Source organism: Juglans microcarpa x Juglans regia, chromosome 5D (assembly GCF_004785595.1).
Source record: "Juglans microcarpa x Juglans regia isolate MS1-56 chromosome 5D, Jm3101_v1.0, whole genome shotgun sequence".
In the NCBI taxonomy this organism is placed as follows: domain Eukaryota; kingdom Viridiplantae; phylum Streptophyta; class Magnoliopsida; order Fagales; family Juglandaceae; genus Juglans; species Juglans microcarpa x Juglans regia.
Window position 1 is genome coordinate 13,910,786 of NC_054602.1, and position 72,089 is coordinate 13,982,874.

Genomic DNA, 72,089 nt, shown 5'->3' on the forward strand with positions numbered 1-72,089 from the left:
AGTTGGTAGCAGTCATTTTCGCACTTAAGATTTGGAGACATTATCTGTATGAAGAAAAATGCAAAGTTGATATGGATCACAAGAGTTTAAGATCTTTCTTCACCCAAAAGGAATTAAACATGAGGCAGTGGAGATGACTTGAGTTGATCAAGGATTATGATTGCACCGTCAACTATCACCCAGGCAAAGCTAATGTTGTAGCCGATACACTAAGTAGGAAGTCAATGGGACCAACTGTTGCAACTCTTACCACTCAACACCAGTTGTTAATGGTGTTGTTAATGGATTTAGAAAGAGTAGGTATTGAGGTTATCACCAGTGATCAACAGACTTTTGTAGCCAATTTGATCGTTCAACCTGCTTTGGTAGACAAAATTAAAGCCGCCCAGAAAGAGGATTCGGGGTAAGTGAAGCTGGTGGAAAAAGTTGGCCAAGGTAATAAATCTGATTTCATCATTTTTTAGGATGAAGTGTTGAGGTTCAAAGGTAGATTGTGCGTACTTACTAATGATGAACTAAAAAGGGTAATTCTCGAGGAAGCACACTGTTCGTTTTACACAGTTCATCCAGGGAGCACCAAAATATACTGAGATTTTAGAGAGTCTTATTGGTGGAATGGTATAAAAAGAGAAATTGTAAAATTTGTAGAACAATGCCTAACTTGCCAATAGGTGAAGGCAGAACATCAAAGACCAACAAGTTTGTTGCAACCACTTTAGATTCCAAAATGGAAGTGAGAGCATATCTCCATGGATTTTGTGACAGACCTACCAAGGACATTGAGCTGACATGATGCAATATTGGTGATCGTGGATCACTTGACGAAGACTGCTCGCTTCGTGCCCATTAAAGTTTCTTATAAGCTGGAGAAACTAGTCAAGCTGTATGTGCAGGAGATAGTGAGATTGCATGGGGTACCGGTATCCATTGTGTCGGATAGAGATCGTCGTTTCACTTCAAAGTTTTGGCAAAGTTTACAGGAGGCCATATACACTAGGTTAAATGTAAGCATTGCTTTTCACCCTCAGATGGATAGACAATAAGAAATGACTATTCAAATTTTAGAAGACATGTTAAAGGCATGTGTGATGGACTTCAAGGGACTTGGATGCGACATTTACTGCTAGTCAAGTTTGCCTATAATAATAGTTATCAGACCAGTATTGGAATGATACCTTCCGAGGCATTATACGGTAGAAGGTGCAGATATCCCTTGTATTGGGATGAAGTGGGTGAAAAGAAACCTTTTAGGGCCAAAACTCACCCAGAAGATCATAGAGAAGATAGATATCATTTGGACTAGAATGAAAGTAACCCAGAGTCGACAAAAGAGTAATGTAGATAATCGTTGTCGTCAATTAGAGTTTGAAGTGGGAAACAAAGTGTTCTTGAGGATTGCACCAATGAAAGGAGTTATGAGATTTGGAAAGAAGGGCAAGCCGAGTCCTAGATATATTAGACCCTTTGAGATTCTTGATTGGATTGGACCAATGGCATATAGGTTGACACTACCATTGACACTTGTGGGTGTGCATAATGTATTTCATGTTTCTATGTTGAGGAAGTATATCCCCGATCCCATTATTGACTATGAGCTACTTCAGATTCAAGAAGATCTAACTTATGCTGAGGAACCAATGCAAATTCTAGAGCGGAAGGAACAAGTACTATGGATTTGAACCATACCTTTTGTTAAAGTGTTGTGGAACAATCATGCTATCAGAGAAGCTTCGTGGGAATTTGAGGGAGAGATGCAAGTCAAATACCCACATCTATTCAATGGATGTATTGATGGCCAGTAGCAAATTCTGAGGATAGAACTTTTTTCAATGGGGGGGAGGATGTAGTACCCAGGGCCCATGCCCACGACCTAGGCCCACGAAGAGCCTAGCCCCTGAATTAACGAAACAGCACCGTTTGGTGAGTTTTCTTCCCTCTTTCAGTTTCTTCTTCTCGATTTCTCCTAGTTCACATCTAAGCAATTAATCTTTTCCCCCCATTTTTCTCTCCCAAGAATTCCTCCAATCTCCATGCATATGCAGTTACATCATTACTTAGGTTTTATTAGTTTAATTTCTCTCTTGTTTATTTTCACTTATAACATAATCTTGCTGCCTCTCCTACAATTTTTTTGAAACTCTTGGTGTTGTGCGTTTGTGAGCCCTAGAAACGTGTTGCCATCGAGCCCCATCACCAAAGAAATTAACGATCACCGAGCATTTCCACCACCTCCCTGCCACGCAGCATCGTCGCTAAGGACGTTGTCGCCTATCTCCCCTTCACGCAAGTAATACACTCCTCAACTCTTAGTCTGCACATGATACTCCTCACCCAAGAAAATTTAGATCTTCTACACTATTCTCTCTCTCTCTCTCTCTATGTGTTCATCTCTCTACCTGAGATGCATACATTTATTTCTTTAGTTAATTTTTTTTCTTCATTTCCACTGTATAGCCAAGCAACACCACCATTATTTGCTGGTCTTGGTTGTCGTCAAATCCTCTCGCCAGATTTTGGGTTGAACGTCGGTAAGCACCTCTCACTGTTAACTCCATTGTTCTTTTCTTTTCTTTTTTCCCTTTCTCTCTAAATTTTCAGATTTCCCTCTCTCACTTTGTCATGCAATAACCTCATATGCAAATCTTGACTAACATTATTACGTTGTATCACAGGGCACTGAAATAAGCCTTAGACAGCTTCTACTCACCATCGAGTTTTATTGAATTAAAGGCACAAAATTTGGTAAGATAATTAGAGCGCTAGTACTGACTTTTTATTATTTAGCTAAAAGTGATATGTATATTTGTACCTATCGGAATACATTGCTGACTTTGTTGTGTATTGAGAATTGTGTAATTGTGATTTCTTGGTTGGATTTGAAATGTGGATAGTGTTGATGTGGTGATTGCATAGGATTTTGTAAGCGGGCTTATTGTATTGGACTGGTCTTAAGGTTGGAAAAATTGTGTTGGACGTGTAGGGTGTTAAGTGGATGCTCAGGATTTGAGGAGTGGTTGTTTGTTACTGTTTGAGTTATATACTAATTGTTAGAGTTAATGTTAGATAGTTTGGATGTACATTTTGCTATTTGGGTTGATGTTGGTTATGGGATATGTGGTATTATGTGGTTTTGCAGTTTTGCTCTTTGGTTGTAGCTATTGGGTTGATTCTGTTGGATTGATATGTGGAGGCTTGGGTTAGTATGTTACGGGTTGGCTTTTTTGAGCTATATGTCGACTGTGTTGGAGTTTTATACTAACGATTGAGTCCATGTTAACAGTTTTTGGGATTTGTATGCAGGCTATTTTTAAGTTGATGTTGGCTATTGGGGTGGTATATTTGGCTAATTGAGTGATGAAGTGTGTCGGGCCAGAACTATTGCAAGTCGTATGAATGTTTGAGTTTGACTTGTGGGCTGGTTAGGTATTATATTCTAGTTTGGTTTGTGTGCAACATGTGGAGAGTGGCTAATGTAGTGTTGAGGCTAGTTATGATCTGCGTGATAGTGTAGTATGTGAAATGGTTGAGTGGTTTACATACTGGAAGTAAATGGGTGCTGGTTGGTTGTTGGTTTTGTTGGTTTGCAGGCGGTTTCATGTATTTAACTAGTTATTAACTTGTTCTATTCTATTATTGTGGAGGGGAAATATTTGTTAGCTAAGTTATGTACTAGTATGTGGGTTTTAACGTGTGAATAAATATTTTTTGATTTAGGTTATTGTGACAAGGCTAGATTACGATCTCAAACCGTAGATAATATGCTGTAAGAGTCAAGTAAGCGAAATTCCTATGCTAAACTTTGTATAAAAAAAAAATGAACTGAGGTTGGCTTATGAAAATGTGCATGACATGTTTTGAAAAGAAATGAAAAAACAAGCTCAGTTATGTGTTCTGCATTACTCATGAAATTTGCAAAAAGAGAAAAATGTTTTCTGACATGACTAGTGTAGACATGAGCAATATTTTGACATGTTATTTTTGAAATGTGAAGAAAACGAATATGAAATCTAAAAATGTTGTACATGTGTTATGAAGATGCTCTGAAACCATTTTGATTATGTGAAAATGATATGAATACGTTCAACACTATGTTTGATATGATATGCATCTAGAAAACCTCTAGCATGAATTTCTGATTTTGTTCTGATTTTATATATGATTCTATTTCTAGTTCTGATACGATTGTTCTGAGTGTGTTATATGGTTGGTACCAACATCTTTGATATGAGTGCACCCACTTTAGAAACAAAGTGTTTTATCTGCGTGTTCCTTCCTGTGGGCACACTTCGGGCTCCGAAAATGAATAGGGAAAAGTTTCACATTCTGATATTGCCTGGTTTGGCCACCGGGGATAGCACAATCCTATCACGGGGTTAAACATGGTATGTGATACGATACGATACGATATGAAATGATATGATAGAATGAAAATGTTCAGTCATGTTATGCAAAAGGGCCTTTGAAACACATCTATAGTTTTCCTTACACCAAAATGACCACTCCAATTATATGTAAATTCAATGAATAACAAGCAATACTTTCACAAACGTTCATGCAACACGTTAATGAATGGCAAATTATACTCCCACAAACGTTTATGCAACATATCAGTGAATTGTAAATGATACTCTCACAAACGTTCATGCAACATATCTAAACTCTTCCTTACACCAAAGTTACCAAACAAACTACCATATCTATCACACACAAGCAACTTACGCATAAAACTAATAGGCACACAAAGTCTATCATCTCTAAACAAGTACCAATCTAGTTTATAGAACTTACCAAACGATGTCTTCTCACATGTTTAATAAACTCCAGCAAAGTCATCGTCATTAGCATGCAATTTCTTATCATATTTAAATCTCAATAACTTTGCATTTAAAATAAAGATAATGACATACTTTCTTGCTAATGCATTAACCACAAAATTTTTCTCACCATGTGTGTATTTGATTACATGAGCAAAAGTCTCAATACAATCCTCCTACTTAGCATACATTCTAGTCAACAACTTACCTTGTCTCTTCAAGTGTTTCAATGATTCATGTTCTTCAAAGAAAGGTTAGGTAGGAATTGTCACACCTGGCACAAAATCAATATAATGCTCTATCTCCTTAATAGATGGCAATCTACTAAACATACTGCTAGAAAACACGACCTCGTATCCTTGCAACAAAGAGACAACAACACTAGGCAAAGATACATCAAGTTCGTTAGTATTAAGACTCGCCTTAGTATAAAAACTCACTTTTCTCTTTATTTTTCTCTCACTTTCTTCACTCTCACTTTTATTTTCACTCACTTTTTCTTTTTCATTCTGTTTTTTCCTTTTACTCTCTCTTTTCTTTTCACTCTCTTTTTTTGTCACTCTTTTTTTTCATCATTTTTTGAACTCTCGATCACACAATTGTTTTTCAACTCATTCTCTCTTTTTCTTGAGGTCTCAGCTTCAGCCTCATCTTTTTGCTCTCTTATCTCTCTCTCTCTCTCTTTCTCATTTTCAGCCTCACTGTTTCTTTTTTTCTCAATCTCACCTTCACTCTTACTTTTTAGTTGAATATCACTTTCACTCTTGCTTTTTATCTCAATCTCATTTTCACTTTTTCTTTTTTTATCACTTTCATTTTCACTCCTTTTTTGAGCAATCTCACTTTTCAGTTTTAGTTGGTCCCCATAGACCTGTATTGGAGTTAAATGAGCAAGTTTGATTGTTTTTCCATCCTTTTCAAAACTGTACATGTTCCTTAACCCATCATGGATCGCCTTTCTATCATATTACCACGGCTTCCCCAACAAAATATAATCAGCATGCATAGGCACTACATCACAAAACATCACATTCTGGTATTTCCTAATTGGAAAAGAAACTAGCACTTGCTTATTTACCCTAACCTCCCTGCAATCACTTAACTACTGCAACTTGTATGGTCTAGGGTGTTTCAAGGTAGGTAAAGGAGCAAGTTTAATTTTTTTCCATCATTTTCAAAACTGTACATATTCCTTAACCCATCATGGATCACATTTCTATCATACTACCACGGCTTTCCCAACAAAATATGGCTAGTATGCATGACACTATATCACAAAGCATCACATCCTGGTAATTCCCAATTGAAAAAGAAACTAGACCTCCCCATAATCACTCAACCACTGCAACTTGTATGGTCTAGGATGTTTCAAGGTGGGTAAATTCAATTTCTCAACTAAAGTAGTGTTAGCCAAATTAATACAACTCCTCCCATCAATGATCATACTACATACCTTATTGTTGATGTGACATGTAGTATGAAAAATGTTCTCGCTTTGCTGCTTTATATCATCCATCTTAATTTGTGTATTGAGAGCACGTCTAGTAACAAGAGACTCAACGAGAGACTCATCTTAATTTTACCTCAATAGTTTTCCCGTTCAAGTTCTTTAAGAACTTGTTGAACTAAATTAAGACAATACAACCTTGTATTATTCCAACTAGCAATAGGTTCAAGAGACAAGAACAAGAAACAAGAAATGAATAAAATGACACGAGACTTAAGAAATTTATACGAGGGAAAGAATAATTATAATTCAAGATACCAACTAGAAATATGTATTAAGCCCCTTTGATGATAAAGCTCAATCAACAAATGTATTTCTTTCTCTTTCTTATAACTATGTAACAACATTTGAATATTCTACATTTTCTTTTCTTTTTCTTCTTCCTTTTTTTCGAGTTTTCTTTTCTTTTCTCTAATTCAATTAATAACAGTAATATTCAATTATGAAAATCAAGCAATTGAATTCAAACACACAAGAATTGACAATGAAGTAGAAAAGAATCAACAGAACGGCACTCCAAGTAATTGACAAACTTAGAGATGCAACAAATCCTAGAATTTTGAAACCCTAAGTGATGCAAATTTCAGCCAAATAAAAAACCCTAAGAATTTTGGCAGCCTACTTTTTATTTTTTTATTTATTTTTCAACCCTAAAATAATGAAGGCCTAGAATTAAATTTAGAAATTTAAGAATTAAAAGATAGAATCAGACCTGATTGGAAACCTTGTTTTGAATACCAAATGATACAAACCTGTGGGAATTAAATCTCTTGAACCTACAATCAATTTGAAAACTCACCCAAGAAAGTCAAAATCAAGCTAATGGGGAATTTAGATCCGCTGAGGAACTCGTTTCAAGAACCTAGATTATATGAAAATCTAGACCCGTTGAAAAACCTATCTCAAGAACCTAAATTATAAGGAAGAACGCCACAAAAGTTATGATTTACCTTTGATAAGTTCAAAAGTTCATTCAAGAATAAGATGAGATAAACTCAACTCACAATAAATAAATTTATCAAATTTCATAAATTAATAAAAATGAAGCTACAAAGAGTATTTAAACCAAAACCTAATTAAAACCCTAGTCAAAATAAATCTCCATCTTTCGAAAATACCCTTGAGTGAATTGTGTCGCGGCTACAGTACTCGGCTACAGTAACTTACATATCTCAATCCCCCAAAAACCCTAGGTTAACATAAAATCATTTCTCAAAATACCCCTGGGCGAAATACAAGGCCTTCCTAAAAGAAATCCTTGCTGCAAATTAAAATAACCCCTAAACTACCCTTAAAAACTTCTCTTGAAACCCTAGTTCATAAAACATAAAATATATGTGGGCCAAATATCCTCAAGTCTCATTATTCTAGACTAATTCTTATAACTAACAAAATAAACCCTTTTAATAAATTAAACAAGGTCCAAACAATAACTGTAGCTCACATATTCCATAGCTTGTATCAAGTAGATCAAAATTGGATCTCCTTCTTTGAAGCCCATCGTGAGTGTTGGAGACTTGCTAGCTTCATCCTAAGTGGATTGTACCAATCTTTACATTGCCTGATTGATCTTTTTGACTCTTGACCTTGTACTTGGCTCATCTGGAACTTGTAAAGAATCTTTAAGACTTCATCTTCGTACCCATCATGCGTCTTCCCCCTGCGATTTCTGGGTCTGCCATCTCCTGGAGTTTCACTCGGTTTTCCCTATTCTCCATCACCAATCGTAGCGCCACCATCCACGTTGATCCACTGCATGCTCCTCCTTGCCAACCAACACTAACCCCTCCCTAGACACAAACTGCCAAAAAAAGCCGCATGAGAACCACCACTTGAAGCCATAGTTGCACTGTAGCCCCTCCCTCCACTTTCAACCGTCCCTAGCCACAGCCCCTCTATGTTTTGAAACGAAAAACCAGGCCCACACTCACAACCCAACCTTTCCGTAACCAAGACCACGGCAACCACCAAGTGCACCATCACGCCCATGTCCCAACTCCCCTGTTTTTATACAAATAAATAAATAGAGCAAGCTTTCTTGCTCAGCCCCTATCGCACCACCATTGGAAGGTTCCCATGTTGCTAAATGTTTCAAGGATACACACAAATAAATCACGTAGCCCCTCACCTCCACGCTTCACACTTGGTAGCCACATGGACGTGCCAACGTCAAGCTCCCTCTCTCACATTATTTCTCTCTCTGTCTCCATGCTCTCCCCATCTCTCTCTCTCTCTCTCTCATCAATTTTTCTCCCCCTCCCATGGTGCCCTGCTGCCGCTCCCAGCCACCTTGTCGCTATTGCGTTGTTCCCTCTCGCTCTCTCTCTGTAAAATATTTTCCTCCTAATGTCAAACTCTTCTCTAGTTTTCTTATTTCTCTAGAAACGTATGTTGCTTTGTAAAAATTATTTCGACTGAGTTTATCTTAGATCATAGGCTATTTACATACTGGTATCTTTTGGAGTGGGTTATGTTATATTATTACGAAGTTAAACCTGTATGTTATTGGATTGGACTCGAGATCTAAATTATTTTAGGTTGGGTAATATTTTTTTTATTACGGCGACTGTTTCATTGTTTAAGTGGGTTGAGTTTGATTTCTTAAATAGACTGGTGATTGAGTTGAAATTAGGTTAAGTAAATTAAGTTGATATTGATGAATTTGAGAAATGATGGTATTTTAGGATTATGAGAATTTTAGGTATTGAGGAATTAAATAAGTTAATTTTTAGCATTCTAGGTTTAAATATCGAGATACGTGTTTGATAAAAAAATTTATGAAAATTATGTGATTATTTTATAAGTGATGATTTATATTTATTCGGCATTGTTGAAGAAAATTTATGAAAAGATAAGAAGTCCAGGTAAGCAGGATTTATATGCTAAATTTGCATAAAAAAGAAAAATGAACTGATATTAGTTTGTAAAATGTGAATGATATGTTTTTAAAAGAAAACGTGAAAACAAGCTTAGTATATGTGTTTTGCATTCACTCATAAAAATCTATATAGAAGAGAAAAATACTTTTTGACATGAATAGTGTGGACATGAGCAATATTTGATATCTTTCTGACATGTGCAAATGAGCGAATACGAAAATTGAGATTTTTATACATGTGATATGAAATGTTTTGGATCTATTATTGATCATATGAAAATAAAATGAATGTGTTCGGCACGTGCTTTGATATGATATGGATATGAAAAACCTTTGACATACTTATTTGTCTTGATTCTGATTCTGAATATGGTTCTGATATGATGATACTGGTTCACGTGATATGGTTGGTACCAACATGATATGATATGATATGATATGATATGAGTGTACCCACTTTGGAAACAAAGTTGTCTTTTATGTATTTTTTCTTGTGTGCACACTTGGGGCTTTGAAGATTGAAAAATGTGAAGTTTTATAATATGATACTGCATGGTTTGGTCATCGGGATAGCACAACCCTATCACGGGGGTTAAACATGGTATATGATATAATATGATACGATACGATATGATATAATAAGATGAATATGTTCAGTTATGTTATGTCAAAGCGTTTTTTAATATGAAAATGGTTTTTGAATATGAAAATGATTTTTGAATATGAACAGCTAGTTTTTTAGTATGAAAAGATTGAAAAGTCGCTCTGATTTTCTGATTACACTTTTATGAGATCTACATATGAAAATAAAATGTTTTGTTTTTACATGCTGAACTTTTTGAAAAGGCTCATGTTTACATACTAGTATTTGTTATCTGCTTACTGAGTTGTTGATAACTCACATCTTATCTCCATAATATTTTTCAGATAATTTTGATGGTATAGTTGGGAATTAAGACTAGAAATCATGTATAAGGCTATGTAAGCATATTGGAATAAGTACAAAGAGGATACTTTGGTTATCTGAGTATTTTATTCAATAGTTCTGTTTTGCTTTGTCGATTGAGTATTTTGGAAGGTTGAAGCTTATTTTGAAACTTAGTGGCGTTCATAGTTAATTATTTTGGGAGTAAGAGTTTTAAACATTGAGATTCGTGTGCAATTGAGAAGTTAGAGTTTATATCTGGACTGTAATTTATAATGTTTGAGTGAAAAGTAGTAATTCTCTGACCCATCCGGGACCAGGGTGTTAAATACTATTAATGTCGTATTTCACATACCTTTGGGCCAAATTCCGACAACTCGGGTCTTCAAAAAGGGCCCAGCACATTGTAGAAAATACTGTGGCTTTGAGAGGCTGGCCTTGGGGCCGGGGAACCTCCTGCCAAAATTAGTAAATATTCTTGGAGTTTAGTAATTAAGTAAGAGAGTTTAGGGATCAGAGAGACATTCTCATACTTGGGATCTGCTATTTATACTATAGGCCTGAGGAGTTGACCTTGCTTTCTTTCATGAAGTCTGCGTTTCCTGTACAATTCCTTTTATCAGAATCTTTAAATGTGGCGTGACTCTGCGACGACGTCATTAATGTGATGTGTTGTCCGGTTGGCAGAACCATTAATGCAGCATGGTTCTCCAACCTTCTCCTCTTAGTCTGTTTTCCTTTTGGTCCGTTCATGCCTTTTCTGTCAGTAGATCAATGCTTCCCCGTTTATTATGCCTGCTGTGTGGGCGGGCACTCGAGGACTGGATACTCCTCGTGGGGTCATCAGATCGACGAGTCTCATCCTCTACAACACCATCCTTTCTACAGATTATGTACAGAGGAGCCTCCTAGTAGGCGAAGTTAATGATTTTCTGCTCCGAGCCAGGCTTAATTGGGCCTCTGGGGCCTTAAGGGGAAAATTTAATTACAATTACCCCACTTATTCTCACCAGAAAAGTACGGTGGAAATTTATTATGATTCGATCCCGCCTTTTTACAAAGGTTGGGAACCTTACTTAGGTTTTCTAAGGTCCTGGAGGTTTCTGTTAGTGGCATTTCTGAAGATGTTCCTGTCCTCCATGATGGGCTCACCTTTTCATAACATCTTTTCAACCTCATTAATGAAGAGGTGTCAGGCGGCTGTTCACGTTGGCGTTGATTCGTAAACCTATGAAAATGCCAAAATCAATATTTTAATAGAATAGTAATAGATTTGAAGAGTTTGTTTTTTGGTGTTGTTGAAAAATGACTAGCTAAATTTATAAAAGTAGATTTTCTAGTTAAAATTTGGCCAAAATTTAGCTATTTCACTACTAATGCTCTAAAACTGTTGTATTGTCTTGGCCTCCTATATAGTCTAAGAAGCCAAGGTAATACAATCTTATGAATACAAATCTAACAAATTGTATATAAATAAATACAATTTGTATGTATATATATAAGTATTTATATTTATATTTATATTTATATAAATATATGCCCAAGCAGGGGGCAGGGTGGGGCCTCCCTAGGGTCAGCCCACCCCCCCCCCCCCCCCCCCATGGGTGGGTGGGGTTGCCCACCCCACCATGCGGGGGGCAGGGCAGATAGGGACGGGATAGCGAGGTGCAGGCCCTGACGCCCACCCCTAGTATCTGGTGTGAGTTTGCTTGAGAAGCCGATCAATCATGTGGAACATGGATCAACAAAAATTGAGAATTGTATATTTTAAATTTATATATATCATAAATTTTTATAGAAATACGTGAATAATCTATTCTCAAATGGTGCTATAAGCTCACATTTGTTCCGGGAGTCAACCTAAAGTATAAAATATCTAATAATTAGTTGAGAAAATGTACTTATTATTGACAAAGACAATATATCGATAAAGAAAATAATCTGGGTTGGATCATACTTGTAAGAGATAGAAGAAAGTTAGAGATAAGATATGTCAGTACGCTCTCCAACTTGTAGTTTTTGTTCGGATATATGATGGAATGAATTCATGTACGCTTGGAAGATAGCCGACTACTACCTTATTTAAGATCTTAATAATTAATATGTGAGCTGGAATACAATAAATTTAAAGTTTATTCTTCTCGAAGTTTTGTGGAGTGCAAAGAAATAATATTAGCTTCTTGTTAGTTCGATGCAGTTATAAGGTAGGGGTTTGCAAGTCCAGCGAACTCTTTTAAAAAAATGTGGTCCACTTTTATAAGTAAATTTTTCTTAATATGAGTACTTGGTTTGTCCATTTTTTTTAAGTGGAGGATTGCGAGAAGCTTGTATATCTTAAAACTATATAAATAATTTATCTTTCATAAATAAGCGGATTCTCTTATCATTTTCATATTAATCGTGACAAAATACTCTTGATGATACTTTGTTTATTTAACAGTTGAAACTTATGATATTAGCAGAATGATATCTACATATAGGAGCAGAAATACATGATACGACCCGTGAACCTGACACGAAATTAATAAATTTGAGTTTGATATAAATATGTTTAAGTCAAAATAGGTTGACTTGTTAAGACACGATTAATAAACGAGTCAACTCGCTTAATCTGATATCATCCCGCAATGACCCGTTTAAATTTTATTTCAAAATTAAAATTTTATTATTATTTTATCGTAATATGTGTATTTCTTATATGTTTATATTTTTATTATTGGGATTATAATTCTTCTATACCCATGCTCATGCTCATATTTGTTATTATTAGACTTGTATTATTGATTTATTATAGATTAAAATCTGAGAGATATTAATACTTTTTGTTAGTAGGTAGTTTTATTTATTTTTTAAATATTGTGATTACTAATAAATATAAATTTTAACTTTATATAAAATTATATTAATTAAGTTAAATGGGTTATGCAGGTAGTTTAACTCATTTATACAAAATAGATTGAAATGAATCGCGTCATATTAATCTATTTTTAATTAATTATTAAATAAATTAAAATAAATAATAATATAATTCTTTATTTAAATAAATCATGTTAAAATTTATAAGTGTGGTCAGTGAAGAGCTCGTTGGGATTAGTCCATATAATCAAATATCAATCACATAACATGACGCAAGTACGAATTGCCACCCATTCCTACGTACATGCCAGCTCACAAGAGAACAGCCTCTCTTATCCCAATGGTTCATCTTTGACTTTTCTTATGCTAACCGCTCTTATTATGTCTCGAGCCCTACAAAACGAATTAAATGTATGAATTTGGATCCAATTGTGCTGTAAATAGTGGCAGAAAAAAAAACCGATGACCCGTAAATCGCACGGACTAAACTGGTGGCTTTGATCCGAATCGGATTTAGTTCGATCAGATATCCATTTTTTTTTTAAATAAATTAAAATTGGTCTGATTCTAGATTTTCTTTTTCTACCACCAGACTGAATCGACCAGAATCAGATCAATTTATATATATATTAATTTTTTATTTTGTATAAAATAATTTTTATATGATCTTTTTATATTATATTATAATTGATAATTATCCACATTATATATATATATATATATTAATTATGTGCACATGTAAATTATTATAGGTAGGTTAGGTAATGATGTTGATGGGTAAGCTGGTACAAAATTTGAAAACAAAATATAATTAATATGGCAGAATGAAATTATATGAGCATCATAAAAAAAGAATTGGTAGCGGCCGAGAAGGATTTTGACAATTGATAGGACATGTAACCTTCACAAAAATGACTTATTATGCAGATGATATTCTATAAAGTAAAACCTCTTTTTTTTTTTTCTTTTCTTTGTTTCATTTAATTTTTTTTTTCAATCTCTTGAGTAATGTTTTTATAAGATTATGAGTGATGTAGAACAAGTAAACTCAAGTCATATTTGAATAAAATTAGATCATACTCCACTCCCAAAGTCTAATTACATACGTACAAATTCAATTTGTTTATACACCCTTATAAATCCCAACAGCTTTCAAGAGATTTCCTAGATATCGATGGGTCACAGAAAACATGCTTCAGTACTACTGGTGTTGATTTTTCAAGTCAACGGACATCTTCTTTATGTCCACTACCTGCTTAATTAATCAATGTACGAGTTTTCAAATTTAATGACTTGACTATCAACGGACGTCATGACTTTTCTTTCATTTTGGATTAAATTGATAATCTCAATTCACATTACTAGCGGAGGTCTTCTCGATCTTGTAGCTTTTTTCTTCAATCATCTAACAAGCGGGTCTCACATTTATAAATTGAGCATGGATATTACAATATATCTATATGAGCTGGCAACAATATTAAGTACTCTGAAAACATATAATTAATTTTCTATATTATTGAAAAGTGGGTTTTCGATAAACCTCTTAGTTTTTTAATATCTTTTTACTTTTTGTCAATGAAAAAAAAAATATTTTTCTTTTAAACAAAAACTAAAGTAGTCTCAATCTTCTTTTTCCATCCCAATATATACACAACACTGAAATCTGACTGGTGTAAATATTGCAAGTGGTAGCCCACATAATCAACGTTCCATAGAAGATGAGCTCGACCACTATATATGTAGAAGACAAGCCCATTGACATTGAAAGAGATAATAACAACTAATGGGTTTCTGTCTAATCACTTTTGTAATCTTGTTAGGGAAGTGTTAAGTATAATTAAGTGTTAGTTAAATACATAATAATATAATAAAAATTATAATGAAATTAACGTTTAAACAAAATCAGTTTGGATTGAGGCACGGAAATCTGACTCTTTTTAAAGAGATTTAAGCCATCTGCGGTATGTAAAATTTTAATTTAACTGGTGCAACAGAATTCCTTTTGACTTGACTCTTCCAGGATACAACAACTTAACTGGTCCTCGTATAGTTCAAGCATACTCTGTACAAGTGGTTGAGTCTAAAACTTAACTCAGAGAGCACCTCTTTTTTATTTGGAAAATCTCTAAAAAAATATCTACGTACACACTTTGATATTTTTTTCTAATTAATTTCTCTCTATTTCGTACGAAAAGAAACACACCAGAATGAAAAGAGGAACCTCAGACGTAAATGGAAAAATGAAATAAAGAGAATAAAGGTAGCCTAAAAGAAATCACAAAAACCACAACATGAGTTTACGTTTGGGTACCAAGAGTACTTCAAGTACTCTCACTACTATTCTTTATTTTATTATTATTTTTCACCTATTTTTTTACTATTCATTACTTTTTACCTACTATTCATTATTCTATTATTACTTTTTCATTATTTTTTCATTACTATTCACAAATATTCTCAACACTTCTCAGATATTCTCACTATCCAAATGTAGCCTAAACACATAAACCGGCAACGAAATAAGAGAGAGAATTAAAGAGAGAAAATGCTAACCTTCTACCATAGCCTAACTTTCACCATAGCCGTTAAAAGCAAATATTAGAAGATTTTTTTGTTAAACGGTTATTTCACTATGGTACAAGTGCATTCATCCTGAAATGATTGAGAAGAAATTAGGCCATATCAAAACCACTAGATCATAAGCTAGCTATTAGAGATTGGCTCCAACAAATTTAAAATTAATCTAATTATTTACTAAATGCACTAACCATCCACGTTATGACTTTTCTTTATTGTGATTTAGATAATCCCAATCCATATTATTAGCGGAGGTCTAACATGAAAGTAGGTCCCATATTTATAAATTGCTATGGGAATCTTAGCCTATAATTAATCAAAATGCGATACCGCGCGCCTCGCTTTTAACCGTTAGATTATCTTTTATTTTCAAAATATATATTTAAATGATTAATGGATAATAACACATTTATCCATTAATCAATAATGAAACACGAGACGTGGCAAAGATCTATATGCATGCTATGGTGCTAAAGCACACAAGAGTACACTAACTTAAATCTTAATCTTTTTAATATAGATATATATATATATAAGATATTTACAATCGTGAATTGTACAACTATCGCGTAATCGCTTTAAAAAAAATGAATAAACCATTTGATCCACATAAAAAATTAATTTTTTAATAGTAGACTTAACTCTTTTTTAAAGCATTACACAATATTTACGCACTTCACGGTTGTATGTAGAGTTACTAATATATATATATATATCTATATGATCTCTTATAATTTTTCAACAATACAAAATTAGATGAAAAATGATATTTGAAATCTTAGGATTTACAAGTCTCGCTCACTCCATTTAAAAAAAGTTGATAAATCTAAAACTCATATGAGAAAATTAGTTTTTAATAATGAACCACGTTTTTTTTTTTAAAATAAGTACGCAGGACTTACACACCTTAAAATTATATCAAACATTACTCAATCTAGATATATGAGTTTGAGTAATGTTATATAAAGTCATTGGTTGTGCAAGTGTCGTAAACTCGTTTTGAAAAAGAGTAGGATCCACCATTAAAAACTTAGTTTTTTTATGTGGATCCCATATTTACATACTTTTCTTAAAAGGAGTGCGTGATACTTGTACACTCTATGACTGCAAGTATCTTGAATTATAATATATGGAAGGAATTAAGTATTCTCCATCGAGAAGTTCTATTTGAAGACGTTTTCAGTACTATGCACCAACCACGTTGTATAATTTGGTTTGTAAGACTCGAATTTTAATTTTTTTTTCATATCAAATTATACAACATAGATGGTGTGTGATGTAAATGCATTCAAATAGAATTATTTATTTCCTATCTAACGTGTATCATTTTTATTCAGCTCATGGCGCAAGTAGGAGCGTCATGAAATTAATAGACTAAGGTTGTATTTGATTGTTGAACCAAACTCAACTCATCTCAAACTAATTATTGATGGAGCTCACTACTTTTTCAACTTTCTATAAAAAAGTTAACTCATCTGAACCTATTTCATATATTTCAGCTTAAAAAGTTAAACTCATCTTAACTTAAAAAAAGTTAAACCCATCTCAATGAGACCTACAAAATGTTACTATTCACATCTTAACTCAACTTATCTTAACATCCAAACGTAACCTAATAGTCAGATTAGAGTTTCCATCCTCCAATTAAGAAACTCATGATGTGTCATGCATGCGGGGAGAATGTAGCATGTCTCTTAGTGTGGTCCAAATATAAATATGTATTTGTTTAAATGAAATATTATAGGTGATAGATAAGGATAAACAATCCATAAAAAAATGTATCTATTGATGATAGTAATTAAGTATTGCCTCCTTAATAGAAAGATATCAACATCAATATATGGACCAGCTAGTCATAGTCCCTCGACTTAAAATGCAAGAACATCGTTATAATCTTGTTTCCTAATTAAGGAAATATAAAATATGGTGCACCAAAAAAGGCATGATTTGGCCATTGAAGCCATATATATATATATATATATATATTAATTTTTTTAAATCAAGCTTGGTGTGCTGACCAAGATGTAAAACTTTAGAGTTTGCTTCTAATGTAAAACAAGCATCCCAGTAATGGCCCAAGACTCTCCAACATTAGTGATGGCTTGAATTACTTGAAGAAGTCTCCCTTGAGTTTGATGTTTGTTAGCCCCAGTTCAGTTCCAAAGATGCTTGCTTGGAGAGCACCAAAAGCCTCTTCAAGGAATGGATCAGGAAATAAGCTTCTATTCATTCTCATAGTGGCAATGACTCTACCTTCGCAGTCTCTAGCTATAATCCCAATTCCAATCTTGCAATTAGATTTGTCAATTATAGCATCCCAATTGAGCTTAATGAGATTCTATGGAGGAGGAGTCTAGGACTGAGGTTGATTTCTATTAGTTTCTGTTGAGCTTGTTCTCTCTGCCTGGATTTTCTTCATCTCCTGCAATATTTGTTTTGAATGCAACACCTTGGATCGTTTAAATCTACATTAAAAACAAAACCATTCATTCTCAACCAAATTCTTCTAGCAACCATAGCTACTTCCTCAGTTTGTTCCTTCTCAATAGTTTCGCAGAAGTTTTCCATCAACTCCATAAAGCTCCTCTTAGGATTATTGCTTTTCCGTATTTGCTTGGAACATTGACTCCAGACATCTTGAGCTTCAATGCATCCCCACAAGGCATGATTCATACTCTTCAACCTCTAAACAAATAGGGCAAATTGGGTTATCAACAAATTCTTTATGAATAGATTCAAACTTATAGGAATAGCTTCTAAGAATGCTTGCCACAAGAAAACTTTGTCTACATTTGGTATGTTCAGCTTTCACACTATTTGCCACACTCTTCTCTGACTATTATTGCAAGACGGCTGCACTTTAGTTCTTTCTTGTATTTCTTTTTGAGAACAGTTCATTTGTAGTACCTCTCCATATTAACTTGTGGACATTTGTAGTGCAGGGGGATCAAATTTTCAACTGATTTTTCCTATTGGCTTTACAGAGCTGTTGTTAGGAATCCAGTGGTTTAAGTACTCTAGGTCCTCTATTCGGTGGGACTTCTCAGTTTTCACAATGGCACTTTGGATCAAAGGTTGATAATTTTAAGGGGCTGAATCCTAGAGGTTCAAAGTGGAAGGAAGGAAAAGACAGTTATTCATGGTCCAATTCTACAGTAAGGCCTACAAGATTTATTTACGAAGATAGTCCATTCACATTACTAATGCACCTATACAGCCCCATTCACATTGCTAGACCATGTAGGTTACAACGCACGTGTTCTTCCCACATAGTTTATACAATTTGATAAGAAAAATATCGAGCTGTCTTATAGAAATTTTCCTCACCGTTCTTCCACATCCCTAACCAAAATCCTCAGGCAGCATTATGAACTTAAAACGCACATGGTTGTTGTTCCATTGATTGACATTATCGACTATCATCATTGATTGAATAGAGGTCCTGGGCAGAAGTAGAAGAAGTTCCGGTCCAGGTCGGATCTGATGACGAATGAATACGGCTCTCAGCTCCACTTAAGCTCTTCCTTACTGGTTGGATCTGATCGAACTGGCCTCTTAAAGCTTCAAACCTATATTCATCACCATATATACTTGGATCCATGATATCTTCATTAACAACAGTTCAGCCTTCGAGCATGCTTACTACTGCAGACATGGTGGGTCTAAGCGCTGGAGATGGATTGGTGCAAAGTAGAGCTACTTTGATCATTCTAATGGCCTCCTCCTTGTTGAAATCGGAGCCTAGCTTTGGGTCTACTAGCTCCATTAGATCACCCTTTCTTTGTAGAACAAGGCCCTGAAATAAGCATGCATGAAAGAATGGAAATGAAAAGTAGTGAATCAACAGAAGAGAAAGACGTGAACTCATGCCTGACGTCAATGAGTTGAACAATATCAACCTAGTTTAGTATACTTTGTAGCTTGACTCTAGAGTAGCAGATCATGCCGACCGGATTGGGTGGAAAAGCACAAAGAAGAAACATAACTCATGACTGTGTTTTTAAATGCATGTAATTAAGGGTATAGATCAACCTTACCCAATCTAGAAGGCATACATAATTCTCATTTGGTCGATATTTCATGTTGTTTTTCCCTGCAACAATTTCCAACGCAACTACTCCAAAACTGTAGACATCTGCCTTGTAGGTTAAATAACCCCATAATGCATATTCGGGTGCCATGTATCCTCTGCAAAATGAGCGTTGCATATGACATGTAGTTCATTAGTATGAAGCTCTTATCGTTAATATTGGGAAAAATCTAACATCTATGGAAACATAGTTACGTGGTCATGTTTGCTTCCCATTATTCGTGTTCCATGAATAAAAAGCCAACATCTATAGAAACATAGTAACGGGGTCATGTATCCCCTGCAAATTGAACATTGTATTATGACTTGTAGCTCACTAGTATGAAGCTCTGATCGTTCATATTGAAAAACAAATCCAAAAAATCCAACATCTATAGAAACATAGTTACGGGATCTGTTTCCTACCCATTTAGCATGCAACTAGTAAGGAATATAATTGAGTGGAATCTTCATGCCATGAAAGATAAAGATTAAAAAAAAAAAAAAAAAAAAAAAAAAAATATCGGCAAGGAAGAACATTTTACATAAATGAGATATGATGAGCGAAATCTCTGTCCTCTTTATGTCCTTCACAAACATCATTCAAACACAAATACTTTCAAACTAATTAATTATTACAACTTTTTCAAACTGATCATAACTTTCCAAAATTTCCAAACAAAAAAAACAATTCAATTTTTTCAAATCTCAAAATTAAAATTATATTCTAACAATATTTTTAATTTCATTATATTTTTATTTAGTTTTTTCTCTATCGTTTCTCAAAACCCAATAAATACTTAACTTAAACTATCTTACTACTATTCACAAACCATTTTACTACTATTCACGAAATTCTCATCTTATCTTATTCCCCAAGCATCCCCTTAGTGAGATAAGTTGTTAGGGCATCGAGCTCAAAGCGTAATTTGCTTTTTTTGGGGGTGGGGGAGGGGGGCTGCTTATGATTCTACTAGATTTCAAGTACTTCCTTTTTTATCATTTTGGTTACACTAGAGAGAATTTTGAGACTATCTTAACTACAGCTCAAGAAACTATCAATCAACGGCTACAAGATAAGGCAAATTCCAACCAAGCAATGGCTAAAATATTCTTAAGGATATAAATGTATTATTTTCTTCTGTATAATCCATAATCACTTGTATAAAAAAAAAAAATTCTTCTCAGTAACTGTTTCTATACTTGTCTCGATAAAAACAGAATATTTGACACAAGTTTTACATGCTATTGTTTTTTTAATTTAAGAATAGGGAGACAGATTCCAGGAGTAGGATTTATGTTAGTGGTTGAATACAAATCTCTCTCTCTCTCTCTCTCTCAAAATTGGGCTGATTGTTTGTTGCATCAAAAGTACTCTGGGCATAAAAAAAACACAAGCAAATTATAGCTACATGCTTAATGTTTGCACTCTTTTGTAAATAGTGAACACCGATTGGTAATTTAGGCAGGAATGCAACTCTACAAGGATGGTGGTGTTGCGAATATAGACAACCAACGTATGGAAATTCCTACCAACTACTGAATCCAAGAGTTTTCTACTGTACCTTGCATCTATGAATGTTAATAATATGCTAAAACTTTAAATGCTACCCTTTCTGGCTTAGTTTCTGGTACCATCTCAAAGAGAGATAAACATCAATGTCTGCTCCGGATTATCTCCCAGCCAATAGCTAAGGAGGGAATATAGAAAAGGAAGAATACAATTACAAGTGGGGTCCAAAGAAAGGATAGAGGGAAAGATTTATCTTACATTGTTCCAGCAACTCGGGTGCTGATATGGGTGTTTTCCTCTTCATCGAGCTTGGCCAAACCAAAGTCAGAAATCTTAGGGTTAAGCTCTCCATCCAGTAGCACATTTGTAGTTTTTATGTCCCTGTGAACAATTTTTATGGTCGATTCCTCATGCAAGTAAGCCAAACCTCTTGCAATCCCAACACATATTTTCTGCCTCGTAGGCCATTCCAAGTTTAATTGGTATTCCTCTGGACCTGCAGTTTTCATAACAACTCCAATGGGGAGTTCATCAACTTGGTTCGTAATAAAAACAATACGTAGTTTTTGGTTCCCATACTTTTGAAAGTCTAACATAAAATAAGAAAGTATAAGCAATAAACTTACCAAACAAAGCACGTGCTAAGCTATTGTTTTCCATATATTCATACACCAAGAAAAGTTGACTTCCTTCAACACAACATCCATACAATCTAACAAGATTCGGGTGTTTTAAACCAGATATCATGCCTATTTCGTTCACAAATTCACGATTTCCTTGATTTGATCTCGAAGAAAGTTTCTTAACTGCAATGATAGTACAATCTAACAGTACACCCTGTATTCAAAATAGAAACGTATCATTGGGCATGTTTTCCATCATGTACTGAGAGATCTGTAGATATGATGAACAAGTAGGATATGAAAAATGGAAATCCTAAAAGCTCAGTGGGAATGACGTTAGATACCTTGTAGACAGATCCAAAACCTCCTTCCCCAATCTTGTTTGCAGGATTGAAGTTATTAGTGGCAGCTTTGATTTGCCTATAAGTGAAAAAACCAGTTTGCAAATCTAATCCTCTCAGTTCTGTAAAAGGAACGAAAGGATAGGGGAAGATGTCAGATTGCATCTTATAAATGATGAGATTACTCTTTTATTGCTATTTTGCATTCTTGACTAATCAGATGACTTTAGGGAGAATGAGACCACTAAAATGCAGTGAGAAGGAACAAAAATCTAGTCAATCAGCTACTTAACCCAAGGTGTTACAAGACAGTCTCATTTCATTTTCTAAGTCTGCTAAACAATCACAGGTGTATTGGGAATCAAAAGCCAAATGAAAAAGAGATATATTTGATTGGTACATCCCTTAGCATGATATGTGCCTTTTGGCTCTTCTTTGCATTTAAAATAAGATCATTTTACTGCTATATAAGAATATTCAACAGAAAAACTAATTCTCAAGTGACTTTGGGGGCATTTCGAAATGACTTCATTTAGATTTCACACATGAGGAATGATCTAAGACACGATTTGATATTTTTATGATCATAAACGGAAGTGGCTCCAATATATGAAGACTGCCTCTTATGCTCTGCAATGCAGCAATCCTATAGTTGCCTTCCACATTGTACTTTGGATTGCTGAGGCATGTAGGGTGATCGCAGTACATAGTTGGAGTAGATATTACAAAATTTATACCAACTAAATCATAAATTTTGCAGTGTTGAGTACCTTTGTCCCTTGATATCCTGCCTCCTATGCATCCTTTCCACCAAAGAATGCCTAGAATCATAAGAATGAGGAATAGCACTGATACTACAGCTCCAATCACGATAAATATCTCAACCTTCACAGGGGGACTGAAATCTGAAGAAAGAAAAGGAGCTGAGTAAAGCGATTTTGAAGCTCCATACACAAAACAGATTTTCTGTATACTTTTGCTGTTCGCCAATCTAAGAAGTGTGAAACAAATTGGAAAAGATAGAAGAATTCTCATATTCCAGGAAATGGTTACCAGATTCCACAGAGATGGCTGATATGAGAGGACCATACGTTCCTCTCTTTGGAGCAGCTGTTGTCCCTTTCCCAGCCCAATGGAAGCGGATCTGTAAAACTTTATTGCTCACAACTGCTGTATATGTCCTAGACACACCTTTATCAACCCCTTGTGCGGCATTTTCAATATCAAAATCCATTAACACCGGTTTTTCCTGTGACAAATTAACTAATTAAAATCCTGTTCTACATATAAAGAGAAACAAATAACTTTGTACGTACCTGGATATAAACATCAAATATCCGTCTTCCAAGACTGTAAAAGGATCTATTCTCCCTGAATACTATCTCTGCAAAGGATAGTGTCACGCTATAATTCCCATTTGCCAAGCAACGCACATAATAGGTGAGAGAAAGGGGAGAGAGGCGTGCACTCGTGTATAATTCAAAACTGTTCATTCTGAGTGTTGATACATTGTTCGCTATGTATACATTTGAGGTACTGTTAGTATCCCAAAATATTCCACTTGCACTTATTCCCCAGTACTTCTCACTCCCGGGTGGAACAAATTTTGCCGGACCTGCTGGATCCAGATCCTCATCGTACTTTATGTTTCCACTGGTGATAGCTTTTCCGCCACAATTTATATGCACTGAATAACGGTCTACACAAACAACAGCTTGTGGAAGTAAGCATTATAGGTCAAAAGGGAAGAATTATTAGTTTTATCTTCTTGGTTCATTTTCTTAAATATTTCACTGTATTTTGTGTTTTCATTTTTGCAAGCAGGTATCAAAATGGAAGCCTCACAGCACGAATAAAGCATAGGCCTCAAAGTTCTATTTGAAGGTATGTAATTACCTTTTGTGCAAGGAATGTTCTTTTGGCACTCCCCAGTATTTCTAGATTAGTGTAATACAAGAAGAATCGTGAGCTTATGCAAAATTATAGTTGAAAAGGAAAAGCTTTGGCAAAATCAAAGCGAGAGAGAAAAGTTTTGGTTGTTCTTAAAAGTTAAAGAGAGAGAACTTACGAGTTGTCCCGTCCAAGAGAGCTTTCAAACGCATTTCTGATGAAACGAGAAACTCGTTATTTTTTGAAAAACTATAAAGCTTAAGTTTTTGGAGAGAAGTATATGCAAAGGTCAGGTCGTACGATATTAAGGCTAAGAAATGTCCTTACAGGGTTTCTCGACAAGTAGGTCCCGCAGAGCTCTCTGAAAAGTTATTGTAAGAAAGATCTAGTTGGCTGCACATGAACATAATTTTCAATAAGAACTCATTATACATCCCAAAAGAAATAAAGAATGACTAGAGTTACAGGTTGTAAAACCAAACTATTTCATTAACTGAAACAGCCCGGAAGATGACCCTTGAGGAAGTAGCATGATTGACCTCATCTAACATTGTAATCTAAATCAGCTGTGCTATGTATTTACCATATTGCATTTCCCTAAATCTATGCTTGGTTTTTGTTGATGTTAATCCAATATCATTCAGGTTCAGACCATCAAACATCTCTGGCCAACTTGACATTTAACTGTCAATATACTGTTGACAGATAACAGACTTAGCAACATAACAATGTAAAATAAGTTCATCTACTACTCCTTTCTCCTGGTGACACATGGTGTATGATGCAAATTAAATTCTCCAGAAAATTTCTTTAATCCACCCATTGCATATGATGAGTGAATAAGACCTATAGCTGACCATATCATAAGATGAATAAGCTTCCAGAGTGATTTATATTTCAACATTATGCATATTTGTAAAAATTCTATATCCACCGGCCCCTAAAAAATTACACAAAGAATATTATCATGCAAATCTGGTGTATAATTTAAGATGAACTACATACTCGCGAGGATCTCTGTCTATGATCCACTTCGGAATAGTCCCAGTGAGCAAGTTGCTTGTCAGAAACCTGTTCGAAGAGCAAAATAATCACATTCTGGTTAAACACACACTAATATCATTACTAAAGGAAGAAAACTGAGGAAAATTTAAGGTACTAATTTTGGATGATATAATAATTGTATGAAGCCTTAGCAACATAGACAAGTTACTGTTATGTTGCACATTAGGAAAGTCAGGCCCATCCCTTGGTATGACTGCATTCCCTAGGGAGATGGCTAGCTTGTGAGTGTTTGTAGTTTGGCTATCACGTGGTTCAGCAATGGTATCCTTTAAATTTTTTAAGTCCAGATGAAAACAAAGAGGATACATTTGCTAAATATATATATATATATACATATTGTTTTAAGTCCAGATTAAGACCAAAAAGGATACTTGAACAGGTGGAATATTACATATATAGTTCTACAACCAATATAATTCTATAACTAAAGTAGCTGACCCGACCATGTAAGGATGAATACATATATTGTTCTTCAATACATACATATAACAGATGCAATTGTTCTGCATGACTACACAGGGGAGTCAATATGCAAAGCTCCCAGTCATGACGACATAGATGCAATTGTCCTATCTGACCCAACCATGTAAGGATGGGCATAGGACTTGCCGAATCATCTCACTTGGCGTGGTGTCCTTTGAGCTGCTTCTTAATTGTTTATTTGAACTTCATCGAAAAAGAAATAGATTTAGGGTTTTGATTCAACGCATACATGTATTCCAGCTTTTCTTGATCTTTAAAATCTGGAACATTTCCTCCTAATCTATTGAAGCTGAGATCTCTGCACAGATAAAAGGATAAAGTAGCTATATAATACTACAAAAGAATAATAAAGCTGCATAAAAGTGAAGATAGAATCAAGAAGACATAACACACAGGATAAACAAATTGAAAGAGATTCCTTGTCCATGTAAGGGTTGAGATAGCTCAAAAAAGTTTTATAGAAAAGTTAATGGTTCTCTTATTTTCAGTCCAGTGAAAGCAATGTTGCATAGATATCTTGACAAAATTCTTGATATTCATAGATATCTTGGGGCATCTGCAAGAATGGACCTAAGCAACATGACGTGTAGATCATTGCTACTGTGCATCAATGTCCATGGGAAGAAAATTGACAACCCTACATAGCTGATTTCATAAGCAGAACAATATTTCCCACTCCAGTTTCAATCTAATGTTGCTATAAAAGTACAGTACCTCATAGTGAACGGTTTCAGCATATGATCTTAATTCTACTAGAGAATTAGAAAGAAAATCCGTATTGAAACAATACTACAACACAGTAAAGAAAATTAAAAAAAAAAAAAAAAAAAGGAACTTTCACACAATATTTATCAGTAATGAACAGGGTCTGCGCCAAGTATCTGGACTTTTCAGTTCTTCGGGTTTTTAGTAAATGAAAATATAAAATAGACAAAAACAGAAAGGATGGAAGAAGTACAAAATTTGGAGTTCTGGCATTTGTGATATATATGCAGGGATTGTTCCAGAGAGATTGCAGCTCCTCAACATTCTGCAACATTAACCAACATCGTCTAAGAAACAACTCTAGAAGTTTGTATTATTCAAGCTCCTAACATTTTGCAGTTAAACAATGACTTACAATCTTTTCATTCCCCTCATGTTACTCAATAGCGGAAATTTAGAACCCTCACCATGTAGGTCACTAATTCTTCTGCACAAAATTGCATCATCAATGACTGTTAGTCTCTTAATCAAACAAATCTTGTTAATTCGAGTACAAATGAAGATATCGCAGAGAATTTACAACAGGAATCCTGAGAAGAGCAGAACTTACAGCTCAGTTAAATTACTAAGGACAGAAATACTAGAAGGAATGGGCCCATAGAGACCACTAGCTTGGATCTCCCTGTGAAGAACATAAATATAATGAGTTAGGTTACACCTGAGTATTCTACCAGAAGAGATTCAGGCAGCACCATTGGGGGAAAAAACACATACAATTTCTGAAGGTTTTTCCAACTACGGAAAAAGTCAGGTATTTTTCCGGTGAAGCTGTTACTGCTAATCCTACTGCACTCGCTCAAAATAGAAACATTGAAACATGAGTTTTCTCAGGTAGGAATGTAAAATTAATATTATAATAGAAATGGCTTAAAAGTTACAACCACTTACAGTTCCGTTAATTTGGTCAGATTAGTGAGAGCGAGTGGCAACTCTCCCGTGAGATTATTAGCACTAAGAATACTGCAGTCAACAAATGGCCGGAAGTTCAACATATTGGGAATTGTGAAATGAATCATCAAATGTGATTTCAGAACTAAAGGACAGGATAGTAGGAAATACTGACAGATTCTCCAAGTGAACCAAATTTCCAAGCTCACGGGGAACACTTCCAGAAAACAGATTGGTCTCTATGCTCCTGATATTACGACGGTCTTCGTCAATGTTAAAGCAAGGTTTTAACAAAAACAAACTATGAAACAATGTTACAGATGAAAATGGTGAGTAAAAAAGATAAAAGAAGAGCTTACAAACATACGAGCGTGGTCATGCTTCCCAGGGAGCTTGGGATCGGTCCTGATAACTTATTTACACTAATCGACCTGTAGCGAATTATTATAATCACCATAGATCGATATTAATGTAATATAATCAGTAGTCTAAACCCTTGAGCTTTATGATTTTGATTAAGGAATATCTCTGCAACGAGTAGTAACTCACATAAATGTCAAGTTTGCAGAAGCCCATTCGGATGGTATTGTACCAGAAAGATAGTTTCGAGTGAGATCACTACAAACAATAAGAAAGATTTAGAAGCTTAAATCAATTTTCAAATACTAATAATTACAAAAAAGAATTAGTTGGGTTGATCTTCTTACAGCTTTTGTAGGAAAGGCAGCTTTACCAGAGATTTTGGAAGCTCACCAGAGAGATTCTGCCCTTTAAGAAATCTGTATGACAAGGATAATTGTACAACCTTTTATGTTAGAACTTCTCAACTCATCGTTACATCGTTACAACGTTTTCAAATTTTAACACAAAATATAATAAACAATTCAATTTTTTCAAATCTCAAAATAATAATAATAAATAATATTCTAATAATATTTTATCAACTCAACTCACTTCAACATCCAAACGCACTCTAAGACTCATGTAGAAAAATTATTTTTTATAAGACTCATGTAGAAAAATTATTTTTTAATAATGGATTCCGTTTTTTATGAAAAAAGTACATAAATTTAACATTTACATGAAAAAAATTATTTTTTTAATAGTAAACTCTATTTTTTTTAAAAAAAAAATACACAAAACTTACATATTTTAAAATTGTATCTATTACTCATGTAACAAACATAACTTTTGAATGAGGAGGGGATGTATAAAATTCATTTAATAATAATACAATGGGATAGTTGATGATGTAGCCTTGAAGACTATAGTTTTAATAGTTGAGAATTTAAAAAAAAAATTAACAACTTATATATAATTTTTTAATAATTGAATGGTATGTATTTTTATTTTCATTTAATGATAACATAAATGGGAAGGGAAATAATGATTTCACTTTATGGCACTAATTTCGTTTAATAATAATAACATATGATAGTATAAATAGCTGTTAGTTATGGTTCAAAAATTATATATATATATATATGATCAATAATTTTATCATTCTTAATCACATTTATTAATATATTATTATATTATGTAATTTCGTAGAACAATCATTTAAATAAAAAGTTGATTGGATTGAAAATTCAAGATGAATGAAAATAAAGTTATGTTTAGTTGTTGAACTAAATTCAACTCATTTCAACTCATCTCAAACTAATAAATTCACTAACTTTTTAACTTTTTATAAAAAAGTTAAACTCATATCAATCTACTTCATACATTTCAACTTAAAAAGTTAAATCTATCTCAACTTAAAAAAATTAAATCCATCTCAATTAAACCTACAAAATATTACTATTTATAACTCAAGTCAATCTATCTCAATATACAAACGTAACTAAGTATGCAGATGTGGATTGTGCGCATGTGTGTGAGTTTCTTTTTTTTGTATTTTATCATCCCATTTACATGACCAACTTATTTTTTATAGATAAAGACGATGATAAAGTTAAAAATGAAAAGGAAGGGTACGTACAGTGAAACCACGTGACAGATGGTACCATCTGCTGTAGGGAAGGAACAATTGCAGATTATAGAATTGTTGTACATTGCTGGCTTGGAACTGTAATCTGCTTCTGCTGTGAACCAACTTGATTCATTGAGGCATGGGTCCACTCTGAAATTCCAATCATCCTTCCCCAGTTGTGTAGCTATTTCACGCAGGGCACCAACTGCATCATAACACAACGTCCCAACTAACTCATTTTTAAGAGTTTTTAATATTATTTTCTAAACTCTTGGGGATTCACGCCAAGAGTTACAAGAAAAATCAAAACATTTTCAAAACTCTTCCAAGTAAATTAAGCTAGACTTCCTGAAGTAAAGAACAGTACTGTAATTCTGAATAATTCTTAACGCGAAGATGCGAGTATTTTTATAAATTATTTTATAAAAATATTTTTCATTAATTGAAATATAATTATATAAAATATTATGAAAAGTGATCTAGATAAATCATTTTCTTTATTTCAATCATGATCTGAATCTTGATCATAAAAACAAAAACACTCAATAATATTTTATTAGATTCTTCTAATTTTTATGAAATTATCATTTATCTTAAAAATTTGAGTGAAAAGAGAAAAATTATTTATTTTTATTATATTCTTAATACTCTCTCTCAAGTGGACTCAATACGAATTCAAAACTTCTGTTCTAATATTATGTTAAATTATTGTTAGTTTATCTAAAAAATTTAAACTAACGAAAAGAAATAGATTGAATTATTTATATTATATTCTTAATAACCGATTAATCTTTGTTAACTTACATAGTTGGAATACATTGACTCATGTTGTTTTCTTAGGCTATGGACCTATTCTTCAGAAGAATATATTAAAGTTGATATTTTTTTCATCAAGTGATCAGGGTACGGACACTTAATTACTATTATCAAGATTTCTCAAAAACTATTACCAAGTGATACAATTTTTTATTACTTCCTATCCTTATCCATTACCCATGATGTTACATTAAACAGATACCTATGTTAAATGTGGGCCCCATGAAGTCATTTAAGAAACATTTTTATAATTCTCCATTCGACACGCAAGACACTCGAATTTCTTAGCAATAGGATTAGGATGGAAATAACGTTTTGTTTGAATATTGAATTGAGTTGAGATGAATTTAATTTTTTATAAATAATAATAAATTGAGTTAATGGTAGAGTAAATTTTATGAAATCGATTTAAGATAAACTTAGATATATTTAAATGTTATGATGTATTTAGATGTATTTATAAAAAATTAAAAAAAGTTGTGAAAAGAAGTATTGAGTTAAAAAAATTATGGATTGTAAAGAGATTTTGAATTAAAATAAATTTAATGATTTGAAAGTTAAATATTTAGATGTTAAATTCAACTTAAAACTAGACAGTCTAAATTTTAAATGGAAAGTCTATTCATTTTACAATATTCTCGCTTACACAAAGAGTTCAAATGCAAAAATTATGATGATAATATTCTTACAACGAATATAGCTTTTTTTTATTAAGAAGTATTAAATTTATATGCAAACTTTATATAAAAAATTGTATATATTGCTGTGATTTAATATAATATGTTAAATCTATTTTATATGAAAACAATTTACAATACGATGAATCACATAAGATATTTTTGTTTGCATATTATTTTATGTAAAAATTTTCATTCCTATTTATTCGAGTCTCCGTTTATGACTTACGTGACATTTAAATGTAAAGAGAAATCAAACATAAAAAATTAAAAGGAATTAGTACTGAATCATGTGATGGATTGACAAATGAGATGAGTTGAGATTAAATTTAAAAAATTAAATAAAATATTATTAGAATATATTTTTTTAATATTATTTTTATTTTGAGATTTGAAAAAATTGAATTGTTTATTTTATTTTGTGAAAAAATTAAAAAAAATTATAATGATTAAATGAAATGAGATGAGTTGAAACTAATGATGAAAATATAGGAGGACTCATCATGCGATATAGGTAATGAATGTAAATTTTTGATTTTGAGTTGATTCATCTCGTCCGAATCAACATATCATGATCTCCCCTTCTTTTCTAGGAGGGAAAAGATCAAGCCCTTAAATATAGTGATTACAAGAGATATATATATAGGTCCAAAACCTGGATTTTAAGGTAGGCCGGGACGGTCATGGGTCGTCGAGAACTTTTTCAAAGTTCAAACAACGTCTCAGAAAATCGACATCTTTTTCAAACAAAATAACGAATCAAAAAAACAAAACAAAACGATCATGACCCATGAATTAATAATCAATTGCATGCGATTCAGTACGTACTTTCAATACTGGAAAATTATCATCCACATGAACTCAATCAATGATGATCAGTTCATGAAAGAGAAGAAATTAGTAGAAAGAGTAGGTTTTAATTACCTTCATCATCAGGAAGACGCCCTGCTGCTCCACCTTGTGCCTTCACTAATTTGAATACTCCCACCAAAACAATTAGCAATACGAGCGTACTTTTAAGACTCAAGCCAATCGTCTTTGCTACTTTCTGAGCTTGTATCGCCATTTTTCCCCAGCTCCAACGCCTTGAGGTGATGATGATCTGCAGCTTCCAAACATGTGCTGCAGTACGCGGTATGGACAAGATGAGAATAGCTTATTTATATATACAACACACACATACTTGCAGTACTACTAGTCCTCAATCAGTTTGACTTGAATTTGTAGTGTGAAAAGGAGATACAATAATTAGAAATCTCCATTATTATTGTTATTATTTATTTTATCTTCTCCCTCCCTCATCCCATAAATGAGATCTAGACTAATATTTAAATGTTTTAAATATTTTTTATTTGCTGCATGCAGTCGTTGTCTGTAAGAACGTCATAGCTTATAAATTCTCTGTAACAAAAACTAACTGGGTTACCGGCCTGTCTTAATTAACCCTGCCTTTTGAGTTAACAAAATTTGGGTTTCCCGGCTAATTTTCTTCTAGCTACTTCCTCGTTTTTACCATGGACGCCGAGTTGAGTTGATTTGAATTATGCATGAATAAAAGCGAATAAAAGCGAGTTGAGTGGATTTTGTAGGACTTACTTAAATGAGTTTAAAATGTATTTGTATGTTTAAATGAAGGGAAAAGCTTCCAGCCCGATGGGTTTAAAACTCAATTTCACACCACCCAATAGATGAACGACACGTAGGCACTCCAGAAAAATGAAAGCTGAACCCGCATCCACCCAATTTTGCTCTCCCTCCCTCAATCTCTCTCCCTGCATCTCGGAGAACAGTTCAAGAGCTTTCCTTTTGTTTGGTTCGTCGTGGTGAGTTGTGGAGGGGTTTTTTAATTTTTCTGAGAAAAGCTTGAGTGCAGTCTGAAGCTAAAATTGTGATTGACAAGATGCCAATGGAACCAAGTCATCTGTGGGTGCTTGTAGAGCTCATGGAAACATGGAACTAGCAGATATAGCTTTGAGGGAGTTGCTAAAGCCAGAACCTAACGAGTTAGGCAGACATATTTTGTTTTCAAACATATATGCTACTTGGGGAAGATGGAGCTGCTCAGACAAGATTAGGAAACTCATGGAAAGGAAGGGAGTAAAAAAGACAGTTGGTTGCAACAGTGTAGTTGTTGATGGAGTTTTTCATGATTTTGTAGCAGTGGATAAGCAGCATCCGAGATGGGAGGATATTTAGTCCATATTGAATTGTCTAAAAAGTGAAATGAAGTCCACTCATGCTGATTTTTCATGATGAAGTTTGAGAATTACAAGATATTGGACTGAATTGTATTCCTGCTTTCTTTCGAAAATATTCACACACAATTACAATTGTTTGAAGCTAGAATAAATACAACTTTACAAAAATTATTTTAAGTAAGAATCCTAGAGTTAAGGCTAGCTGTTACACAGAATCAACAATAAAGTTATTATCCGTTACATCCTTAATTTGAGGCTGAGAATCTGCTTCCTCTTTGTTGTGCTTGATTTGAGGAATTTTCTTGATTTGAGGATGATTCCATTATACACCCCCGCAAGATAGAGCTGCCATCAGCCAAGCCAATCTTGTCCCTTAGATTTTCAGTTCTTGAGCGTGAAAGGGCTTTGGTGAGAAGATCAGCTAGCTGGTCCTGTGTATTAACATGACGGACATTTAGAATTCCCCGTTGAACCATATCACGAGCAAAATGAAGATCGATCTGAATATGTTTCATTCGAGTGTGTTGTACTGGATTGAAGCTGAGGTGTGTGACCCCAAATTATCACATAGCAGCTTGGGTGTTTCTTTTAGTGGTAGACCGAGTTCTTAGAATAAAGATAGGAGCCACAGTGTTTCGGATGCAGCATTTGCAATGGCTCTATATTCAGCTTCAGTGGATGAATGTGCTACTGCCCTTTGTTTCTTTGAACTCCAAGAGATGGGATTTACACCAAGAAAACTTATATACGTTGAAGTTGAGGTCCGATCATCATAGTTGCCTGCCCAATCCGCATCAGAATAGGTGGTGAGTTCAAAACTGGATTTTTTTTTTTTTCTGATATGAAGACCATGAAAAATAGTTTTCTTCAGATAGCAAAGAAGTCTCTTGGCAGCTGTCCAATGGGTCACTGTTGGTTTGTGCATAAACTTTGAAAGTTTATTCACTGAGAAGGATATATCTGGACGAGTGACAGACAGGTATTGAAGAGCACCTATGATAATTTTGAATTCGGTACTGTCAGTGGAGGAAGTTCCATCAACTAACTTGAGAGATGTGCTGGTTGACAGTGGAGTTGACACATCTTTAGCTCCAGTCATATTAGTTTTGGACAATAGGTCTCGAATGTACTTATGTTGAGACAGAAAAATTCCAGATTTTGTTGAAATAACTTCCATTCCTAAGAAAAAATGAAGCTGCCCCATGTCTTTCAATGAAAACCGAGTACCAAGTTGTGCAATTATCTCAGCCACAAAGTGTGTATTATTACCAGTCAGCACCAAATCATCCACATAGTTTAATAAATAGCAAATAATAGAATTCTGACTATAGATAAAAAGACATGAATCGGATTTTGAATTATGAAATCCAAGGCCTATAATTGCTAATTTAAGAGATGAATACCAAGCTCTTGGGGCCTGTTTGAGACCATAGATGGTCTTTCTTAACCTGCACACATGATTTGGTTTGGTGACATCCTTAAAACCCGATGGTTGGACCATGTAGACTGTCTCAGTTAACTCATCATGCAAGAAGGCATTATTTACATCCAATTGTCTCAAGGACCACCCATGCATCACAGCTACTGTCAAGACAGTTCTAATAGTGGCAGGTTTTACCACTGGGCTGAATGTTTCTTTGTAGTCTAGCCCCTCACGTTGATTAAAACCTTTTGCAACAAGCCTCGCTTTAAAATGATCAATCAGCCCATTTGATTTTCGTTTCACACAAAATACCCACTTACATCCCACTGGGTTACAGTTTGGAGGTGGGGAAACAAGTTCCCATGTTCCATGTCGCATGAGGCAGTGAGTTCATCTAACATAGCTTGTCTCCAGTGAGATTCAAAGAGTGCTTGCCCACACATGTAGGTTCAATGATTGGTGGGAGAGGATACTTTGTCACGGAATTGAACTGTTTGGGTTTGTGAATATTGTTCATGGACCGAGTAGTCATTGTGTGGGTGCGGTATTGGGTTTCATGATTTGGGGCTAAGGAAGACTCAACATGCACGGTTGTGGGTTGTGTGGCTTGAGTGGTGTGTGAATCTGAGTGAGAGTGGACATACTCATCCGATTGAGAAGGGTTAGGGCAAACAAATGAAAGAGGCACATCACGAAAATTAGGAGTGGAGAAAGAGGGGTTACCTGAAGGTGATGGAAAATTGATGTTACCTCTCGTCGTCGCTGGTGGTGGTTCTGGTAGAGGAGACACATTGATGGGTGGCGCAGTTGTCGCAGACGGAACGAGGGGCGAAGGTGACTCTGTTTCAGTCAGATGCAAGGAAGAGAAGGTTTGCCCTTCATCAAACAGGACATGTCGGGAGAGATAGAGTTTATGGGCTTTTGGATCAAAGCACTTATATGCATTCTGATTTGAGGAGTAGCCCACGAAGAGACACGGGGTGGCTTTGGGCTGGACCTTGTTTGTGTTGTAAGGCTTGGTGTAAGGATAACATAGGCACCCGAATTTCTTAAGTTTGAGATAGTTGGGTGACTAATTAAATAAGACCTCAAATGGAGATTTGTTATTGAGAAGAGATGTGGGCTGTCGGTTTATAAGGTAGACTGCTGTGGAAAAAGCATGAGGCCAATATGATAATAATAGAGATGCATCAGTTAAAAGAGTAAGGCCCGTTTCTACCAAATGACGATGACGACGCTCGGATACACCATTTTGTTGTGGTGTATGAGGAGTAGTGGTGTAATGGCTTATTCCATGGATGGAAAAATATTTTTTTAAAGCAACAAATTCTCCACCATTATTCGAGTAAATACTTTTGATTTTGGATTGAAAACGATTTTCAACAAGATGTTTAAATTGCGGAAATATCGCACTAACTCCAGATTTTGTTTCCATTGGATAAAACCAAATGTATTTTGTGAAGTGATCAACCAAAATCAAATAGTATCGTGATCCGTCAATACCAATAGTATTTGATAGACCCCAAACATCAGTATAAATTAAATCAAGTGGTGCATGACTTTGAAGACTATTTGACCGAAATGGTTGTTTGTGCGCTTTATTGATAGAACAAGAAGTACAAAGATGATAACTATGTCCGTCTTGTATTATTGGAAAGGAAAAATTTTTAACAAGATGAACGATTTTTTGAGATAGATGTCCAAGACGTTTGTGCCACCCATCTATGGAGGTCCGTTCATGCACATTTGCAACCATTTTTGGAGAAGATTTCACCAGTGATTCCGGGAGTGTGTAGACACCATTTTCACATGCACCTTTGAGTAGAACCACTCCCGTGGTCAGCTCCTTAATAAGGAAAAACAAAGGGTGAAATTCAAGAAGAATATTATTTTGTGATGTAAAATGATGCACGGAAATAAGATTTTTTTTAATACTAGGAACACAAAGAGTGTCATTTAAATGGAAAGTGCGTGTGGGTGAGTTGAGAATCAGGGAACCAATATGTGAGACATGTAAACCTGAACCGTCACCTATGACAACTTCATCAGTGCCATCATATTCAGAATGAACTGATAAATTTGCCAAGTCACCCGTGATGTTGTGTGAAGCTGCTGAATCAATAATCCATTTTGTATCCTTGGCAGATAAAGTTGACACATAGTTGGCAGTGGGCTTAGCACGGTGCAGGCGTGGACAATATTTGGCCGTGTGACCCAGTTCATCACATATTTGACATTTTGGAATATACTTGTGCTGGCCATTAGTCCTGTAATTTTTTTTATTAACTTTTGAGCCTCCAGGGGGGCGAGAGGAGCCCGAGTGAGAGTCTGTTTTGGAGGAATCGTTGTCACGGCCAGACCCATTTTCGGAGAAGCCCTTGGAATTGTGGCTGCCAGATGAAGACCCAAAACGTCGATTGGAGTAGTTGGCCGACGCAACCAGTTGCTGAGTGGTGGCATTGAGACGACGGAGATATGCATCGTGTCCAATGAGGAGATCGTGAAGTTCCTCGAACGATAGTGGCTTTTCCCGAGTGCGAATAGGTGCTGCGATTTCGCAAAAATTGCTTCCCAGTCCATTGAGAATGTACAAAGTTAGATCATCTTCAGAAATGGGATGATCAATTAGGGAGATTTCGTCGGCAAGGGCTTTGACAGTGTGCAGGTATTCTTGAACCGATTGATTCCCTTTCTTGATCATAGTAAGCTCCTCCTTTAATTGCATAGCCCGAGTACGGGATTTGCTTGCATACATAGTATGCAATTTGGTTCATGCTTGTTGAGATGTTTTTGCAGCAGAAATAAAAGGAGTGATGGGAGTTGTAGTGGAGGCCAAAATGGCACTAAGGATAAGTTTATCTTGTCTTACCCAATGGATTTTTTGAAGATTGGGAATGGAGGAATCAGTGGTAGGAGGGCATGTATGATCACCAGTGACATAATCAAATAGATTATATCCAATGAGGAGGGCTTCAAACTGAGCACGCCATTGAGGGAAGGTTGAGGGTGTGAGTTTTTCGTTTAATTGAGCAGAAATATTGAGTGCAATGAGAGGAATTTCTGTTGGGGACGGTGGAGTGGAGATTGGAGGACGGGTATTTTCAGAGGTTGGGATCGAGTTCTCGTTGGAGGATGGCTCTTCTTATACCATGATGAAGTTTGAGAACTACAAGATATTGGACTGAATTGTATTCCTGCTTTCTTTCGAAAATATTCACACACAATTACAATTGTTTGAAGCTAGAATAAATACAACTTTACAGAAATTATTTTAAGTTAGAATCCTAGAATTAAGGCTAGCTGTTACATAGAATCAACAATAAAGTTATTGTCCGTTACATCCTTGATTTGAGGCTGAGAATCTGCTTCCTCTTTCTTGTGCTTGATTTGAGGAATTTTCTTGATTTGAGGATGATTCCATTATATTTCATTCAACTCTTTGCACACGCTGCCAGACCCATGTTGATTTCTGCTTATGTTTGAAGCTTTCTCTTTGACAATGGTGATTTTAGGATTTTACCGTAGCCTCGTTTAGTTCAAAAAATTGCACATTAAACAAGACACCACCAGGTAATTTCCTGAAGGTGTAGTTCGAAGGAGAAAATTTACCAAAGATTATCTTCCGTGAATTTTAAACCCATCCGGCTGAAGTTTTTCCCTCAAATGAATTTAGTTATATAGTTGTAAAATTTGTGCGATCCACGATTGTTCATTTGCAGTGAGAGTCCCCCTACACGCGCCAGCTTGCTATGAAAATTTGAAGAAAAAAAAACGTGTCGTGGAACGGCATGCGGAACTCTCAAGTAACAGAATTCCACTCGACATGGCGCTCGAGCATGACTTTTAAAACCTAGCTCGAGCGCTATTTAACGTCGCTCGAAACCCTGCGCCGCTCGAGCTCCTGCATTTCCACCCAAACATCCATTGTTCTCTCCCCATTCTCTTCACTCAAACCAGTGGGCTTTCCACACCATTTCTCTCAACAAATCATCTTCAATCAACGGTAAGTTCATTAGCTCCAAAAAAAGGGGTGTTGAAGCTGTCGACTGCAGCAGGTGGTTCCCGATTTGGAGATGGGTAACGGCGATTCAAGACACAGAGTACGGGAGGAAGCTTGCAGCTGGATGGAGTCGCAGGGGGTTTTTTTCCCCTCAGCAAGAAGGGGGCTCAAAGGATACCTCCCCTGAGGAATAAGAAACGAGAGAGAGAGAGAGAGAGAGAGAGAGAAGGAAGGCAATTCTCACCTTAACGGAAAGAAGGAGCAGACGTGTGAAGTGCAACGATGAAGAATCTGCTTTAACTGCAAAAAGCATGGCTCAAGTCACGGCAAAGCACAGTAATGAGTCCAGCAAATTCGAAGTGAGCTGAGTTGGATTTGGGAAACAAACGTGGCCGACAAATGTTACGAGTTGGGATATTTTTAATTCTATACATAGTTAGATTGTGAAAATAAAAATAAAAATAAAAATAATTATTATAAGTCGTTAGAAATTATAAAAATGAAAACAAAAAGTATTAAAAAAATTAAAAATAGATAAAAAAAAAAATTAATATTTTATTATTATAAAAAAAGAGATAGTTAGTCCAATATGCAATTAACATTTTTACTAAATAGCTAAACAAAAAAATAACATATTAACCAAACTTTAATTTTTAATGTAAGAGAGACTTTTAACTTACATTGACAAATAAAAAAATAAAAAAAAGGGTACATTGACAGGAGACTAATTAATTTCATAATAAATGTTCATTTTTGGAATTCTAGTCCTCCACGACATCAATCACTTTTCCAATAAATACAGATTAAGATATCCCAATTTTTACGATAAAATGGAAATAGATATCAATTTCAAGGATCTGAATAATATCAATTCTTCACTGTTTATTAATATATTTCTGGATGGTATAATATTTAAGTACATTACAGAAAGCCCATGCTGCAAAATTTAATTTTAATGTAAATATTATATTTATATTTATTTTTTAATTTTATTTTTCTTAAATTAATTTAATTTTTGTATTCATAATTCATATACCACATATTTAATAAGAAAAAAATAAAATAAAATAAAATAAATAAATAAATATGATGTGTAATATAAAGATGATGAGTATAATTTTTCTTTCAATATATATGTGTTGCAAAATCTAAAATTGTAACCCCATATATATTGGTCAATGAGTCATGACAAAAGATTGTCCCTCATTTAAATAAAATTGTACAGAAAAATGTAAAATATGTTATATATATAACATCTTATATATTTCTACTAATAAAACCTTTAATTAATATCTCTAATATTCTACCTCGAAGCTTTAATATCACCAATATTAATAAATAATTCATCGATTTCGTAGTTTGACTAGGAAAAACTCTATTGCAAGGGACAGTTACGTAGGATCTAATGTTTTATACATTTCTTCGACTTATTAACTTTATGCCGACATCTTTTTGGAGAGAAAAACTCGGCTCAACCTCTGGTTCACTAGCACACACTATATACCCAAGTGGCAAACCCTTCTTCTCTCTCGCCCGGCGTCTCTCTCCTTCAACCCATCTCTTCTCCCTCGCCTAGCCATCCCTCTTTAGTCTTCCCCCAGAGGCAACGAAATTTAGAATTCCCTCTGCCCCCACCATTGGTTCTCCCTCTTCCCCCTAACCTTGTTGTAGCACCCCAGCCCAAAATCGCCTAGCCATCCCTCTTCAGAACTGATTTGCATAGTTAGCCGATACGTTATTGATGCCCCGCATGGTGCAATTGGGGTTAGTTTCTATGACGCCCAAAATCGAGCGATTTAAGTAGCGTAGCGTATAGTGGTCGTATCACCCAATTGCCTCCTTATGATCGGGACAGAGCTCCGGGAGAAGGTAACAAGCATTGTAAAGGCAACCACGGCAAGCATCCAGTTGAAGAGTTGTAGAATCCGTTGTTAATTTTGTTGATGTGCTAGTGTACTGTTAGAAATGAAGTTATCCCTATCGTCATCTAAATAAAAAGCTTACACCAAAAGCTTGGGATGCCCATATAATTTAAGCCAACAGGCAAAAACTTGCTTTCCATGCGTGGTAATCAAGGAAATCATGTTTATGGTCAGTCGTTCTCGCGAAAGATTTGTTCTTTCCCCTCCTCTGGTACCTCTATATATATATAATAGCCTTTTCACTTTCGGTCCCATGAGTTTTCAGCTGAAGCCACCCAACACGTGAGATTTCTATAATGCAACTCAAAGTCTCATCCATTGCATTTTCTGAGTATGTTCCGAAATCCTCAAAATTTTCAATTTTTTCATTTTTGTCACTTCGAATCAAAACAACCACTATCAAGCGCTCTCTCTCTCTCTCTCTCTCACACACACACACACACACACACACACACACTCTCTATCTCTCTCATTCCAGTTGATGATGGTTAATTTCATCTTTTTGAAAAACTCTACTCAACCCCCGGTTCACTAGCACCCACTACACACCCACATAGTGCCGGAAGAAACGACAATGAAGGGAGAGAATGCAGGGGAGAGAAAAGCGCGCACACCCGGGAGGGGGTGGGGGGAATGAAAATGCCTCTCACATTCAAAATGTGCCATGTAACTTTTTTTTCTTTTTTTAAAAAAATGGTGTGCGGAGGTTAGATAAATAGTAAGAGGTTGTGTAGTATGAGAATATAGACCTCATATATATATATATATATATGTTTTATCATGTTTTGTACTAAAAATCTCTAACACATTGAACTTGAATTTGAGAGGATAATAATATGAGTAGTGCTAGGCTACGGTCCAGCATTGACCGTTGGGCGTGTCGCTTAGTACAAATTTATCTTTTATTTTTTTTAATTTTTTTATTCAAATTTTTTTAATTTTTAAAATATTTTTAAAAATATAAAAAAAAATCAATACACTAATAGTTACTTATTTAACTATGAAGTAAAAAAAATTACAAAAAACAATTAAAATATAGGAGCTGTCAAAATGAAGAGTCAAAATTTAAGTGTCAAAGTAGCATTTTACTAATAATATTGATATAACAAAGTTTCTATCATTGAATGAAGGGGAAAAAAAAAAGAGTTGCGGTTTGGATAAATTTACTTGTTTTGGATAAATTTATGTGTTAATATAATACCTTAAATTTTAAGAAGTCTTAGGCCTCATTTGTTTTTATAGATGAGATGAGATTAATTTATATTAAAATTAAAAGTTAAATAAAATATTGTTAGAATATATTTTTTTAATATTATTTTTATTTTGAAATTTAAAAAATTTAAATTGTTTATTTTATTTTGTGTAGAAATTTAAAAAAATTATAATGATTAAATGAGATGATACGAGATGAGTTGAGATAAATTGTAAAAAAAAAAAAAATAGGCCTAAAGGCACGTTCAGACACGCTTAGAACTTTGTTTTTGAATTAATAAAATAAGACCTTCTTCGTTCCATAACCTGAACCACTACTTTCAAAAGGAAATGCTGCCGCCACAGAAGGTGGTTACCGATGGTGGCTACTATTGCATTTTTAAAAAAATTTTTTTTTACGTAATTATTAAGTAAATATTTTAAAATGAGTTTATATTTTTTTTAAAAAAATTTAATAAATTTAAAAACATGTTTGAAAAAAAGACAATTTATTTTTTTTTACTATTCATGGTTGTTTCGGCAGACTACTCCCTCTGCAGAGGGAGTAGCACCGTCCCTTTCAAAATGAGGTGATAGACCTCGAGACTCCTTCCTCTATTCAAACAAACTCTCTTACCTAATAGCCAATTTGGCTAGAGCATGAACAACAACATTTCCTTCTTAGAGGTATGGAGATATTTCCATATAAAGATATATTATACACCACACTCTCATTTTATTTTTATTATATTAAGTAAGATATGACACATTCATATTGGATGATAAAGAAATATCCAATAAATTATCATTCAATAGAAATAAAATGTACTATATCTTACTTAGTGAGATGAAAGTAGGATGATAGTATGATATATAGAATTTTCTATATATATATAATTTTGAAAATCGGTTTAAACCGAACCGGACCGATATATATCTATATATATATTTATAATTTTTTATATTAAGTATATATTTTTTATTATATCATATTATATGTTAAATTGTTAATTAATATAAGATGAAACTCGAATCTTACTATTAAAATCTATTAATCTTAAAATATAAAATTAATATAACATGCGATATAACATATATATTTTAGTATTATATGTAAAATTAATGTAACATAAAATTTTAATATTAAACATAAATACATATTTGCATATAATTTGATCATATATACTCATATAAAAAGTCTTGAACTTATATAGACTATAGTTAAATTAATAATATACTAGTATATGTTAATTATTATAAAATAATATACTGATACTATAATATAAATAGACTAAAAGTTTAGTATATGTAAACATCATATTATTACTAATATAGATAGTTCGTAAAATCGAAAAAAACCAAACAGGATCGGACCGAAACCGAAAAAATCGAAGGTTCCGGTTTTGGTAATGAATCGGTCCCGTATCGATTCTGAAAGTTTTAAAATTGATGTATATCAATTCGGTTATAAAAAATGTACATACTCAGACCCGTTTTACCCTTAAGAATTAGAGTTTCAATTTTGAAGCCTTTAGGACATAAGTATATGGTTGAATCATAATCTCCTCCTGCCATGACTGTAATCAAGCGGAGTTCAAGTGAATTGTGGTTGCTTTAGTTATGCTCAAACTCAACTCGAGCTTGTTTTGTTGTAAAAAACTAAAATGGCATTGCTAATAAAGATATGGGCTTACATGCAGTTAAAAATTGTTATGTTAAATAATAAATGGGTAGTATTCATTTGTTTTTCACCTTAATCGATTTCACCCATTTATTTATATAACAGGTCGATACATCCAATATTTTTTTTTAACTGAATATAAGCCAAATTCCGTTAACAAGATATATTTAATAAATTTCTCTTTGGATATTGTAAACTAAATTCATATATCAACGAAATAATAATTATGCTTAGGATCTGTTGGTTTTAGAAATCATTGGTATCCTCTTCGAAGTGATCTTAAAATCTGATGATTTATGAGGCTGCCGGGTGGCTTTGCGCTAAAAGGTGTACTGTTTCAAATTTTGTCACATGATTTTAAGGCCTAGTTTGTGTAATTCTTAGAATATCTTAATATTATTTATTATTTTATTATTATTTTTTACTACTATTTACAAAATAATTGAGTTTACCTCATCACCTAAACTCTCATGTACAATATTTACTGGTTTTACCCAAGAATGATTTTGGTGGCAAAATGCATGGTCTCCGTGAGAAATATATTTTTTCTCACCAACTCGTGTCTTGAGAAGTTTATGGAATAAAATTTGTGTGAAAAGTTTTTTTTTTACGTGATAGCTTCAACTCATGGAAAAAAGCTTGTTTTCACCATGAGAACATACAAAGGTAAAACTTAAAATACTCACAGCAAATAGTTTGAAAATTAGGTGAATCTTGCAGAATTTAATACTATTTGCCACCAGCTTTGTTTGTGGGGAAAGGGAAATCTGTGAAGATTGTTGGTGGAAACTACGGTTAGTAATATAATTGCGCTGCACATTTTGCCACGACTGGTACTCGCCAGTACGGATCATTCCCATGACTACCACCTGTATGGAAAACTGATGTTCTTTACTACATAAAAACATATTTCCATAAGTCCATCTCGTGGGTAAAAACCTTTCTTCATAGAATTTTGTTATAAGAAAAAAATTTGATTTGAAGCTTTCCCCACAAACTATCACCATCACTATTTGAACTATTACCATCACCATTTGAGCCATCTCATTTTTTCATTCATGCGCTAATGAAGTCATTGTACAATGCTAAATAACTTCAAATCATGCAAACCATATATATATACATATAACAGAATGGACCATTGGAAATATATCCAGTAATTACTGTGATGAATTTTATAAATAATTCGTGGCAATATGTTCCAAGTCAACAGTATACATGAAGGAAATACATCATGTTCAGAAGTTGGAAGTACAATAGGGAAGTCTACATGCATACTCAAGTATTTTTCATAACATATATTAATATATGTTATGAAAAATACACTGCCACCCACTACAATATATATATTTCCTATAACTACTTATATACACATTCACAGTAGTAGACACAGTTTTAAAGAATCCCATGCTGTTGAGACAAGCTCTAATTCATCTTCCCAAAGTCTAAAAGCACATAGCCTCTTCATCCACACATATTAGGGGCGGAGGGGAATCTGGGAAAACAAAATTCATACATTAACTAGCTTGTAAGAACCAGTTTCTATAGTACTAGGAAACACACACTTCATTCAATAATATAGATATCCATAATGAATCTGCCCAAATATATTGAACTATATTCATATACTTCATTCTTTGCATTCTCATGCAAAGAGCCCTCATCATATACATAAGTATACTTAACAGCCCAAACAAATTTCTGAGAGATAGTGGAGGGTGGTTATAAATCTGGAGTGCACCATTGAACAAAACCAAATTTGACCATGAATAACCCACTTTAGAATGGTTTTTGACATAATACATACAATTACTTCTCTTCATATTCATTACATTCACTATACAAAACCCACACCCTAATTTTATATCAACAGACCCCTACGACCCTATAGCTAGACCGGGGCTTCACTTGGAAGTAATTCTTCCCTTAAATCAGTTGCATATGAAGAATATTAGCTATTAAGCCGATATATATATCTATATATGTATACATATATTATAAGAGGCGGCTTTCTGGGCACCCTAGTAGATTTTCAATTTTGATGCTCCAACTCTAATACCCACAAAAATCAATTTCAGTGGTGACCCACCAGTGCCCCATCTATCCCATATCATATCCAAACTAAAAAAAAAAGATGACAATACGAATTAATTGGATAACTAAAAATTAAAAGATCCAATAAAATGCATGTTCATTTCATTCTAATAACTACAATATTATATATATATATATGTTTCCATTTGTGTCCAGTCCAAAAAGTCATATATATATATATATATAATATATATACAGGGCAATGATAGACTTACAATTCTTTTATCACCACTTAATTATTACTTTTTTTTTTGAACTTTCTTTTAAGTATTTAAAAAATATATAATTTTATTAATAGTTATTTTCTTAATCATTAAGTAAAAGAAAAATTAAAAATTAAAAAAGATAGTAGAAAGATAGTAGAAAAGTGGTAAGAATATATATATATATATATATATATATATATATATATATATATCCACGATGCATTGGGAACGTAAGCTGCATGCCTCCTTAGCAATAATATATAAAGCATTGGGACCATAAGCTGCGTGCCTCCTTAGCAATAATATTCCTTTATATATATATATATATATATATATATATATATGGTCCCAGTGCATCGTGGATAGGGGTATGCAAAATTTTGAAAATTTCGACTCCGTCCGACTTTCACTCCGACTCCGACTCCGATTTCGTCGGAGTCATCGGAATTCGGAGTCTGAATTCAGAGTAGCTCCGAATATCTATTCGGAGTCGGAGTCGGAGTCGGAGCTCAAAGAAGATCCGATTCCGACTCCGAAATTTTTTTTACTGTACACTTGCGCTCGAGCGAGATGTCGAGCGCAAGTCGAGCACACGTTGTATTGAACATTAGCTCGATCGACATGTCGAGCGAGAGGTTCGCTCGAGCGACATGTCGAGCGGAAGTCGAGCGAACCTCTCTGAAAGAGTTCCGCTCAAGCGCCACGTCGAGCGCACGTCGAGCTCCGATCTTATGTCGGAGCTCCTATAGGAGGTCAAAGCTCCGACCTCCGATCGGAGTCGGACTCCGACTCCAATTCGGAGTCAGAGTTGGAGCTCCAATTTAACTCCAACTCTTGTCGAAATCGGAGGTCGGAAACGAGCACTCCGACTCCGTTGGAGTCGGAGCCCAGCCCTAATCGTGGACAGAGAAAGAATGATCCCCCATGCATGCATGCATGCAGCCAGTGATGATAGGTGCCTGAAAATTTAGAATTATGAGTTGTTGAGTCCTTTTGATTTTAGAGTTCCAAGTGTCTTTCTTCAATTGGGAGACCTGGATATTCCAAATCAGCTTCAGTCATGCATCACCTTATAACTTTATTCGTGAGGCCTAACCCATCATATATGCAACCCAACATTCATAACCATCCAAAGTCTCACTAATATAAAGAGCGTGACATATATATAATTATATTAAAGATTGATTGAGAAATATATATAATCAATCCATGATTTCTTTTTAATCACGTACATGCACGTTCTCATGTAACTTTGATAAGAGTATCCAAAGTATTTGGGAAGCAGAATTATTTTGATACGACATAGAGCTAGGCCGTAAGGATCCCAACAACCAAAGTCAATACCAGAATTAATATCTATCGACGTTCTCAACGCGTAAGATGGATATATCGGTCAATCTCACCACTAGCACTTCATGTTTTACCCACCTTATATTTAAGATGATGAGGACCAAACTTTTTCCAAAATTAACACTAACATAAGCAAACATAACCTCAATCATTAAAAAATCAACCTTTATATAATCTGATTGTTATAGCCCTTACCCGTTTTTCCAGTTTTAGCCCCTACCTGTTTGCTGCAACCTAAGACAAATATTGGAAAAAATCAACAAATTTTTCAGAAGAAAGCATAAGGGGGTCTTAATTAACCATGTAGTACGTACGAAGCCTTACTCCCATGTAAATTAAGTAACTTAGTGCCGACGAGATCATCATTAATTATATATATATATATATATATATATATATATATATAGTCTCTTACAACCTTTTTTTTTTTTTTTTGTCGTCTATATCCACGATTCCACATATATATGATTTTCCCTTATTTTCTAAAATAAAAGAAACCCTTACGTCCACATATCCGAAAGTCTAAAAGTCCACATTGTCGATAACTTTCCCTTAATATGAATTGTAAACATTGGTTTTGTCTTTGCGTGATCTGCTTTCCTTGACTTGATTTTGTTGAAAAAAAAAAAAAAAAATCTAAAAAACACTCCCAAAATGTGGAAAAAAAATTATGCCTTTTTTAACAAGTGGCCAGCGTTCAAACTACACTCTACATGATTTTGGGTTGGTTTGTTCAAACTATGTGTTCTTAATTTAGACCTTACCATTGAGATTCTCCCCCTTCCTCGTAAAATTATAAGTTTGATCAGAGAGAGAGAGCTGTCATGTCTTTCTTGTAAGGATTCATCCAACCAAATGGGTGGAAGAAACAACTTCCATCCTCATGAAATACATGACAATATATAAGAACAATTCTTCGCATATAACTCATCTTCTTAAAAAAATTGTGGTCTGGATCCATTTTTGTTGTACTGCATGCTTTTAATTAATTATGCATGCTTGCTTTGCTACCCTTATGTGACAAAACCAACAAGCTAGCTAGCTAGGCGCTCCTACCTTCTGCATGCCAGCTTTTCCACAATAATAGGAACATACGTTATTAACAAGGGGTGGACCTTTCAAAACTTAGAACTCCCTTCAATCTAATGATTGTGGTAGATATTATCAAAGTTTTGATTTTTCCTCGAGACACAACTGATAAATTGATATGGAGCCAAGAAAGGAGTGGGCAGTTCTTAGTGAAGAGTTGTTACAAGTTTATTATCGCATTACAAGAAATCAGGTCTTTTCTAGCATTTAAAATCGTCACAAATACCCCTATTAATCGCTGCATTTGAGCATTTTCAATAATTTTTAATTTGTTGCATGTTTGACGAAATTAAAATGTTTTTTTATCAATTAAGCGATAGGCAAAAATCGTCGCAAAAAACTACTATTCCAGCAATTTTTATGCATCGCAACTGTCTAAAAAATTGACAGAAATGACCTTTACATTCACCATTAAATCGTTGAGAAAAATCAATTGTGGCGATATATATCGTCGCAAAAGGTTGTAAAATCGCTGCAAAAGACTCGTTATTTTTCCCAGCGATTAAAAATTATCATCGCTATTATGTAGTCCTAGCGGTTACTGTCGCCGAAATAAATTATTTCCAACGATTAAAATTCGCCAGAAATGAGTTAAAGCGATGAAAAAGTATTTTCGGCGATATTTACTCGCCGGAAATGGTTTTTCAAAACAGTAAAAAGAAAAAAAAAACACAAAAAATAGAGATGAACTATACCCAAGCTTATAATGTAATTCACCTAAATAGTACATTTCTAACGATTGAACCTTGTTACATTTTGCATTATGGTTTAGTAATGACTAAGTTATGGTTTATGGGGAATTGATATTTATGGATCTCTTACTACCCTATAATATGTAATGATATAATGTAGCATTTCTAACCCTATGGGAATTGAGCACTATAGAACTTCTACCCACCTTTTAGGCTTCTCTCTACCTCTCATGTCAACTTGAAATTACATCACTCTTTCTCATAGATGCATTTATAACTTTTAATTTCAGTTGAACTCATCTAAAGCACAAATCAATCATCTTAGGGGATGAGAAAACAAAGAGAGAGAATACAGAATACTTATGGACATTCAAGTCATAAACTCAAGGAGGGGAGAAATGATACTTTTACCACACAAATATCTCTCAATAGAGGGTGCAATCAAGATGAAGAGAACTAATTTGGATTATCAACCAATTCATCAATGTTACCTACCAAATAAAAAGAAAGAACTGTTCAAAAAATTCATCTATCTGATTAATGAGTCATAAGACGAGACAAATATTCATTATTAAGACTAGGAAAATATAAGTTAAAGATTCAGGCATGAAAATGAAAATAAGAACATTTACACAAGACAATAACATAAAAAAAAAAATTATATGGGAAGAAACCATAAACATAAAATCATACAAAATTAAATCACAACACAGTACTAACAGTTGTATTTAGTCCATCCAATCGCCAACTCTACAAGATCATATAAAACTAGCTTATTTGAAAGCACAAATCTGCAATTTGAAACAATGGGATAAGTTAATTAATATAATCTTAATGCATATGACACAATATAATTTGATTTGAATTGATTTGATTTTATGATTTATTATATAGGGAACCATTAATCATGAATCATTCCATTATTTGTTGATGAAGCTCCACAGAATAAACTTAAGTGCCTAAAGAGAATAGATATCGACTTTTGTACAAAATTACAGCTGATTGCAAACTAAGGGAATTATTTGTTGAGACAACAGTATAATTTCGAAAGATATCTCATGACAATGATAGACAAAGAAGTGTGTCTGGGATTGAAAGCTTTTTGGATCTCTGGTTATTTTCTATGTAATCGTGATCCTCATTTTCTCGATTTCTAATAGAAACTGAAAATAAGAAGAACTCTTGGCCGGAAAGAACTACATATTTATCAACTTAATCCAAGATAACTAGAAACATTAACTGATTGATTTATATGTAAATGTAATTCTAGGCTGCACCTCCCAAAAGAGTCATTTGGCTTCCATCCTTGGATTGTAGCCCACTATTTTGCCATCAATTTAATACCACTGCAACCATTTGATCCATTTAATACCACTGCCATAGACATGCAAACATCAATCTACCAATTGTATATAAAATGCATAGCATACACTATGTTATAGATAAATCACATGTTCCTACCATTATTTCCCATAACAGAAAATAGCATTGGAATTTAATAAGTGATGTTCAATTATCACTTATGAATATACTGCATATATGACTTTATGCATTGAATAACATCAATTATCACATATACATTGACAAATGAAGTTTCAAATTTATCTTGCAACAAGTTTACATGTAAATAGTAATGTCATGTACAATATGAAATTACAAAGCTATTAGTCCAGTTTATATATTAAACTTTTGGCATGGTTACTTAGTATTTAACATCTGATTTTATTTACTTCTCTACTGGGGTTATTTGAGTTGTTCCTCAATCTGAATCTCTCTAAGAGCTGGTCATATCGGACTATATGCTTGTCTGAAGGGAGAACAAAAACCCAACAAGCTTACATGCCTTACTTAAGGTTTCAACCCTATGATTTACAAGCTACACACACACACACACACAAATAGCACAATGGAGAAATGCCACAGCCCATTAGCTCTAATAGATTTCTTAACAAGACAGAGAGTAATCATTTACCTGCATAACACACATCCACTAAGGTCAACTTCTATGTTTTTGACAATTCGGATGCATCTCTTGGTTATTTGTTTGATGGGATCCACTCCAGAAATCCTTCCAGCTGCAACACCTTTTTCTTAATGCTCTACATATTTTTCTCTTCAGAACATTTTCTAGCAATATGACCAGTACAGTACCACATTCTGCATAAGCAAATAGGTTGGCACATCAAACTCTACCACACTAAACTCAACTTGTGTGTGGGGGTTGCACCATTGCACTTATTAATAAAATCTTCTTACTTAAACAATAAATAAAGGGAAACTCAATAACATAATTTAAGTAAAACACACCCTCATGGCTTGTTGCACCAAGAAAGCCCTTCTCTCCAAAGACGTGTCTTCATATATGACTGGTTTTTTATGGATGATAGTCTATTCAACTCCAAATTAATTTGGAAAGTGATTGTCAACAAAATTCATCTTGCAAAAGAGATGAATTTTAAGTTTGATGTCATAAACACAAGCTCATATTGATTGGTTATACCAATGTAAACTAAAAACTATGGCATAAGTACTTTTCTCTAAATTAAAACCATGGCATTTTCCCTTTTCATATTCATGCTTTTTTTTTTTGATTGATAAAATAAGAAATAGCACAGGACCAAGAATAAGACTCAAGTCTCATACCCATCATGTACTTGCTCCTCAAAACTTGAAACTTCTACAATTGCACCAGACAATGTAACTCCCTTTTGTTGCAACCATTGAAAAATAAGCGTATAATGAGTATCAAGTAAAGTGTCATGTTCCTTAAAAAAAAAAAAAAAAAAAAAAAAAAAAAGAGTAAAGTGTCATGTAGGCTACATGAATTCTTTCATCGAAAAGAAAACACATAATGTTTATACCATCACAAAAGTACACCAAGACAAATGATTTTTTGTACTATCAATAAAAGAACTAGAAAAAAGATAAGCAATATTTTCATAAACAATCAGGTTCCTCAATAACTCACCCAAATAAAATAAAATAAAATAGAACTTAAAAATAGGCAGAATTATGGCCAGATCACTTGGTCAAGAATAGTCTTTAACAAACTGGATGTACTTGAATAAAGAAAGCAAGCATGCACATTAATAGAAAAATATTAGAAGTGGGAATATTATGTTAGAGAGAGAGAAAGAGAGCTTGGTATATGCTTTTGCAGATTTAATTGGCTTTTAACTCTTTAAGACCATAAAAAATTTTGATCAAAGACAAAATTTTTGTATCTGTAAGTCTGCTTCTACAAGAAACACACAATGGGATCACATAATTTGAAACAACAAACAAAAAGTTCATATGCTTAGGTATATTTGAGCTGAACAGAGGAAGAGAAAAAAAATCAATTGCTACTTGTCCTTACCAAATTCATCCTGCAATTTTCTTTTATGATGCTCATTTAGGAACAATGTTTCATCATAAAGAAGCCTTTTCACCTGAGATTTAAAAAGTTTGATAAGAAACATATATCAAAACAAGCCAAATAGAATCAAATATGTTCATTCAATCCAAATAAAGGAGAAATTTCTTAATGAGATTGTGAGAATAGAACTTGGCGTGGAGTGGTGGCTTCGGAGGGAGGTAGAGCTGGTGGCCGTGGGTTAAAATCATTCCATCCAACCAGACAGGATTAAAAAAAAATCATTCATCTAAAAATAAATGTATGTGTAGTCAGCAAAATCAAGAAAAAGGAGGATGTAGTAGACAAACTCTAGCTAGAATCTATGCTATCTTTAAACCATACCCTATCATATATTTATATAAGAGACTCCAGTTGAATCACACACATAGCAAAAACTTCATTAGATAACTAGAGAGCATTTTTACAACATGTAGATAGTCTACACATTATGAACCAAAACCTAGTCAAGCTATAAATAGACACAAGCGCATGTAGAAGATACATATTCATTGCTTCTACTACCCTTTCTTGCAACCAAATAAGAAAGCACCAAAATAAAAGTTTTCTCACTTAGTTGGATTCCCAGCCTTCTGCAACCCAGATATGAAGAATCTGAAACCAAAATGAATTGGAAACAAATACCATGAACATTTATTTGATTTCTTCACCTAGTAATCGAGAACCATTAGGAAATGAAAAAGAATCTCTCCAAACAAGCAGCAGGTAAAGTCTATCAATGCAAAGACATATAAAAGAAACTGTTATTACGTATAGATTGATCAATAAGAAAAGAGCAACCATATGAAGAAAATATGCTTATTTATGAAAAGCACAATATATAACCCAACATACCTAAGTAGTGTGCAGGCATCTTAAGTTCTAAAAAATGTAAACTATTACAAACTGTGTAGAAACCAACATGAAAGATGAGTAAAAATCTCTTGGTCATGTCCAATCGATTGTAAATGAAGCCAAACATACAAAATTTTAACATTTATCGTTGACCTTTGATGTGCATATATCTAGTTGGATATTGACTTATTACTTGAACAAGAAGCTGACTTTTATGCAATTGTCAATTAAATTTCAAATATCTTTTGTTTAGTAATGACTTTTTCTGGTAGTATTGCTTTCTTTTCCTTTCTATAATTAATTTTTTTCTTAAAAAAAAGGCACAAGTTGAAATGAAGGTAGTGAAGGTGAAAATGTAAATAGGAAATGGAGTGCATAAAGGAGTGCATTAAGGAGTGGAGAAAATTTATAGAAAGAAACCATGCATACATGATTAGTATCATCCAAAATGAATGTGTAAGGTTTTGCACAAGTGGGAAACACAAAAGAAATAGATGTTTTAGATGTTCTATTTGGCATCAGTTAATTAAAAGGGCATCAAGAAAAACTGTATAAGGTAAAGACATGAACACGCTTAAAATAAAATTATATAACCATTCATCGATATAAAATGTAATCACTCATTGTAAAGATTATGTGATTACAAAAAAAAAAAAAAAGCCTTAATTACCAACTAGAAAAATATGAAACAATAAAAGAATATTTATACCATTTAATCACCTAACCTTTGAATTTAGAAACTTGTGCTCTTAATCAAAAGAATCTTTGTACTCTTATGTATTTTGTTCCTAATTAATTCAGACGAATAAATTATCACATTAAGTTTCATGCAGATAAAATTGCCCCCAGCTTCTGCCACTGCATGTGTGAATGGTGGGAGAGATTTTAATACTTGAAAAAGTGTTAATATATATCACTATTACTGATCTGTCATGTTTTAATTATTTTTTGTTTTTTAAATTATTGGTAAAAACAATCTCAAATTAGATCATTTTTATAACCCTAGTGGCACCTCATGCATATAGTCTTTCGATGGTGCATGTCCTGAGTGAGGTTTAAATTCCCCTTTAACCAAAGCTGTTTGAGAATTATGTTCTTGTGAGATTTAAACAATATATATATATATACACACACATACATATACACTGTATGGAAATTGCCAAATAAAAGAAAATGTTATATACTATGTTAGAGAATCCAATTGTCTACAAACACATGGACAAAAATGAGAAAAATATACAAATTCAACCAATATCACAGTAAAACAAATTTCAAATGCCCTTACCTATTTTTCCAAACTCACGGCAGGATGTGCTGGTGTTGTTGTGATGGGCTGCTACTGCTACGGGCTACTGCTGTGATGAAACCCAATTTCAAAGTGAAATGAGACGATTTTATTTCCAAGCAAGAAACAAAGCCTAACTAATAATTTATTAATAAACCAGATGAAAAATGAGTTTTCTGATCCAATCAATCTAAGGTTTATGAAAAATTAATCACGAGAAACGACCAATACGGCTATTGTGCGAAGGAAAAAGACACTCTAGGGCAGAAAAATGGGAGCAGATGGCTTGAGTGGCTTTCGTGCGAAGGAAACGTCTGAAGTGATCTCCGATTTTGGGCTGGAAATAATGGCCACTAATGAGAGGGTGGGTATCACAGTGATCGTAGGTACTCGGGGATGAGGAAGAACAGAGTAAAAAAAAAAAAGAGAAATTCTATTTACAGTCCTCACTTAGGGACTGTATGTGCAAACCTTTCATTAAATGAGAAAAAATATCATTTTAGGAGGAATATTTTTGTAATTTTAAAAAATTTTAAAGATAAAATTGTCTAGGCTTGCATTGTGGTCCCCAAATGGGGACTGTACGTAGCATTGCTCTTTACTAGGAGTGGATCATTGTGCATCTCAATTGTAGCAATTTTTGTAGATATTGTGGCGATTTATTTCACTAAAAAGTTAAAAAATTCTTGCGACAGGTAAACAATCGTTGCAATTCATCTGTAGGGCGCCATAACTTACGGATTGTTTAATTTTCTCCTCAAAACGTAAACACATTCCCTTGCCGCAATATCTACAAAAATTGTTGTAATTGAGATGCACTGTGATCCACTCCTAGAAAATCAAAAGGCGTTGTTTACTCTATGTGACGAAAAATTAAATCGCCGCTAAAAATGACCAATTGCGGCGATTTTATTTGCAACAGATGAAAAATCGCCGCAATTGGCCCTTTTTCTTGTAGTGTGGCTCACACTGGTTCTGATATAGCAGAGTCATCTTTGATGGGGAGACAATAGATGTTATAGAAAGTTTTATGGAGGATGAGAGTCCCAAACAAGATCAAAGTCTTTGCTTGGCATGCATGTAAAGATAGTCTACCATCTAAGGATAAGCTGGTCAGGAAAAAGGTGATTACAGAAGCTACTTGTAGCTTCTGTTTGCATCCAGTAGAGGACCTAGTACATACAGTTTTCAGTTGTAGTCAGATTCGGGACTTATGGTTGCAATTCTTTCCTTCTTTGAAAAATCTTATGGTTCTTAATGTTACTTACAGTTTATTGAAGGGAAAGATTCTAATAGTTTGGCTCAATTTTTCTGTCTTGCATGGGGGTTTTGGTATAGAAGAAATAAGTTTGAGTTTCAAAAAATCAGGTTGAGTCCTGGCCATGCTAATCATTCTTTGGGTCTCTTGCATAGTTTCAAAGTTGTTGCTATCAATTCTCGGATTCAGCTAACGGATTAGCTCAGATGGAAGCCTCCCCCTGGGAGTGCTTAAGCTAAATACTGATGGTGCTATGTTTTCTAATTTGCAAAAGGCTGGTGTAGGTGTTATCCTAAGGGACTCATCAGGTAAGGTGGTAATGGCAACATCTAAACATGAATAAGAGGTTGAAGAACCAGAAGCCATTGAGTTGTTGGCAGTGTTCAGAGGCATGCAACTGAGCTCCACTATGGGTATTGCGCAAATAGAAATAGAATCTGATTGTTTGTTGTTGGTTCAATCGTAGCAGCAAAATGATATGATGGATTCCATGCTCGGCAACTTGTTTTTTGAAGTTAAAAGACTATGCAGTTTTTTTGAGAGTGTTTCTTTTGAACATGTGTATAGAGAGAGTAATAGGGAAGCTCATGAGCTTGCTTGCAATGCTTGAAGAGTTGCTGATCTTGAAATGTGGTGGGAATGTATTCTAGACTTTCTTTCTCAAACCTTATGGTTTGATAAATGTTTGTAATTGCTTTTATCATGAATGAAGATGTTGGTTTCTACAAAAAAAAAAAAGAACATACGTTATTTAACTACTATTGAGATGCTTGGGTTGTTGAGTCTATTGAGATGTGGTATTCTGGTTTTCCAGATTTTATTTCTCAAGCCATTTGGCTTGATAATTGTCTGTAAAACTCTTTTTTAATTAATGTGATTCTCCATATAAAAAAAAAAAAAGACTACTAACTACAACAACTAGTTACTATATATTTAAAGAGTGATGCTAGTGTGTCGTCCGTTTTGACAGCCGGGCATCTCCACTAGTATAAATTTTATATTTTAATTTTTTATTCTTTTCCTTTTCAAATTTTTAAATATTTTTAAAAAATATAAATCATATCAATAAACTAAAAGTTACTTCGGCCTTAACTATTAAATAAAAAAATATTTTTTTAAAAATTTAAATACATGAACGGTTAAAATAAGGGACAAAGCGGGTGGCATACTAGCATTTTCCATATTTAATTAATTTTCCTTGAATATTACCACACCTTTATTTCGATATATCTGTTTGAGTACTATATGTTCTATTCCTGGTCGTCTCAATCCTTTGGCGAAAATAAATATTTGCATATTGTCCGGTTGTATTAAGTTGTGTGCATGGAAGGCTTCTAGCTAGACAGATTTGGGAAGATGGAAAAGTGTGTCATGAATGATGAACACCAAAAGCAAAGCTCAAAACCTATCTGTACATACATACATACATACACACACACACATGTATATATATATATATATATATATATATATATATATATATATATATATATATACTAGCAAGGGTGGTATATGCAAGGCACGTATGCCCCTTGAACGTAGCTCCCGTTTGGTGGAAAAAAAAAGATATATTAAAAAGTAAAATATTTTCACATAAGCAGATTACAGTAATAATTCATCTAAATTGTGTGAAATATTAAAAAGTCGGCAAAATGTAGGGACAAAAATGTAAAAACATGAATAAAACAAAAGGGAACCAAGGCAAGAAATTGGGAAACAAAGAAAAAAGAGGGGCAACAACGTAAATATGCGAATAAAATAGAGGGACAAAAATGGAAAGAAAGGTGGTCAAAAAATTACTGATCATGGGACTAAGGGACACAACAGTAAAATCCGAATAAAACAAAAAGAAAAAAGAGGGGCAACAACGTAAATATGCGAATAAAATAGAGGGACAAAAATGGAAAGAAAAGTGGTAGAAAAATTACTGATCATGGGACTAAGGGACACAACAATAAAATCCAAATAAAAAAAAAAAGCAAACTGAGGGACAAAAAGGGAAAAGAAACAAAAGGGAGGGGCAAAAGCATAAATATGTGAGTAGATCAAAGTAAAGCAGCGGGATAAAAAAGGGAAAACCACTAAAACAAAAGGGCAAAAAGGGAAAAAATGTAGCAAAAAATATACTATTCATTGGATAGCCTCTTTTATTCATAGAATAGACACATATATATATATATATATTATATATATCTTTATGATCTCTTCTTGATCCCAATGTGATACATCATAAGAAAATGATAAGAGTAGGTGGTATATAAGATCTCATATTGCTTGGGAATGAGAAGCTCTTGCTCTTTATAATGTTCCAATGAGGCTCCAATTGTATTATTTATGGTTGTACAAGAAATCATAAAATCAACTGAGACTGACTTAGACTGGCCGCCGGAGCTCGGAACCGGCCGAAACTAGTTTAGTACCAGTTGGTCGACGGTTGAATTTGGCCAAAACCGATGTCCAACGGTTCGGTCTCGGTTTGGGCTTGGACCGAACCGCTGAACCAACCGATAGTTTAAATGTTTTTTTTTTAATTATACATACATGAAACGACGCCGTTTCACTTAAGTGAGTGAAACATCATCGTTTTGAGACATAGTGTTTGAAAAAATATAAAGGAAATGGGTACGGTGCCATTTCACTATAGGGTTTAAACACCCACATGCACCATTCTTCTTCCTCATTTCTTTATTCTCATTTCAGTGATTTCACAGCTCCGCCCCATTCTCTCTCTCTCTCTCTCTCTCTCTCTCTCTCTCTCTCTCTCAAATCGGACCTCGTGGCGTCATCTCTCTTAGTCTCTCATTAAGTCACCGCGATGTCATCATTCTCTCTTTCTCTTTCTCACCACGGCGCCATCGCACGTAGGGCCACCTCTGTTGCCAGCGAAGACACTGACGAACCTACCAGAGTTATGCTGAAACTGGTTTAGATGGTTTTCTCCCCCTTCACCGGCCGGTTTCGATTGAGATTTACACCATTTTCAAGGTATTGGTGCGGTTTCGGTTTTGTAACACCCCGCTCATTCCTTCTTACGTACGCTTCTTCTTTCTGATGTATGTTCCTTCTTTCTGACGTAAGCAAATTCCAAAGATGGGATTATTCAATAGTCTGTCCTTCCCCCTAAATACTGCGAGCCTCGTCATGCATGCCGAACCCAGATGACGTGTTTCAAAAGATATTAGGTGACTTCTAAGGCACGCCCAGTGTTTTAAATGTACTGAAAATATTTATAAGAAGTATTTCCAGTGTTATTAAACTAAGTTCAATTTTAAATACGACAATTATAATATTTTTGAAGCTCTATAATATTCTTGAAGAGCTTCAAAAATATTATAATTGTCGAAAATTATTTTAATATTTTGGTTATTTAAAATATTATGGGATTTAAATTATGTTGAAAGCTTTAATTAGTTAAATGGTTTTATTCTTTTAAAGATATTAAATAAGACTTCATCATTTATTAATAATGAAGGAATATTATTTTATAAACTAAAGTTTAGTTTAAATAATATTCTACCTTAATTCCTCTAAGTGCTTTTAATTAAGTTAATGTTTATGCATTTTAAATCAGTATTGAGATCCGTTGTTAGATCGTAGCATAGATCCCAAGACGAAGGGACTGGGTTAAATACCCGGACCCCTCTTCTTTCTCCCTCACTTGTCCTTCCCCTCTCTCTCTCCTCCCTCAACTCACGTGTACGCTGTACGTTGCCCCTCTCCAAGCCGATTCTTCCTCTGCCCAGCCAGGCGCCGCCGTGCACCGGTGAGCCTCACTGCCCCTTTCACCGACACCACCTCACTCTAGTGAGCTTCCCCACACTGGTCTCCCTCTCTCACACTCTCTCTTCCTCTCCTTTGGCAGTGTACAGCCCGAATGGGCTTCACGTTGCTGCGCCGCCGTGCTCCATCCTCCGGCGCCACCACCTCCACAGTAGCCTTCCCTCCCACTGGCCATCCTCCTCTAGCCAGCTCGGCCTCCATTGTGCAGCTCTCCCTCTCCTTTCCACGATGAGTAGCCAAAATGGGTTTTTACCCATTTCTCCTCTTTGCACTGTCGTATGCAGCCACCCACGGCCACCAACCACTACCATGAACTTCCCCTTCCCTCCCCCTTCCTCCTCCACTTGACCGGAGGCCCATAGCCTCTCTCCACCGCACTGGTTTTCTCCCTCCCTCACGCAAGGGTTCTCCCCGTCCACTGCCGTACCCCACCACCCAAGGTGCCCAGCCACCGTCATGAGCCTCTTCAAGCCACCATTGACCTACCCCAACCACCCATGGCCTCGATCTACCCATCATGCATGCCCACTCTCTCTCACTCTCACACAGACTCTCCCTCATTCCCAAGCTCAATTCGCCGCCGTAGGCCACTATGGCGCCACCCCGACACCACCACAGCTCCACCAACAGCCTCCTTTGACCTCCTTTAGCCGAACCCTAGGTCCAAACCACCACTTTATGAGGTGGGTAGCCACTGCATGTGATGGACAACCACTGCGCGTGTTTGACCGCCACTGTACACAGCTAGATCCGCTATGTTACGCTCCTTGCCACCATCATAAGGCCACCATGAGCCCTTTCAAGACCACACTTAGCTATCCAAACGCCCAAATAGCCAATGTACATGGGTTAGCCGCCACGTACGACCCTTCTGACATCATCGACCATGACGATCAGCGAGCAACGCACGGGTTATCCCGTCGATGGTATAACCCTCTATCCTTCGTTATTTATGTTAGATGTTGACTAGTTGATTAGGTTGAGGATTGTGCTGTTAGTATTGTAGAGTTCGCTGTATTGGGATGTGCTGTGTATGTGAAGTGTTGGGCGTATCTGTGTAGTGTGCTGTGAAGTGTGGTTGTGGAGTATGTGCTGTAATGGTGTTATGTGGATTGGGAAGAGAATGTGTACTCTCGTGGCATAGTGTGGGATAAGAAGAGTAAATGTAAAATATACCCTCCTAGCGTATTGTGGAATGGGAAGAGTACACCCTGAGTGTACTTTGTGTATGACGTAGTGTGTATGAAGGGAGTAGACGCGGAGTGTACTCCATGTGATGGAGTGATGCACCATATGGCGTGTATGCCATAATGGTGATGGGTCGTAGCGTGTGAAAATGGAGTATACGTGGAGTGTATTCTGCGTGGCAGCGACACTCCGTGTGACGTGTCATAGAGATAAGGATGGTTGTGTGATTGATGGGCGTGGAAAGTGATGAGTAGTGTCGGGAACTGTGGAACAATGTCCCGAAGTAGTTGTGATGTGGCCTATAGTCTGAGGTGATAGGTGTTACCGTAATTGACTTATGGCTAGGAGTATGCGTGAAGTAGCAGAACAAGTATCAGAGTAGTGCAGTGAAAACATGATTGGCAACGTCACGAAGTGACGTGGTTACTGACAGTCGTGCTTGTGATGGGTGCGGAGTTAGCGTAGGAATGGCGCAACGGGATCTTGACGAGATGTCACGATGTGATAAGAGTACTTGAGGAACCATACTCGTGATGAGTTAAGAGTTGGCGTAAGAATAACATAGTGGGATGTCAGGTGACGTGACAAGGTCATGTTGTAGCTTGGGTGTAGTCTCGAGCTATATGACGTGACATAAGGCATAGTGGTGAATGGAATCCTATTGTGTTAAGTGTTGGGATGAACTGTCAAAAGGGATGGGTAGCATGAAGAGTCATGCTAGTCGGGTTAAGAGAATGTTGGTATCGGAGTATGGCCCTTGTCCCTACGAGCAGGTAATCAAAATGTTATATGTTTGTCTCACGTGATAAATGGGTAAGGTACATGTATAATTTGGTTAGACACATGTGCCGGACAGATTCACCATATGTAATGGGTAATCTGTCCTTAGCACAATTACATAATGCTTAAGCCTCAGAGTTGGCTTAGAGCCGTGTGGATTGTATGGATGAGAATGAGGATTTAGTGTGAGCTAAGGTGCATGGAGGTAGTAATGGATGTATTATCTTGGATTGGGATGCGTGATTCCATCGGTCATAATCATGCGTCGAATGTGGTTAGTAAAAAGAGTAAGACGAAGGTCTTAGTGTCTTAATCCTAAGGTGAATCATGGGTTCACTTTAGTGGATGAACACTCAAGGCAAGACCTTGAGTTAGAAGATGTGGTGACCATAAGTGGTCCTCGAAGGTTAGCATAGTAAAGGGCACGTAAGAGCATGGGATAGAAGGAGAGTGTTCCAAGTGATGTGTAGCTCTATTTATAGTTTAAGTTGCTTATGCATTAGATATGGAATGACGTTAAGGTTATGTGTATGCATGTAGGTTGCCATTTGACACGCACATGAATGGACTAAATGATATGCAAGTAGCATGGAGTCCAAGTAAGTGTTACGTTCATACTCTTCTAGAGTTTTCTAAAATATAAAGAAACAAAAATGAAACGCTTTTCCTTATAATGCATTACGAAAAGACACGAAAGACATTTTACGAAAGAAAAAGCTAAGTGTTCAAAGGTATACGTATGTACGGCCCTCCTTGGTAGCCCTGTTTTACCTAACAAAAGTATTAATTGTACGCATGTGAATGGATGACTATACGTTATATCTATTGTATGTATTTTCTAAGAGAATCAATGATGAGGCTGATGCCGGCCTCAAGCTTAAATTGATGCTTTTATGGATGCTACGAACCGGTGCTTTTATGAATGCCATGAGGTGATGCTTATGAATGCCATGAAAGATGACATTTAAGCCCATTTTTTAAACGATGTTTTTCCATGAACTGAACTGTTAAATGAAAAGGTTTGAACTGAAAGGACTGAACCATAAGAAAAGGACTGAAATGAAATGAACGTTTAATGTATGAAGATACGTAACAGCCACATGAATGAATGAAAAGGGTACCAATGAATGGGCAGATTGCAATGCCGGGTAAGTAGTACTGAAAGTGCACCCAGTGCTGCCCCTTGACTGAAAAGGAATTCCCAACCCGTGGCCACGAGCTGAGTTCGGATCCAAAGGAAGACCGCTAACCCCAATACATGGGACGTAACAGTGTGTACTGGCCTATGAAAGTGATAAGAAGAATGTATGAACACATGAATGCATGAATGCACCACACTCTTGAAGAAATGAAGGCACTGATGGGGGACACGTTCTACGAAAAAAAAGCCCATTTTAAAAGAAAACCCTGTCCAGTGATGTTTTAAAAAAAAACGCACGTATGCACGCATGTACGTATAGTATGTATGAATGATGAATGCATGAATGAAAACCTATGTTGTTATATTTTAACTGTATGAAGTAATGCTTACGAGTCATCGACTCATTTTAGTTTTTATGTATGTCCCTCCTCCCACAGGAACCGAATGGTCAAGAAGGACACGACCCATGGGGAAGAGCACGGAAGTCTAGGCATGAGTGTTAATTATAAGAGAGGCATTTTATTGTTAAAATTGATGTTTTCTGCTGTAAACCTATTTTATTATCAAAACACATTTTATTTTATACATGTAGAGTCTTGCACCCTAGGTATGGAAGCAAAAATTTTTAAATCGAACGGTAATTCCCGTCGTCCTTTCTAAAATCATTTTATAAAAAGTCTCACCAAAGGACAGGCGTTACAAGTTTTGGACCAAAATTGCACCGATACCTTCGGTTTTCATCTTTAGTATTATTGACTAGTCCTTTTGGAGTATAGGCCATATAGTTTGGGCCTTCTATTGTGGCATTACAGTTGGTATCAAAGCCATGTTTGAGGTTTTGCAGACTATATCGTATGAAGTGTTGGATATCTGTGGTTTTAGGAAGTGATTTTTTGATTTGGAGGAAACGATTACATTACTACTTATAGTTTCAGAAATTGCAAATTTTAGAGATTAAGTTATATGATATATGAGGACTTGGTTTTGTGAAATATTGGAGAACTGTTTTCATGATATTTAAGGTATTAGGTGGGTTCTAATGTTATAGCTGTACATAATCTTGAAGAATACTAGGCTTCAGAATTGATAAACTCTAAAGTATGAACTGATCGATTATGAGGTATAGATTTTGATCAAGAATTGCCCAAACTGTTGTATATATTCATTTTTTAATAGTACAATTATGTTTAAATTATTGTTACCATTATTATTTTTGAATAATCATGTGAAACGTTTAATCAAGTGTGGATTTTCTAGGATGGCAGCTTGTTGCCGTGTATGAAACATTGCAGACTTGAATGCAACAAGTGACGAGGGTGGATGTACCATAGAGTAGGTTAATTGGATGCACCCACCCACTTTTGATGAGCTGGCCGACCCGACTTTAGCAGAGGACTTTTTTTAGGATATTGAGGAAATGTTTTGTGTCCTAAATTGTACTAACGAACAAAAGGTGTTGTTCTCTGCCTTCAAGTTGACAAGAGAGGGAAAAAGATGGTGGATTTATGAGAGAACTATTAGAGAAGCTGAAGGGATAGAAGTAGTCAATTGGCCCCAATTCAAGCAAATTTTTCTGGAACGCTTCTTCCCAAGCTCGGTCAGAGACGATTGGGCCATGGAGTTTATCAGTTTGGTGCAGGGAGCTATGACAGTGCACCAGTACGTGACTAGATTTACTAAGCTGTCATGATTTGCCACATAACTGATCCTTGATAAGGAGATGAAGGCTCGGAAGTTCAAGCAGGGGCTGAACGATAAGATTTATGAACGAGTGGTGGGCTTTCAGATCTGAAGTTTCTCGGAGTTAGTGAATAAGGCCACGGTATTCGAACAAAGCCTCCAAAGAAGTGTTGTGTTGCAAGATCAGAGGAAGATGACTACTCCATTAGGGTCTTATTTTGGCATGGACCAAGGCCCATGGAAAAGTAGGAATGAAGGCAGTAGCTCTGGTAAGAAGCCGGTTCAATGCAACCAACAAGCATATCAGTGTAGGACATGCAACCGAGTACACCCTGGAGAGTACAGGAAGAAGGCATGACTATGTTTCCGTTGTGGCAAGCCAGGTCACTAAATCAGGGACAGCCCGTTGCAAATGGACATCAATAGGACCGCCAAACCACCACCACCCAAGGCCAAAGGGACAACGCGAGGTAACAATCAGCGCACAACTACGCCTGCATGGGTTTTTTTACTGATGCCTGGAGAGGCTGAGAATAGAAATGACGTGATCATAGGGATGACTTCTTTCATTTGCTCTTAGAAATTAACATGATGTCCGATGTTAAATCAATGGCTATTTAATTCATGGATCATGTTGAACGTGATCAAAGGTACCCTTACCTTGTTTTTTGTTTTCCAACAACACTACTGTATTGTTTGATTTTGGAGCTACGTAATTCATTTTTTTTTTCTATGGACTATTCTAAGTTTTGCACTTTAGAAACTAAAAAGCTGAAGTACAAGTTAGTTGTCTTGACCCCAACAAGAAATTCTATAATCTGTGAGGAGGTTCTACAAGGGTGCCCATTATCCCTTGAAGGGAGAATAATGCCAGCTAACGTAATAGTATTCCACATGCTCGAGTTTGATGTAATATTAGGTATGAACTGGTTGGCTTCCCACCACGCTAGTATTGGTTTTTTTTTATTAAAAAAAGGAAGTGGTATTTAGACCTCCTGAAGGAGATGAATTTCGATTTGTGGGTTTGAAAGTGCGATTGCACCCACCAATTATATATGCTATTTAGGTTGGAAAGCTGTTGCGTGAAGGTTGTCAAGGATTCCTAGCCTGTTTGGTGGATGCACCAAAGGAAGAGTTGAAGTTAGAGGAGATCCCTATCATGAGGGAATATCTAGAGGTATTCCCTGAAGACTTGTCAGGATTACCACCTGAACGGGAGGTGAAGTTTGCTATTGACTTAGTTCTGGGCACGACACCTCTTTCTAAGGCTTCTTATCGAATGGCTCCTTCAGAGCACGCAGAACTCAAATAACAATTGCAAGACTTATTAGACAAGGGTTTTTATTACTGTGGGGAGCCCCAATTTTATTTGTGAAAAAGAAGGATGTGACGATGAGAATGTGCATTGTCTATAGGGAACTTAACCGAGTGACTATAAAGAATAAATATCCACTCCCACCCACGCATAGAGGATCTATTAGATTAACTCCAGGGCGCACAAGTATTCTCAAAAATCAATATTCGGTCAGGATATCATCAATTGAAAATCAGGGAAGAGGACGTACCTAAGAAACCTTTCAGGACTGATACGACCGTTATGAGTTTCTAGTCATGCATTTTGGCTTGACTAGTGTCCCAACGGTATTCATGAACTTGATGAACAGAGTGTTCCATGACTTTTGATATACTGATATACTCCAAGAACAAGACTGAGCATGAAGAATATTTGAGATTGGTACTCAGGAAACTCAAGGATAAGAAGTTGTTTGCTAAGTTGAAGAAGTGTGAATTTTGGCTAGAGTCAATAGCATTTTTGGGGCATGCAATTTCAAAAGATGGCATTTCATTAGACCCGGGGAAAGTGAAAGCAATAGTTAATTGGTTAGCGTCGAAGAATGTGCACGAGGTTAGAAGTTTTTTTAGGATTGACGGGATATTACTGTCAATTCATTGATTGTTTTATCCAAAAGAACAGTTCCTCTCACTGCCCTCACTAGGAGGAATAACAAGTTTGAGTGAACAACGAAATGTGAAAGAAAGCTTCTATGAGTTGAAACAAAGGCTAGTGACAACCCTCGTTTCAACGGTTCCCATTGCCAGGGGAGGATTTGTGGTTTATAGTAATGTATCGAGATTGGGTTTGGAGTGTGTATTAATGCAACACGAGAGATTCATAGCATATGCTTTACGACAACTGAAGTCATATAAACAAAATTACCCCATGCATGATCTAGAGTTGGCAGCAGTCATTTTTGCACTTAAGATTTGGAGACATTATCTGTTTGGAGAAAAGTGCAAAGTCTATATGGATCACAAGAGTTTGAGATATTTCTTCACCCAGAAGGAATTAAACATAGGTAGTGGAGATTGCTTGAGTTGATCAAGGATTATGATTGCACCATCAACTATTACCCAGGCAAAGCTAATGTTGTACTCGATGCACTAAGTAGGAAGTCAATGAGACCAATAGTTGCAACTCTTATCACCCAACACCGGTTGTTAATGGATTTAGAAAGAGCATGTATTGTGGTTATCACCAGTAATCAACAGACTTTTATAGCCAGTTTGATTGTTTAACTAGCTTTGGTAGATAGAACTAAAGGAGCCCAGAAAGAGGATTCGGGGTTAGTGAAGCTAGTAGAAGACGTCAGCCAAGGTAATAAATCTGATTTCATCATTTCTGAGGATGGAAAGTTGAGGTTCAGAGGTAGATTGTGCGTGCCTACTAATGATGAACTAAAAAGGGTAATTCTCAAGGAAGCACATCTTTCATTTTACACACTTCATTCAGGGAGCACCAAAATGTACCGGGATTTGAGAGAGTCTTATTGGTGGAATGTATCGTTCGTTTGGCATGACTTTCTGATTTTATTTTGATTTTGTATATGATTCTGTTTCTAGTTCTAATACGATGGTTCAGATTCTGTTATATGGTTGGTACCAACATCTCTGATATGAGTGCACCCACTTTGGAAACAAAGTGGTTTATCTGCTTGTTCTTTCCTGTATGCACACTCGGGGATCTGAAAATGAATAAGGGAAAGTTTCACATTTTGATACTACCTAGTTTGGCCACCGGGGATAGCACAATCCTACCACGGGGGTTAAATATGGTATATGATATGATTTGATGATATGATATGATATGATACGATATGGTATGAAATGATATGATAAAATGTAGATGTTCAGTCATGTTATGTCAAAGGGTTTTTGAATATGAACAGTTTGAAATGTCGCTTTGATTTTCTGATAACATGTTTTGAGATCTGCATATTGAAACTGAAATGTTTTGTTTCTACATTCTGAACTCTCTAAAGAGGCTCATATTTACATACTAGTATATGTTCTTTGCTTATTGAGTTGTTGATAACTCACCCTCTTAATTTCATAATATTTTCAGATGATGTTGATGGTTCAGCTGGGGATCAGGAATAGTGATTGTACTAGCTAAAGATAGAAAAATCGAGTACCTAAGGGTACTATTGATGATTAGAGAAGTTTTGTTTGGTAGATGGGTTTTTAATTTGTAATGAATTATTGAGATTTTTGTAATTAATTGAATATTATGATTGTGGTTACTGGGGATTGTGAAATTGTAGATTAGTGTTACCCAGTGGATAAATTTATGCTTAATCTCCAACGTTCTACATCTGACGCTAAAGTGCAACAGTTCATCGATTTCGTAGTTTGACAAGGAAACATCGTTGAAGACCAGGAACATTAATTATGTGGGACCTAATTAATGTGCTATAAATTTTTTCCACTCTCTTATGGTCGACATCATTCATGTTGGGGATGAGGATTCCATAACTGATATTTTATCATATATATATATATCATTAATTATGTGGAACCTAATTAATGTGGTATTTCTCTCTCCATTTTAATACCCTAAAATTTATATAAGTATTATAAGATAAGAAATGATATTTATAATAATAGAGTACTACGTACTTTTATTGAAAAAATAAATAAATAAAAAATGAGTTTTGTTTCATACTATCACTCTTGCCTACTCTTTTATGTGCATTCTACTGATGTGATTGGTCAAAACAATTATTTTATATTAAAAAAGTGATACAACCAATCACATTAGTAGAGTGCATAAAGAGTACGTAAAAGTAACCGTACATAGAATTTTTGATAAAAAATTATTATGTTAATAGTGGACTCCAGTAGTCTTTTTTAAAATGAATGAGCGACGCTTACACATTTAATAATTAAATCTAGTATTACTCTTAAATCAGGTATTTTTCAGCGCTCAAAATCGTCACAAATAACTCTAACAATCGTTGCATTTTATCATTTTTGGCAATTTCTAATTCGCTGCATGTTTGACGAAATTAAAGTGTCTTTTCTGATCAATTTAATCAATAGACAAAAATCGTCGCAAAAAACTACTATTTTTGACAATTTTTGTCCGACGTAACTGTCCAAAAAATTGACAGAAATAGCCTTTCCGTTAACTATTAAATCATTGAGAAAAACCAATTGCGGCGATACATATCGTCGAAAAAAGTTAAAAAATTACCGCAAATGACTCAATATTTATCCAGCAACCTTGAATTATCGTCACAATTATGCCTTTCCAGCAGTTAATTGTCGTTGGAAAAGATTATTTGCGGTGAAATATAATCGCCGCAAATAAGCTAATCGACAAAATAGGTTTTCTAGAAAATTGACAAAAATTATTTCCGGCGAATTTTACTCTCCAGAAAAGGTTTTTCAGGGAAAAGAAAATGCATAAAAAAAAAAAATCTACAAAAAATATTATACACATCCAAATTGTATGTTCTTGCTCAAAAAAGCAATTGCACAAGTGGGAAGCACAAAACCTAACTTACAAATGATCACAAGTGTCACCAAACAAATAAAATATATGAGTTGTAAAAAATAATATGTAAGAAATCAAGCCAAATAACAAATAATTCATTAATGAGGGGCCCTATTTTGCCAGCTTTAGTAGGTCTAAGTCTTGAAATATACTTCCTGAAACAATGGATATAAATGTCTAAGGTCATGAATAAACAACCTGAAACATATATTGAGACGGACTCAATAAAGAAACCATCCAATTGAAGTACGACGTTCGTAATTTTTTACTGTATCCTCCAGTTCAAGGGCTTTCATAACACATGTCATATATTCACTAAAACAATATGGTAAATTAGATTCAGTAGAAGCACAAGTCTAAATTATACACAGCCAAAGGCGAGCCGAAAGTGATGCTAGTTTTTCCATGTTCAGTAGGCTAACATTGCATGTTTAAACATGGCAAACGTGCTTTTCCTGTAAAGCATAAACATAAATACAAATATAACCACTATTTACTCCCAAAACTCTATATCAACCCAATCAACTCCCCAATTTCCACACACAAAGAAATCACTACCTATAAATCAGATTGTAGTGTCAAAACTTCCAACTACTGCAGCCTCCAACAAAGTTCAAGCCCATACAAGATAATGAGAATCATTTATCTTTTCTTGTCAATTAATACACACTCAGAGCATTAACATTGGATAATGAACAAACACTATAATCACTACAATAAACACTATAATCCCAACAAGGAAACAAGCAAGTCAGACCAATGAAACAAATGAGTGAAAGATGAATATCTAGCACGAGCTCTTCCACATTAACCTAAACCAAACTAAAATTTAATATCTCATGATTTAAAGATTTGACCCTAGACGCTCTTAGAATTTGGACCCTAGATTTGATTTGCCATGTCCTTCTCATTGCAACGTCACAAATAGAGCACAAGACTAGATAGAAGTATAAAATCCTCGTATCAGCAAAGTAATACATAAGCAGAGCTAGAATGGTGCAACTCGACCCAAAGCCCAAGACGCTAAGCCCAAGATGCCGAAATGTTATATTATCTAAAAGGAAATACCATAAATTGCTCATCACATATAACTAGTCAACCAATGAGTAACTATATTTCTAAACTCTTTAGCAACTGGGTGCATCATAGATGCCTACGAGGTTGAGCAACGTTACTCTAGAAACTCTGGAAAACTTCATTTCTGAATGCCTACAAAATTAGCATACGAGACAACCTTAGATGCACATGAAACAATCTGAAGCCAAACGACGAGTCTGGCCCATGCGTTACCATGCCACAAAAAAAGCAAATAATCGTTACCAACTAAAGACCAGCAGAACTTCCGGGCTGGGTGTCGCAATTAATACAAAAAAGGGAAATGGCAGTGGGACAAAGACCTTTTCAAGGTATATGCATAAAAGCATGGCAAATAATGCACACACATTTCTAAAGCATAAACAAGGTTTGAATCTACCAAAGGAACCCAATGATAAAGCTCATTCAACTCAATCTGTTTAAGCTAAAGATCACACGGCAGTTTCATGTGTAAAGGATTAATAGAGAATAGCAAAAAGTTGCACTAAAAATGGTGATTTTGAAAAAGGGTCACCAGTTAATCATCTTTCAAAATTCTGTGGACAACAATTTCCTCTGTACAAATGGCCATCTGAGTTTACTACTTGTGGAACTCATAAACATGAGACTGGTACACTAGACTTATCAATGTCATTAAAACTATCCAAGTTCTACAGCAAACAATCCCATTAACCGAACATAAACAAATATGGAAGCCAATCAAATATAGAAAGCTCACAAATGAGAACCGCATTATAATACAACAGAACAATATTATGACATTAAAACCATCGATCAAAATCTCACATCAGTATTATCCTATTTAGGATGTGTAACATTCATTCAAATAATTATTTAACTGCAATTTAAGGTATCAAGAACTTCACCGCCATCCCAAGAAACATCCATGTATGGGCCAAACATCAGATTTTGAATGGTAACAAAGCTTCAGAAGTCTTGTTCAGGCCAAATGGTACTAATACAAACAAATGAAAGCAACAAGACATAATAACATCAGTAGCTCACCAGTAACCGGAATACAAAGGAGAGATCACTTTGTTTAAGGAGTTCATGCACTATAAACAAGAAACAAGTTGATAAAAAATGGTTCCTCAATTATAATCGGGGCTATTAAAGTTACAAAGTCGAAGGTAGGAAAGGAATGACAACTGAAAGATGCTATCTAGTAAAAAAGGGAAAGAAAAATAGTATATTTGAGGGCTTTCGTGATAATAATTTTCATTCCTAGTGAACCAGGGTGCAATTCTATGGACATGCTCCAGAGGTTACCAACTTACCTCAAATTCCAAACTTCCATGATGATTCTTCTTGTGTCAGTTAGATGGAAACTGAATAAACTTCACAATTCATAAATTCACAAAAATGCAGCTAACTTAAAATCATGTCCAAAAAAAATAAAAAAACATAACTCCTAACTTTCAAATGCACAAACTGATCATTATTAAGCATACACCCAACCTCCAAGCCTCTAGGGAAGCAAAATGAAAGAAGATCTTTGTATTTGAGAGACAACTCCTTTTCTGAAGGGTAAACAAGTAAGACCTAAAAACAGAAAAGGAAAAAAAAAGGACTCATGTCAAATGCTTAAACGAATAACCAAACGCAAATGAATAGCCTATCAAGTGCTTGAATATCACAATTGGGATGAAGCTTCCTACTTCCTGCTTCATTTTCATTGGCCTAAAGACAATAAAAATGAAGTAGCTATCAAGTGGTGAACTCATCAATGCTGCAGGGTAAAGTATTACATGCATAGAAAACAAATATCGTCACCAATACTTAAGTGCCTTGAGAATATATTTGATCATTTTCTGTTAAGATCTCGTCCATGCACTACGAGCACTTTGCCCAAATAAGTTCACAAATCTATTATACTAATTTCATACTTAAATTGAGAAGTCGTTATAAAAATATCATTAATGTGCACGCGCGCGTGTACGTATATAGAGAGAAATTGAGAATCTTCATAGGGCTCTTGAGCATTCACATGGTGTGTGGAGAACACTAAGAAAAGTAAACCAATTGGATAAAAAAGTCATTAATTGAGAATTTGAACTCGATAATTCTAAATAGGGACTTGTACCAAAATTTAAAACAAAAACATAAGAACCCAATAATCTAACTTGTGACAAATATTGATGACAAAATAAAAGATTAATAAAAAAATATAACATCCTCTCGAAGACAAATGGAAGACAAATCTTACTTTCTTTGCTGATTTTGAACCAAGCCTTTGAGCTGATGGTGGTGGATGAAGTTGAACACTTCCTGCATCGTAATGGTAAACCCAC

The 72,089-nt window shown here is 34.9% G+C and overlaps 1 protein-coding gene and 1 long non-coding RNA gene across 2 annotated transcripts in view; one reads left to right on the plus strand and one right to left on the minus strand.

Moving 5' to 3' along the window:
• Positions 1 to 18,731: 18,731 nt before the first annotated feature.
• LOC121265342 (probable leucine-rich repeat receptor-like serine/threonine-protein kinase At3g14840) lies at positions 18,732 to 31,808 on the minus strand. The gene is made up of 24 exons (XM_041168932.1): positions 31,584 to 31,808; positions 29,176 to 29,371; positions 27,902 to 27,973; positions 27,744 to 27,812; positions 27,554 to 27,625; positions 27,370 to 27,441; positions 27,195 to 27,266; positions 27,021 to 27,092; positions 26,857 to 26,928; positions 26,662 to 26,733; positions 26,500 to 26,571; positions 25,771 to 25,839; positions 24,999 to 25,064; positions 24,321 to 24,386; positions 24,172 to 24,207; positions 24,000 to 24,040; positions 23,420 to 23,802; positions 23,157 to 23,352; positions 22,874 to 23,008; positions 22,107 to 22,225; positions 21,766 to 21,976; positions 21,398 to 21,635; positions 19,595 to 19,745; positions 18,732 to 19,353 (listed from the first exon to the last, which is right to left on the minus strand). The coding sequence occupies exons 1-24, from the start codon at positions 31,723 to 31,725 to the stop codon at positions 19,180 to 19,182; spliced, it is 2,868 nt and encodes a 955-aa protein (XP_041024866.1). The 5' UTR covers positions 31,726 to 31,808; the 3' UTR covers positions 18,732 to 19,179.
• Positions 31,809 to 62,887: 31,079 nt separating this feature from the next.
• Positions 62,888 to 72,089, plus strand: part of LOC121266124 — a 10,388-nt gene continuing 1,186 nt past the window's right edge. Inside the window, exons 1-2 of the long non-coding RNA XR_005940744.1 lie at positions 62,888 to 62,919; positions 67,051 to 67,062. This is a non-coding gene — a long non-coding RNA (uncharacterized LOC121266124). The remainder of the gene's footprint in view (positions 62,920 to 67,050; positions 67,063 to 72,089) is intronic.

Coding starts and splice junctions, on each gene's coding strand:
- LOC121265342 (XM_041168932.1), bottom strand. CDS start 31,725: ATGGCGATACAAGCTCAGAAAGTAGCAAAGACGATTGGCTTGAGTCTT. Junction 29,372..31,583: donor GCGTCTTCCTGATGATGAAG/GTAATTAAAACC, acceptor GTTATGATGCAG/TTGGTGCCCTGCGTGAAATA. Junction 24,208..24,320: donor CCTACTTGTCGAGAAACCCT/GTAAGGACATTT, acceptor TCGTTTCATCAG/AAATGCGTTTGAAAGCTCTC.